Here is a 72,089-nt window from a genome sequence, read left to right on the forward strand (position 1 = left end):
TAAATACAACAAAATTCTATTATTGTCTTTCAAGATCAAAGATAAAATAGTATCTATCAATAGACTATAAGATGGAGATGTAAAGTGTTTTTTTATTTATTATGTTACGTGTCTTCTATTTCAAGACTTATTTTTGAAATTGATATAAAGTTTTATAACTATATAAATGATTGTTTAAACATTAACTTTATATAGTTTTATTGTTTATAATTTTTCTGTTCTCATACTTGGTTCTTTATTTTGATTGAAGTTTAATTTGATTTGACTTTAACTCCTGTTGTACTGGGAATGTATATTTTCTGTAACTTTCTTCTTTCCTCACATGTATTTAGTAATTTGTCTCTTTATGGAATACTTGGGCCAACATCTCTTTTCCCTAAAATTGTTGTATAAATTTCCCTATAGTCTTCCTTAGAGAAAAAAAAAACTATTTAGAACACTGTTGTGGAACTGGGAATACTAAGTCAAATGCAATAAACCCTTATAATACACTTACAACTTCTTGGTAAATTTATTTGTTATACCAATTTACATTCATACCAGTAGCATACAAGAATGTGAGCCTCACCACACAGTTATTAATGTTAGTCCTTTGGGTGAAGTTTTGAAAAGTTTTCAGTTTTTACATGAGTATTATTCACTTTTAAAAGTCTTCCCTTGGTCAATTTTAGTAATTTACACTTTCCCCAAAATTTCCATTCATCAAGATTTTATATTTTATTAGCATAGTGCTATATGCATTATTTCTTAATAATTTTTCTGGTTCCCCCATGTTTGTGATTATATCCCTTTCTCATTATACTGTTTATGAATTAGTTCTTTTTTTCTCTCTCTCTGTCACTGTCTTCCTCTCTTTTGCACTTGTTGTGATTTGATTTAATTTTTCAAATGATTGTCCACTTTAAGGTTTCCAGATAACAACCTCTTGAAATTATTCATCTATTCTACTGTTTGATTTCTTCTTAATCTTTGATTTCTGTTTTTAATTTTTATTATTTTCATCTTCCTACATTTCTTGGCATCTCTTTGTGTTTTCTTTTTGATATTTGAGTTCAATTATTTTGTTTCTTGTAATAATAAAGTGTTATTTAAAGAAAGTATAAAAAGTCTCAAGTTGCTACTTATTATAGCTTTGCCCTAACCCTTCAGTTTTAAACACTCAGTAGTTTTCTTATTACATAAATTATGATTACAGTTTTTACTTTTTCTTCGATCTAAGAATAATGGAATCTTTTAATAAGTTCAGTTTCTGATTGTAATACAGTTTACCAGAGAATATACACTGTAAATGGTTTCATTTTTGGAATGAATTGAGAGTTTCCTTGAGATCTAATACTGATTAGTCCTTGTAAATACTCCATTGATGCTTGAAAAGAACGGTATCTTACTTTCATTTTTAGAAGACATAAGATAGAGTACAAATAAATATGTAGTTTATAATTTATATAAAATATTCATGAAGTATGGAAGTTTATATAATATATAACTTCATCAGCAAGTTTAAATATTTTCTAGCCTAATTCATTTTTTACCTACTTGTCCTACAAAAGAATGGTGTATTTAACACACACACACATACACACACAGACACACACACACACTTATATTTCTTTCTTTACCAATTACAAGAAGGTACAGTTTCTACTGAGTAGTTCCAAGGTTAAATAAAATAATTATATCACTTATATTACTTCTTTGCACGTCTCCCTGCTGATGTCTGGCTTTCTTGGGCTCATACGATAATCTAGGATGTGGGCCAATAATTATTATTTTTCACATTTAATTTCTCTTTTCATATATATTTTATATATATATAATATATATATAATATATATATTATATATATAATATATAATATATATATTATATATATATTAAAGATAAATATAATATATATAATATATGTATTATATGTATCTTATATATATATAATATATATATATATAATTTTTTTTTTGAGAAGGATTCTTGCTCTGTCGCCCAGTGGAGCAATCTCAGCTCACTGCAAGCTCTGCCTCCCGGGTTCACGCCATTCTCCTGCCTCAGCCTCCCAAGTAGCTGGGACTACAGGCCCCTGCCACCACACCCAGCTAATTTTTTGTATTTTTAGTAGAGATGGGGTTTCACCGTGTTAGGCAGGATGGTCTCGATCTCCTGTCTTTGTGATCCGCCTGCCTCGGCCTCCCAAAGTGCTTTCCAAAATATTTTTAACATTTATATAATAGCTCATAACCATTTTTATCCCATTGTATGTTTATTTGATTTCAATGCTCATTGCTAGTTATCATATACTCTTATACCATAGCTCCCAATTCATGAAGGTTTTTCTTCTTACTCCACCAGCTGATATACATCTTTAAGTAATGTTTTCTTGTTTACTTTTCATTGTTGTTCATTTGTTTGAGAAAAACAAAACAAATTTAGCTGAAAGGCTGATACAAATCACTCGTTCATGTGTTGCTTAACTTGGAACTCATATAGAAAAGCTGCATGCACTTCTTGTAAAAACTACAAATTGACTACAGACCTACAGATGCCTATAAGAGATGATGAAGGGAAACATACAATAGACCAACTAAGGCCCAGAGGAAAAGCTGGGCTTGAAACCTCTAGGAAAGTAGGACATTCACAAGTAGCCATGTATACAGAGAGAATTTAGAAAACTACACATATAATCGGGCAAGACATTCTCAGAAAATACCTGAGAAGACCTTAAGATTTCACATTGGGTTGATCAATACACTCAGAGCAAGCTTAGCTAAGTGTTGAAGGAGCACCACAGCACAGAGACAATCTTGAAAGAAAGGGAGAGCTTCTGGCATTCAAATAAAGTTCTGTCAAAACATTAGCTGAACACAAGATACGGGAACAGAGACTTTAGTAATCACACATAACAGAAAACAGCCTTTTCAAATAATATTTTGAAAAGGTCTCAAAGTAAATGGTCCACTATAGCCTTTAACAATAGAAATAAAAAAACATGGGAAGGGAGATAATTGTATTTCAAGAATTGCCAGATTACAGTAGCCAAAATCCAATACTTAACAAAAACATTGCAATGCAAAAAAAGAAACAGGAAAGCATGACATAAGAAAACAGTGTAAACAGGCACCAACACTGAGGAAGTCTACATATCAGACTTTGTAGGAACAGACTTTAAAACAACTGTCTTAAATATGCTTACAGAGCTAAAGAAACAAATGATCAAAAAACTGAAGGAATTGGAAAAATAATGTGTGAACAAAATGACAATATCAGGAAAGAGATAGAATTATTTTATAAAAAACAGAAAAATTTGGAGCTAAGAAACAATAACTGGGGAAAAAATCACTAGATGGGTTTAGAAGAAGATTGAGAAGGCAAAAGAAAGAATCAGGAAACTTTAAGACAGGACAATTAAAATTATCAAGTCTAAGGAGCAGAAGAAAAATGAAAGAAGAAAGGTAAACGGAGCCTAAGAGACTTACAAGGCACCGTCAAGCAAAGTAAAAAAAAAAAAAAAATGCATTATGGGGATTCCAGAAAGAAAGGAGAGAAAAACAGTCAGAAAGATAAAAAAGTAGAAGAATTAGTGGCCAATATATTTCCTAATTTGATAAAAGATATAAATCTAAAAATTTAAGAAGCTACACAAACACCAAGTAAGATAAACACAAAAAGACACATACTGAGACATATTATACTCAAACTATCAAAAGACAAAAAGAAAGTGAGAATCTTGAAAGCAACAAGATAGAAGCAACTCATCACCTACAGTAAGACTATCTCCTGATTTATCACCAGAAAGCTTAGAGGCCACAAGGCAATAGGCTGTTATATTTAAAGTGTTGAAAGAAGGAGATTTGGGCAAGATGGTCAAATAGACACATCCAGGTAGAAAAGCTAACACCAAGGGTCCAGGACAACTGGCACACTCCTAACAGTTCTTCATAGGGATGGCACTGAGAGTAGACAGAGGGAAGACACAGAAGCTGGGCTGAAGGGGGAGGAAGATGGGAACCCTGCAGAGGGCTGTCATGCATGGGAACTCATTCCTGGTCCCCAAAATCTCCAGGTGAATGGGTGAGTGGAATGGGCGAAGAGCAACTTGGCCTAGCCACAGGCCTCTATAATCAATGGGAGGAGGAGAACACTCCTCCCACCAACCAGCACGAACACTTGAGTTGGCAGAGAAAGCCAGAGAAATGGTGAGCCCAGAGAGTTCTGTGTGGTAGCATCTGTAGCAGAGCACAGTCAGGGATGCCCATCCCCCTAGGTTCAATGTGTTCCCCACAGGAGACTTTAGTCCTAAGGGAACAGTAGGACCTGAACTCTGCAGGGTGGTCTTGCCCATCAGATAGGACCTGTTTGACCTGAGCACCCCTTGGTTTGTTGGCCTCCCCCTGGCCCCCAGCCTGTCCATGCCTGCTTGCAGTGTAATCTCAGGTGCCCTGGGGGCATGCATCATAGCTTCTGTACTAGCCAATCGCACCAAATTGGTAAGGAGCTCCAGTGGGGAAGCCCCCATGGTCATGCACCAGCCTGCCCACTTTATCTCATCACTACAGCTTCCCCCATGCCCGTGGTCAACTCTACGTTATTTTACCAGTTCATGTGTGCACAAGTGGATTTTGCCTTCCCTGCCCTGCCAGCACACATGTACACATGCACCCTGTGATGCCACAGCTGCCAATGGGAGTGCATTCCACCCTTCCTCTCCTGCCATATGACATTGCAGGCAGAGCCTTGGAGACACAGAGCACTCCAACCCTACACCTGTGCCAACACTGCTACCAGAGTGAAACTAAGCAAAGAGAACAATGGACCCTCCCCCACCCTGAGCAGCCACTGCTGCCTGCAGGAACATGTGGGTGCACAGAGACCTGCGACCACCAGTAACCCACCGCCATGCTGGCACCACCACCAATGCGACCATGTGCATAGTAGACAGCAGGAGCCTCCTGCTCACTTCCCCACCAATTATGCTGCCTCTGCCACTGCTATGAATGCCCGCACAGAGGCAGGCACCCTGGCACCTGCTAGCACCCTGCTAAGGATGATAAGCATGCACCCTGCTGTGCTGCTGCTGCTGCTGGCATGGGGAACAAGGACTAATTCTGCTGCCATCATCATAAAAAATACTTTGGCTAGCACCACCCATTGGATTGCTGTGTGCAGTGGTCTGGGACCACCTCAGTACCCCACCACCACTGACACACACCCCAGCACAATGGGTTCCTAACCTCAGTGAGCAAGGGAACAAAGTCAGGATCTGACACAAGTCCCCCACAGTTACAGCATGTGGTCCAGAAGTTAGAAGCTGAGCCTTGGCCCCATAAAATCTTCCAGATATAAAGCCAGTCAATTGAACGCACCTTATACCACAATCAACCCTCAAGGTCATCAAATAGGATAAAAGGAAAAAAAATCCAAAGGACAGCAAATTTGAAGATCGAAGGAACAGTAGCCCACAAAGATGAGAAAGAGCAAGTGCAAGAACTCTGACAACTGAAAAAGCCATAGTGCCTTCTTTCTTCCAAACGACTTCACTAGCTCTCCAGCAAGGGTTTCAAATCAGGCTGAGATGGCTGAAATGACAGAAATAGAATTCATAATATGGGTAAGAATGAAGATCATTGAGATGCAGAAGTATATTGAAACCCAATTCAGGAAAGCTAAGAATCACAACAAAATGATACAGGAGCTGACAGATGAAATAGCCAGTATAGAAAATAAACAACTGGCCTGATAGTGCTAAAAAACAAACTGCAAAAATTTCATAATGCAATCAGAAGTATTAATAGCAGAATAGACCAAACTGAGGAAAGAATCTCAGAGCTTGAAGACTAAATATGTGAAATATAGTCAGACAAGAAAAGAGAAAAAAATTGAGAAAAGTATTTCCACAATAGCAGATTGGAGGCAGTGTTAGCATTTCTGTCCCAATTGGAAACACAGAATAATGTGTAGAGATTCACATGGTGAACTTTTTTCCAAGAAACAATGCAGGAACTTAACAGAAAAAACAAAAGAAGCCACTAACCCTTTGAAAGAACTGGCACGCTGCAGCCTACTCTTTTAGACAGGTGAAAAACTGTAAGCCCCCAAAGTGTGAGAGGGGTAGAGACTGCCTCCAGGATGTACATCTCCATTCGGGAATCTGAAAATCCAGGCCACAGGAGAAAGCCATAATTCTGTGCAGAGCTGCAACTGATTTACAGAATGGCAAGAAATATAAAAGTAAAAAGCAGCAGTGGGAAGTACCTGGCAGGCATTCCCAGTCTCCAGTGTGAACCAAGGGAAGCCATTCCTGATTATACCTCACAGATGACCCAGGGGAATTCAGCCAACAAGCTCAGGTAGGGCTCACAGGGTGAAAGAAACTCAAAACTAAATTTCATAAATAATCTCGAGTGGAAATAAATTGTCTTGACCAGAACCCTGGGAGCAAGCAGGAAGTGAGCTACAGATGTAAGTGCAAGAGCTGGGTGCCCAGCCTTTCAGGAAGATGGGGAGAGGCATGGCCTAAAAGCCACGGTTGCTATTTCTGGGGAAAAAGTTTATGGCCTGGGGCAGGTCTCAGTTCTGTCTGTGGGCTGCCTTGATCTTAACCCGGTGCTGTTAGTGGAGCACTGGGGGAGTGAGATCTGCCTTGCCCACTGTGTGGTAACTGAGTTAGGTTTACTGACACCTGCTACTTCCTACTCCTTTTTCAAACTCTTCTGTGCAGCAGAGATAGTTATACTTGTCTCTACAACATTACCATAGCAGCCTGAGGACCAGCTCCCAACTCTCACAGCTTGCCCTCTTTGCGGAGAGTCAGGGCACAAACCCACCTAACCCTCCCCAAACCTGGTTGTGCCCCTTCACCCTCCTTGTTAGCTTAACACAAAGATCATGCATTTTTGTGAGTTTTATAGCCATCTGCATCACCAGAGGATACAGAATACTTTTCCTGGGAAACTTAGGGCAAGCTCCCACTGCTACTACTGCAGCTGGTGCTCTTCTGCAAGCATCACCTTCTAGCTGGAAGCCAACTAATACAGTCCATGACAGCTTCTCTAGATAAAATAACACTACATGCAGAAAGAAGCAAATGACTGCACGAGCTCAGCTATCACTAACCAGCATTTAAGAAATTCAGTACTCTAAGCCTATCTAAAACCAAGGAATCTTACAGAGTCTATGTCACTCCTTTGGCACTCCCATAAGAGCTGGTGCTGGTACCCACTGTTGGGAAAGTTGAGGATAAGTCACATCACCAGATAGATCCCTGGCAGACATTCCTCACCAGCAGCCCAGAGTGTGGCAGCCTCTTGGGTGGCTAGACCCAGAAGAGCAATAGGTAGTCTGGCTCTTAGGAACTCTTATTCCTAGGAAAGAGCAAGTGTACTACATCAAAGAAACACCCCATGGAACAAAAGAATCATGACAACAAGGCTTGAATCCTAGATATTTCTGCTAGAAGAAAGTGTTATTTATTTATTTATTAGCAGAGACACAATTGCAGTGCTGCATGCATCAAGTAAATTGTTCACCTCTACCTAAACAGTCAAGCAGTCTCTGTGATCATGAAGGGTCTTGGAGAAGAGGTCCTTCTTTCCCCTTTATCCACCACTGCACACGCAGCTGCGACTTCTCCCACAGGAAGTCAGCGTGAATGCACCTAAAGATAGTCTTCCTGGAACAATTCAGGGTGATTGCATCCCCACAAGAGGAGCACTCCTCAGGTACACACTTGCATGAGAGGTAGAGTTACAATTTCTCTCTACTTAGAATACCAACAACCCTTCAGAAAAGGAGAGGTGCCTGTCTGATCTGAATAGCCAGAACACTGTCACAAGAGTGAGGCTGGGAGGTGGATAGCTTTTCTACTGGCTTGGCAGAGGAGCTGAAGTAGCTCTCAACCTCCACATTGATAAAACCTCAGTGCATCTAGTTGAGAGCTCTCCCAGGCACCTTCATCCCTGCCTGCTTTAGCTACAACTGGCTCCTATCCAGGGATGCTTCGCCTACTGACCTGAAGCCTGAACCACCAACTCAATCAATAAAATACTGGGGAAAAAGTAAATAAATAAGAGCACACCATAGGGGTATAAAATAAGTTTCAACAGATCCTTATCATTCTGAAACCATGGGAGAAAGTGAACTTTGCCTATACACCAAGTACATAACTATTACAACCAGAATCTGAGAAAGCAGCACAAAATGACTGTCTATAACTAAGTAACTCATACATAATCACCACCCCTAAAAGCACCAAGAACCAAATTAGGCAATAATAAACTATACATATTAAAGTCACAACCTTAAGAGAAAAAAAAGAAATTAAAAAAAAACCACAAATCAAAAATAAATTCAAGGACAATTTGAAGAAATAGTCTACCCAAATGAGAAAAACACAGAAAAGTAATTCTGGTAATATCACAAAACAGGGTTCTATCACACCCCCAAAAGATCATGCTAGCTCCCTAGCAATGGATCCAATTCAAGATGAAATTTTTTTTAAAATACCAGATAAAGAATTGAGAAGGTTGATTACTAAGCTTCTTAAGAAGATACCATAGGAAGGTAAAACCTGACTTAAATAAATTTAAAAAAATAATTATTTGGGACATTAATAAAAATGTTCAGAGGATATATATCATAGAGAAAAACCATCAGAGAGAAGAGGTAATGAATTCTGGGCTTAATACATAGGTGATGTAATGATCTGTGCAGCAAACCACCATGGCACACATTTACCTGTGTAACAAACCTGCGCATCCTGCACATGTACCCCTGAACTTAAAATAACAGTTGAAGGAAAAAAAAAAACACCAGTCAGGACTTCTGAAAATGAAAGGCACACTTAGGGAAATACAAAATGCAGTAGAAAGTTTTAAAAATAGACTAGTACATGTAGAAGAAAGAATTTCAAAGTTCAAAGACAAGGCATTTAAATTAACCCAATCAAGCAAAGATCAAGAAAAAAGAATTTTAAAAATGCACAAAGTGTCCAAGAAATATGGGATTATGTAAAACAGCCAAACCTAGGAATAATTGGTATTCCTGAGGGAGAAGAGAAGGCTAAAATTTGCAAAATCTATCTAAGGGAATAATTGTGGAAAACTTCTCTGGCCTTGCTAGAGATTTAGATAGATATCCAAACACAAGAAACTCAAAGAACTCCTGGGGAATTTGTTGCAAAATTATTACCAAGGCATTTACTCATCACAATATCCAAACTCAACACACACACAAAATAATTCTAAAAACTGTGAGACAAAATCATTAGGTAACGTATAACGAAAAACCTATCAGACTCACAGCAGACTTCTCAGCAGAAACCTTAAAGTCAGAAGGGCTTAGGGTCCTATCCTCAGCTTCCTTAAACAGAATTATTGTCAGCCCCAAATTTTGTATACAGTCAAACTAAGCTTCATAAATGAAGGTGATATAAAGTCTTTTTCAGACAAAAAATGCCTAGGGAATTTGTTACTACCAAACCAGCACTACAAGAAATCCTAAAAAGGAGTTCTAAATCTTGAAACAAATGCTCAATGTGCATCAAAATAGAACCACTTGAAAGCATAAATCTCACAGAGCTTATAAAATAATAGCACAGTTTAAAAAACAAATAATCTAGGTAACAACTGGCATAATGAATACAATAGTACCTCACATCTTAGTATTATTAACTTTGAACATAAATGGCCTAAATCCTCCACTTAAAATATACAGAATGGCAGGATGGATTAAAAAAAAAAGAAGAAGAAGAAACAACCAAGTATCTGTTCTCTTCAAGAGGCTGACCTAACACATAAAAATTCATATAAACTCAGGGTCAAGAGATGGAAGAAGTTATTCCACACAAGTGGAAACCAAAAGTGAGCAGAGTAGCTATTCTTATATCAGACAAAACAGACTTTAAAGCAGAAACAGAAAAAAAAGAAAGGACTAAGAAGAACATTATATAATGATAAAAGGATCACTGCAACAAGAATATATTACACTCCTAAATTTATATGCACCTATCACTGAAGCTTCCGGATTTATAAAACAATTGCTACTGGACCCAAGAAGTGAGATAAATAGCAACACATTAATAGTGGGGAACTTCAATACTCCACTGACAGCACCAGACAGATCATAAAGACAGAAAGTTAACTAAGAAGAAAATGGATTTGAAGTATACCTAGAAAAAAAATGAACTTAACAAATACTTACAGAGCATTATTCCCACAAATTGAACAATACACATTCTTCTCATCAGCTTATGGAGCATCTTCCAAGATAGACCATATGTTCGGTCACAAAAATATCCCAATAAATTTAGAATATTGACCTCATATCAACTATCTTCTCAGAACACAGTGGAATAAAATGAGAAATCAACTCCAAAAGAAACCCTCAAAATTGTACAAATACATGGAAACTAAGTAATCTGCCCTTGAATAATTTTTGGGTTAACAATAAAATTGAGATGGAAATTTAAAAGTTCTTTGAAATGAATGATAATAGTGATGCAAATTTTCTGAATGCCTGGGATACAGTAAAAGCCATGTGAACAGGAAAGTTTATAGCATTAAATGACTACATTAAAAAGTCTGAAAGAGCACCAATTGACCACCTAATGTCACATTTCAAGGAACTAGAGGAACAGAAACAAACTAAATTCAGAGCCAGCAGAAGAAAAGAAATAACAAAGATCAGAGAAAAACTAAATAAAATTGAAACAAAAAAATACAGAAGATAAATGTAGCAAAAGTTGGTTATTGAAAAAATAAATGAAATTGATGGAGCATTAGTGAGATTAACCAATAAATGAAGAGAGAAGATTCAAATAAGCTTGATTAGAAATTAAACAAGAAACATTACAAATGATAATACAAAACAAATTTAAGTCTACTATGAACACTTTTACACACACAAACTGGAAAATCTAGAGAAAACAGATAAAGTTCTAGAAACACAGAACACAACTGGAATAAATCAGGAAGAAAATAGAAACCCTAAACAGACCAATAACAAGCTGTGAGATAGAATCAGTAATAAAAAAAAATTACCTACAACAAAAAGTCCAGGACCAGATGGATTCACAGCTGAATCTACCAGACATTCCAAGAATTAGTAGCAATCTTACTGAAACTATTCCAAAATATAATTAAAGAGGGAATCCTCCCTAAACATTCCACGAAACCAGTATCACCCTAATATCCAAACCAGAAAAGGACAACAACAACAACAAAAACTATAAACCAATATTTCTGATAAACATAGACGCAAAAGTTCTCTGAAAAATATGCTACCTAACAGAATTTGACAGAACATTCAACAGATAATATACCATGATCATGTTGGTTTCATCCCAAGTATGCAAGAATGGTAAAACATATGCAAGTCAATAAATGTGATACCTCACAAAAACAGAATTAAAAACAAAAACCATATGATCACCTCAATAGACAAAGAAAAAAAGGATTTGATCAAATCCAGCATCCCTTTCTAATAAAAATTCTCAAAAACTAGGTATAGAAGGGACTTACCTTAAAGTAATAGAAACTATATATTTCAAACCCACAGTCAACATCATACTGAATGGAAAAATTTGAAAGCATATTCTCCCTGAGAACTGGAACAAGACAAGGATTTCCACTTTCACCAATTCTACTGTTCAGCACTGATGTGATTGTATACCTAGAAAATCCTAAAGACTCACCCATAGAGCTCCTAGATCGATAAAGGAATCCAGTAAAGTCTCAAGGGAACACTTTTATACTGCTGGTGGGAATGTAAATTAATACAAACACTATGGAAAATAGCATGGAGATTCCTTAAAAAGCTAAAAGAAGAACTACCATTTGACCCAGCAATCTCACTCCTGGATAATTACTCAAAGGAAAAGAATTTACTGTGTGAAAAAGAAATATGCACATGCATGTTTATAGCAAAACAATTCACAACTGCAAAGATGTGGAACCAACTTAAGTTCACATCAACCGATGAGTGGATAAAGAAAATATGATTGTATATACACCATAAAATACTACTCAGTTATAAAAATAAACAAAATAATGTCTTTGCAGCTACTTAGATAGAGCTGGAAGTTGTTTTTTTGTTTGTTTGTTTGTTTGTTTTTGTTTGTTTGTTTGAGATGGAATTTTGCTCTTGTTGCCCATGCTGGAATGCAATGGTGTGATCTCGGCTCCCCACAACCTCTGCCTCCCGGTTTCAAGCGATTCTCCCACCTCAGTCTCCCAAGTAGCTGGGATTACAGGCATGGGCCACCACTCCTGGCTAATTTTTTGTATTTTTAGTAGAGATGGGGTTTCTCCATGTTGGTCAGGTTGGTCTCGAACTCCCGACCTCAGGTGATCTGCCCACCTCGGCCTCCCAAAGTGCTGGGATTACAGGCGTGAGCCACTGCGCCCAGCCTGGAACTTGTTATTCTAAGTAAAGTAAGTCAGGAATGAAAAACCAAATGCCGTATGTTGCCACTTATAAGTGGGAGCTAAGCTATGAGGACACAAAGACATACAGAGAGATATAATGGGCTTTGGGAACTCTGGCAGGGATGCTGGAAGGAGGGTGAGGAATAAAAGGCTACATATTGGGTACAGTGTACATTGCTTGCCTGATTGGTGCACTTTAATTTTAGAATTCATCCCTAAAGAACTCATTCATGTAACCAAAAACCACCTGTACCCCCAAAAACTATTGAAATAAAAGAAATAAAAAGAAAACAAGTTTTAAAAAGAGAAAAAAATAAAGAGGAATGAACAAAATGTCGGAGAAATATAAGATTATGTATAGATCAAATCTACCTCTATTTGGTGTCCTGAAAGAGATGAGGAGAATGGGACAAACTTGGAAAGCTTATTTCAAGATAACATTCCTGAGAACTTCCCCAATCTTGCTAGAGAGGCCAACATTACAATTCAGGAAATGCTGAAAACTCCAGTAAGATATTTCTTAAGAAAATTATTCCCAAGATACATACTCATCAAATTATCTAAGGTCAAATGAAGGAAAAAATTTTATAGGCAGCTAGAGAGAAATGTCAGGTCACCTACAAAGAGAATGGCATAAGACAAGAAGTAGAACTCCCAGCAGAAACTCTAAAAGCCAGAAGAGATTAGGGGCCAATATTTAACATTCTGAAAGAAATTCCAACAAGGAATTTCATATCCAGCCAAACTAAGCTTCATAATTGAAGGAGAAATAAGATATTTTCCAGACAAGCAAATGCTGATGAAATCCATCACCACCAGACCTGCCTTATAAGAGCTCCTGAAGGAATTACTAAATGTTGAAAGGGAAGAACTTTATGAACCATTTCAAAAACACATTTAAGTACACAAACCAGTGACACTATAAAGCAACCACAAAAATGTCTGCATAATAACCAGCTAACATCATGATGATAGGATCAAATCTACACATATCATATGAACTTTGAATGTAAATGGACTAAATTCCCCAATTAAAAGGCACAGGATTACAAGCTGGTTAAAGAACCAAGACCTACTGGTATGTTGTATTATTCCGTTTTCACACTGATATAAAGAAATACCCAAGACTGGTTAGTTTGTAAAGAAAAAAGCTTTAACTGACTCACAGTTTCACATAGCTGGGGAGGCCTCAGTAAACCTACAATCATGGCAGAAGGCAAAGCAGGAACCTTCTTCACAAAGTGACAGGAGAGAGAAAAGAGGAGCAAAGAGCGAAGGGGGAAGAGCCCCTCAGGAAACCATCAGATCTCATGAGAATTCACTCCCTATCATGAGAACACCATGAGAGAAACTGCCCCAATGATCCAATCACCTCCAACCAGGTCTCTCCCTTGATGCATGTGGATTATCTCTCCAAGATAGAACATGTCTTAGGCCACAGAACAAGTCTTAATTATTATTTTTTAAATTTTAAGTTATATGTAGTAATATTTTTGCTCACAAGAAAACTAGAAATCTATAACAGAAGGAATACTAGAAAATTCACAAGTATGTGGAAATTAAACAACACACTAAAAGTTTCAATGGATAAAATTAGAAATTACAAAGAAAAATTTAAAATAACTGAGATACATTAAAATGAAAACACAAACACTAAAATTTATGAGATGTAGTGAAAGTAGTGGTAAATGCAAAATTTATTGCAGTAATGACTACATTCTAATGCAAGAAAGATCTCAATTCTTTAACAACTTTACACCTTAAAGAAACTAGGAAAAGAAGAGCAAATAGTTCAAATGTATTAAAAGAGAAAAACAATAACAATAGAGCAGAGATAAATAAACAATAGAGGAACATTGGAGACCTATTGGAAGATGGTCAGCTAGATGCAGCCAGGAAGTGCCATTCCCACAGAGATTGGGATTTCATTTAATGTACATAATTTGAACAGATCTCCAGAAGGAATATGATCAATGTGGATGGATAAAATATGCAGATGCTGAGGCTAAATATGAAGAAAACTGGGAAGCCTGCATGGGGTGCCTGAATGCCAGGGCTCATCCCTGGCCCTGAGTGGCACCTAGGAAAGGGGTAAGTGAAGAGACTGAGGGAATTCCCACTCTTGCTGTGGACCTCTGGGATCCTAGCTTCAGAGGATCCTGCAGCATCCACAGACATTTTAGCTGGCAGGGGGATCTCCTCAGAGATTAGGCAGAGATGAAGCTGCAGCAGGCACAGAGCCAGGGACATTTGGGCATGGGACAGCTCTAGTAGAGCCCAGCAATAAGGGCTGACCCCCCAGGGATGCTCGTCTCCCTCTGAGAGGCTCTGGTCCAAGCTAACTTCCAGGGAGAAATAAGGGACTGCTTCCTCTTGGGACTGAGACATATCTGAGCTGCAGGCCTACCAGAACCTTCCAGAGCTTCTGCCTGGTCACTCCACAAGAATGTGTACACAGTGCAGCCTCTGCTGCCCAGTCTGTGTGCTTTGCTCCACCTGATTTTGTTCCATCAGTCTGGGAGTCCTTCAGATGCCCCAACACACCTAGAACCTATCCCTGAGTGTTGGTAGGAAGGAACCATGCGCAGGTCCTTGTTACCTAGGGCTGTAGCTTGTGGCTCAGGAGTGCCAGGCCAGGAATCTGTGTGCAGCATTTGAGTAGAGTAGGAGCCCACACTCTCAGAAAAATAAGAGTGGTGAGTTTCACAGTTTCAAGTGCTGATCTGGGACTTAGGCATGCCTCCCTCCACAGTGCTGGTCTAGTAGGAGTGTGGGCTATCTCTCTACTGAACCTCTCTACAAGGGAGCCCCATGGCCCTGAAGACCTAACAACAGCAACAACAACAAAATTGTGGGTACAGTGCCAATGATCAGGGGTGGGTTCCCCAAGGCCTAAGAGCAGAACTGGTGAGGAGGTCACTTCTATTCATCTCACACCACAGAAAACAACTGAAAATTCAAGTATACACAAATGAGCCATGTGGCTGAGTAAGAGCCTGTCTACTGCCAACTGTTCACAAGTGCCATTTACTGGATCACTGCCCAAACTACAACACTAAAAATGTTTACTAATTCTCCCCCTCTGTGAAACCAAAAGCAAAAATTTGACTACAAAGACCCTATACAGAACTTTAATGCTCTGAAAACTACAAAAAATGAAGCCAACTGACTATACTCCCATTTACACCAAAATTGAAGGAATGACAACATTCCCAGATGAGAAAAAGTCAGCACAAGACCTTGAGCAATTTAAAAAGCCAGTATGTCCTCTTAAAACGAGCCCACTAATTCTGCAGCAATGCTTCTTAACCCATCTGAAATGTCTGAAATAACTGACATGAAATTAAAAATGTGGATGGCAACGAAGCTCATCAAGATAGAGGAGAAAGTTGAAATTCAATTCAAGGACACCAAGCAATAGAGTAAAATTATTCAAGAGCTGAAAGACAAGATAGCCATTCTAGGAAAGAACAAAACTGAACTTCAGGAGCTGAAAATTTTACAACAAGAATTTCACAGTAAAACTGGATTTATTAACGGCAGAATAAACCAAGTTGAGGAATTAATCTCAGAGCTCAAAGACAAGTTATTTGAATGGACAAAAAATTTTTAAAAATTAAGAAAAATTAGAAAAACTTCCAAAAAATATGGAATTATGTAAAGAATCCAAATCTACAACTTGTCAACATTCCTGAGAGAGGAGGAGAAAGTACAAGGAACTTGGGAAGTATATTTGAGAATAAGGTCCATGAAACTTTATTATCTCATTAGAGAAACTGATAAATCCATGAATTACAAAGAACCCCAGACTGATTTTATACAATATGACCATTCCCAAGGCACATGGTCATTATATTTACTGAAATCAATGCAAAAGAAAAATTTTAAGGAAAGCTAGAGAGCAGGGGCAGGTCACTTACAGAGGGAACCCAACCAGGCTAGCAGTAAACTTCTCGGCAGAAATATTACGCTTGTAGAAAAAAATGGGGCCTATTTTCAGTATCATTAAAAGGAAGAAATTCCAAGAAAGAATTTTATATCTCTCCAAACTAAGCTTCATACGTGAATGAGAAATAAAATCCTCCTTGGACAGAAAATGCTGAGGGAATGTATTTCAACTAGATTATTCTTACAAGAGATCCTTAAGGGAGTGCTAAACGTAGAATAACATGAATGACACCTGCTACCACAAAAGCACACTTACGCATATAGCTCAAAGTACTGTGAAGCAACTCTGCAATCAAATCTACATAACAGACAGCTAACAACAAAATGAAAGGATTAAAATTATGGTTATTAATACTAACCTTTAATGTAAATGTACTAAACAACCCATTCGAAAGAGATAGAGTGGCATGCTGGATAAAAATAGAAGACCCAACCATCTGTTGTATTCAAGACACACATTTTACATATAAAACACCCATGAGCTCAAGGTAAAAGGGTGGAGTAAAATCTACCATGCCAATGGAAAACAGAAAGAGCAGGAGTCACTATTTTTATGTCAGATAAAAACAGATTTTAAACTAATACAAATGAAGAAGGACAATGAGGGCCATTACATAACAAAAAAGGGTACAATCAAACAAGAGGACTTAACTACCCTAAATGTATACATAGCTAACATTGGAGCACCGAGATTCGTAAAACAAGTTCTTCTTGGCCTATAAAATACTTAGACAATCATACAATAGTAATAGTAGACTCCACACCCCACTGACGGCATTAGGCATATTATTATGGCAGAAAATTAACAAAGGAAGTCTGGACTTAAACTTGACACTTACCTAATAAACATGTTACCAGTTGAAGGTATCTGATTTACAGGTAGCAAATTAGTATAGGTCTGCAGCAACCTCAATTCTTGCCTCCTCAGAAGAAATAATTTGCCTGAAGAGCATAAGGCAGAAAAAGAGACCAAGGCAAGTTTCAGAGCAGGAGTAGAAGTTTATTAAAAAGCTTTAGCACAGGAAAGAAAGGAAAGTGCACTTGGAAGAGATCCAAGTGGGCAACTTGAAGAAACAGTGCAGTGTTTAACCTTGATCATAGAACTTTATATGCTGGCCCCTTTCCTACAATTCTTCCCTTAGGGTGGGTTGCCCACATGCACAGTGCCTATCTTACACTTGGGAAGTGAGCATGTGCAGTGTGTTTAGGAAGTTGTACACATGCCCATCTGAGGCTTTTCTTTGCTTTTCTGGTGGAGTGTCCCTGGGAGGTCATAGTCCATCATTTTGCTTCTTAATGCACATGCCCAGGCTCACTCATCCAATACATGAGATTTTATTGGAATCCTCCCTTCGTCCTGGCACCTGCATTCAATTAACACTGTAATGTTAACAGCTGTGGACCATTAGGAGATTGTCTTTCCCTGAGGCCGGCTGTCGATTATCATTTATAGAGGGTCAATGGGATAATTTTCAAAACATCACCTGATCATTTGACATTCCTGGTGGGTGAAGGGTAGGGGGGCCCTTCTCCTGCCACTCTAATGGCTATCTGTAACAAACATATACAGTACACTCCACGAAACAACCTTAGAATATAAATTTTTCTCATATGCTAATGGAACATATTCTAAAATCAACTACATGCTTGTTCATAAAACAAGTCTCAGTGAATTCAAACACAATCTCAAACAACAGTGCGATAAAAATGGAAATCAATATCAAAGAGATCTCTCAAAACTACAAAAATCCATGGAAATGAAACAACTTATTCTTGAATAAAACCTAGGTGAACATTGAAATTAGGGCAGAAATCAAAATATTCTTTAAAATTATTGAAAGTAGAGAAACAGCTAACCAAAACCTATGGGATGCACCGAAAGCAGTGTTAAGAGGAAAGTTTATAGCCCTAAATGCCTTTATCAAGAAGACAAAAAGATCTCAAATTAACTATCTAACTTTGAACCTAATGAAACTAAAAAAATAAATAAACCAACACTTAAGCCAACAGAACAAAATAAAAACTAAGAATAGAGAAGAAATTAATGAAATGAAGATGTAAAAATCCATATAAAAGATCAGTAAAATCAATAGTTGCTTATTTGAAAAAATGAATAAGATTGTCAGACTGATAGCTAAACAAAGAAAGAAAAGATCCAAATAAACACAATCAAAAAAATTGATGAGTTAATGGGTGCAGCACACCAACATGGCACATGTATATATATGTAACAAACCTGCACGTTGTGCACATGTACCCTAGAACTTAAAGTATAATAAATATATATATATATATATAAAGACAAATGTGATATTATAACTGATCTCACAGAAATACAAAAAATCCTCAGGGACTACTATGAACTACTCTATGCACACAAATTAGAACATCTGGAGTAAATAAATAAATTCTTGGAAGCATACAATCTCACCAGGTTGAATCAGGAACACATTTAAACCCTCATTAGATAATTATCAAAATTTGAAATCGAATCAGTAATGAAGAAACTACCAACCAAAAAGTCCTGGACCAGATGGATTCACAGCCAGATTTTACCAGATATGTAAAGAAAAACTAGGCTGGGAGCGGTGGCTCATGCCTGTAATCCCAGCACTTTGGGAGGCCAAGGGGGGTGGATTGCTTGAGGTCAAGAGTTCGAGGCCAGCCTGGCCAACATGGTGAAACCCTGTCTCTACTAAAAATACAAAAAATTAGCCAGGCATGGTGGCACATGCCTGTTGTCCTAACTACTCAGGAGGCTGAGGCAAGAGAATCACTTGAACCAGGGAGACAGAGGTTTCAGTAAGCCAAGATCACGCCATTGCACTCCAGCCTGGGAGACAGAGAGAAACTCTGTCTCAAAAACAAAAACAAAAACAAAAACAAAACTAATGATAATAATCATACTAAAACCATTCCAAAAAAGAGGGGAGGAGGATCACCTTCCTAACTCATTCTAGCAAGCAAGTATAAGGCTAATACCAACATGTGGCAGAGACACAACAACAAAAACTTCAGGTCAATACCACTTATGAACATAAACACAAAAGTCTTCAACAAAATATTAGCAAACCAAATTCAGCTGCACATCAGTGAATATACTATGATCAAGTAGACTTTATTCCTGGGATGCAAGACTGGTTCAACATACACAAATAAAGTGATTTAAGACACAAGCAGAATTAAATAAAAAAAAACAAGTGATCATCTCAATAGATGTAGAAATTTTTTTTTTGATAAAATTTAACATCCCTTCATGATAAAAACCCCCAACAGACTAAGCATTGAAGGAACATACCACGGAATACTAAGAGCCATCAAAGACAAATCCACCGCCAACATCATATTGAATGGGCAAAAGCTCAAGCCATTCCCCTAGAGAAATGGAACGAGACAAGAAGGCCTAATCTCACCACTCATATTTAACCTAGTACTGGATGTCTTACTCAGGAAAATCAGGCAAAATAAATAAGCAAATGCATTCAAATATAAATAGAAGAAGTCAGACTATCTCTACTTATGGATAATATAATTCTATACAAAGAAAATTCTAAAAACTCTACCAAGGGGCCCCTAGAACTGATCAACTACTTTAATGAAGTTTCAGGATACAGAACCAATGTGTAAAAATCAGTAGCATTTCTATATACAAAAAAAAATGTTCAGGCTGAGAGTGAAATCAGGAACCCAATCCCACTTACAATAACCACAAGGAAAATGTAATACGTAGGAATACTGCTAATCAAGGAGGTAAAAGACCTCTACAAGTAGAATGACAAAACATTGCTAAAATAAACCAGATAATGAAAATTAATGAAAAACATTTGTTGCTCATAAATTGGAAATATCAGTATTTTACAAATGGCCATACTGCCCAAAGCAATTTAAAGATTCAATGATATTCCTATTACTATTCCAATGTCATTCTTCACACAATTAGAAAAGGGTATTCTTAAATTTATATGCAATCAAAAAGAGCCTGAATAGACAAAACAATTATAAGCTAAAGTATAAAGCTGGAGGCATTGAACTATCTGATTTCAAATGATACTATAAAGTCACAGTAACCAAAAGAACTTGGTACTAGCAAAAAAAAAAAAAAAAAACAGATGAACAGAAAACTGAGAAATAAACCATAAACCTAACACCATCTGATCTTCAACAAAACCAACCAAAACAAGCAATGGGGAAAAGACTCCCTATTCAATAAATTGTGCTTGGATAAATCCAATAGCATAATATTAAGCCATATGCTTAATATTGAGCCTTAAGCCTTCCTTTTCCCCATATACAAAACTTAACTCGAAATGAATTAAAGACTTAAATGTAACACCTAAAACTGTAGAAACTCAAGAAGAAAAGTTAGGAAATATCATTCTGGACGTGGGACCTGGCAAAGATTTGATGATGAAGATGCCAAAAGTAATTGCAAAAAAAAAAAAGCAAAAATTGACATGTAAGACCTAATTAAACTGGAGAGCATCTGTACAGCAAAAGAAACTATCAACAGAGTAAGCAGACAACCTATAGAATGGGAGAAGATATTCACAAACTATGCATCTGACAAAAGCCTAATATCCAGAACCTATAGAGAACATAAATCAACAAGCTAAAAACAAATAACCCTACTAAAAAATAGGCAAAGTACACAAACAGACACTTCTCAAAAGAAGACATACATGGGGCCAACAAACATATAACCAATGCTCTTTATTTCTAATCATCAGAGAAATGTAAATCAAAACTATAATGAGATGCCATCTTACATCAGTCAGATTGGGTGTTATCACAAAGTCAAAAAATAACAGATACAGGGGAGGTTGTGAAGAAAATGGAACACTTATACACTGTTGGTGGAAAGCAGTTTAGAGATTTTTCAAAGAACTTAGAACTAACATTTGACCTAGTGATATCATTACTGGGTATATACCCAAAGAAATACAAATCATTCTACCATAAGGACACATGCACACAAATGTTCATTACAGTACTATTCACAATAGCAAAGATGTGGAATCAAAGCAGATGTCCAACAGTGGGATGAATAAAGAAAATATGGCATGTAGGAATACTACACTACCATAAAATAGAACAAAATCATGTCTTTTGAAACAACACAGATGCAGCTGTAGATCATTGTCTTAAGCGATTTAACACAGGAGAAGAAAAACAAATATCACACGTTTTCACTTATAAGTGGGAGCTAAATATTGGGTACACATAAGCTCAAGGAAGGAAACAATGTACACCAGGGTCTACTTGAAGGTGAAAGGTGGGAGGAGGGGGAGGATTGTAAAACTACCTATCGGTTACTATGCTCATTACCTTGGTGAAAAAATATTCTGTATGTTAAAGTTCCATGACCTGCAACTTACCCATATAACAAAACTGCGCATGTACCCTGTGAACCTAAAATTAAAGTTGGAGACAAAAAATAAAAGAAATGAAATTGGGAACTGATATGGCTTGGCTCTGTGTCCCAAATAAATCTCACCTTGAATTGTAATAATCCCTACTTGTTATGGAAGGGACTTGGTGGAAAGTAATTGAATCATGGGGGAGCTTTTTCTGATGCTGTTCTCATGATAGTGATTAGAGAAACAGACTACAACAGGGGCATTGCTCCTGATTTTAGAGGAATAAAAAAATGACAAAAGGAGAATACTATGAATAATTGTACTCACAAAAACCAATTTAATGTAAATAAATAAATGCTGGAAAATGCACTCTATTAATACTGACTCATGAAGAAATAAGAAAATATCTGAATTCACCTGAGAAAAGTAAGGCAATTGATAAAAAAGCTCTCAAAAACAACAACATCAGGAACATATGATTTCACTGGAGAATTGAATCAAACACTTAAATAATTAACACTAATATTTCTCAAAAAAATTTAAGTGATCACTAAGAGCCTCATTCCATGAGGCCATTATTACCCTGAAAACAAACCAGACAACATCACAAGGGAAAAATTATTACAGACTAATATCCATTATGAATACTAATACAAACTACTTCAACAAAATATTGGCAAACTGAGGTTCTCTGTTAAAAGAAAACATAGAGAAAATATTTTTGACATTTGTAATCGTGCATTGGATATAACAAAGGTAGCAAGAGAAAGTAGATAAACTGGATTTCATCCAAATCAAAAACTTCTCTCCATCAAAGGGCATTATTATTTAGTTGTGAAAAGGCAACCTATAGAATATGAGAAAATATTTGCAAATGATATATTTTATGAGACATTAATATCCAGAGTATTTAAAGAACTCCTGCAACACAACAAAAAGAAATAAATAAAGCGACTAAACTCAAAAATTGGTAAAATCTTGAGTAGTCATTTTTAAAGAAGGTACACAAATGGCCCATAAGAAAGTTTAAATATTTTTACTATCAGTAGCCACAGCAGGAATCCAAATAAAAACGATAAAATACCACTTCACAACACTTAGGAAGGTGAAAATTAACTACTGTTGTTAATAACTTGGAGAAATTGAAAATCTTAAGATTTCTGGTAGGATGTAAAATATCAGAGAAAATGTGTAAAATTGTTGATTTCTAAAAATGTTAAACACATAATTACTATATAGTGTATAAATTACACACCCAGGTATATAACACTCCAAAGAATTGAAAGCAGGAACTAAAAGAGATATATACAGAGTAGTGTTTGTAGCGGTTTGTTTTACAATAGCCAAAAGGAGGAAACAACCCATATTTCTATCAACAGATGAATAGATAAAACATTCATGATATAAACACACAAAGGGATACACATACAATAAATATACACATACAATGGAATATTATTCAGCCTTGAAAATAATGAAATCCTAAAAGATGCTTCAACATAGATGAACCTTGGAAACATTATGCTGAGTCAAATAAGCCAGAGACAAAATGACAAATATTAAATAATTTCACATATATAATGTACCTATAATAAGCAAATTTATATGGTTAGAAAGTAGATTAGCAGTTAGTATGGGATATGGCAAGGGAGGAACGGAGAGTCATTGTTTAATGGTTACACAGTATTTGATTAGGATGGAGAAAAAGTTCTAAAAATGAGTAGTGGTATGGGTTGTATAATGTTTTGAATGTATTTAATGCTACTGAATTATGCACTTAAGAAAAATGGAAAATGTTATGTTGTGCATATTTTACCAAAATATTTTTTAAATTAAGGCAATCAGGGAATTGTGAACACAATATGTGGTGGTATTAAAAACTTCTAGCGTTAGAGTAGGGGTGAAGCAAGATGGCTGCTATGGTTTGACTGTGTTCCCACCTAAATCTCATCTTGAATTGTGACTCCCATGATTGTCCTGTGTTTTGGAAGGAGCCTTGTGAGAGGTGATTGAATTACGGGGGCAGGACTTTCCCGCACTGTTCTTGTGATAGTGAACGAGTCTGATGAGATCCGATGGTTTTAAAAACGGTAGTTTCCTTGCACAAGTTCTCATTTTGCCTGTTGCCATCCACGTAAGATGTAACTCGCTCCTCCTTGCCTTCTGCCATAATTGTGAGGCCTCCCCAGCCACGTGGAATTGTAAGTCCAATACACCTCTTTTTTTTGGTAAATTACCCAGTCTCAGGTATGTTTTTATCAGCAGTGTGAAAATGGACTAATACAATGGCTAAATAGAAAACTGCACTGATTGTCCCATTTCTCCACAAGGACACCAATTTAACATCTACCTACAAAACAAACAAACAAACAAAAAAAAACACCTTTGTAAAACCAAAAATCAGATGAGCATGCACAGTACCTGGTTTTAAGTTCATATCACTGACTGAAAGAGACAGAGAAGAGGATAGAAAAGACAGTCTTAAGTAACTGATGCCACCACTCCCTCATACCATGAAAGCAACCACATGATGCAGACAGATATTCTGTTCATTTGATTGGGATAGGGAGAGTGCAGTAATTGTAATAAATTGCATTGAACTCAGTGCTGCTGTGTTATAGCAGAAAGCAAAACTTGGTTGAACTTAGCTGACTTGCACCCATGGAGGGAATATTTAAAACAGTCCTAGCCGGACGGGAATCACCAATCCCAGCAGTCAGAACTTGAGTTCCACCAAGTTTGCCACCACAGGCTAAAGTCCTCTGGAGCCACAAATAAACTTCAAAGGCCATCTAGCCCACAAGAACTGCAACTCCTAGGTGAGTCCAAGTACTGAACTGGTCTCAGGGTTAGTGGACTTGTGGGGCATGCGACCTACTGAGTCAAGAGCAGGGAAGCTGAGAAAGTGCTTTTGCCAACCTTCCACCAACTCCAGGCTGCACAGCTCACAGCTTCAAAAAAGACTCCTTAATTCTACTTGAGGAGAGAAAAAGGAAGAGTAAAAATGACTTCGTCTTGCATCTTAGACACCAGCTCAGCCACAGAAGGATAGGGCACCAGTCAGGGTCATGAGGTTCCCTTTCCAGGACCTAGCTCACAGATAACATTTCTAGAAACACTCTGGGCCAGAAGAGAAACCACTGTCTCGAAGGGAAAAAATCCAGTTCTGGCACGAAGCATCACATACTGACTAAAGAGCCCTTGAGCCCTGAAAACCAGTAGTAGTAACCAAGTAATATGCCATGAGCCTTCAGTGAGACTCTGAGACATGATGGCTTCAGATAAGACTCCACATTCCCAGGTGTGGTAGCTATGGGGAGAGACTCCTTCTGTTTCAGAAAAGCGGAAGAAAAAGTAAAGCAGACTTTGTCTTAAAACTTAGGTAGTAGCTTGGACACTGTGTGGTAGAACACCAAAGAGGATCTTAAGCTCTCCAAATATAAGACTTGGCTTTTGGATGGGATTTCTGGACATTTCCTTGTCCAGAGAAGAGTCTAGTGACCTGAAACGTGAGTCCCAAGACAGGTAGCAACCACCACAAGTTGACTGAAGAGCCCCTGTTTCTTAAGAAAACATTGGCGGTAAGCTGGCCATACTTGCCATTGGACTGTGGTGGTGATGGTCATGGGATGAAGCTCCTCCCCCTTTGGAAAGAGGAAGGAACATTGGGAAGGTCTGAATCCTGTGGTTTGATTGCCAGCTAAGCCATAACAAAATAGAACACCAAGTAGACTTTAAGGTCTTTCACTCCACTCTCTGGCTCCCAGACAAACCTCTGTATCCATTCAGGGTGTATGCGAACTTGGTTCCCTGAAGGGAAGAACATAAGCCTTGCTGGCTTCACCACGTGCTGATTGTGGAGCCCCCAAGGCCTTGAGCAAACATAGGCGCCAGTCTAGTTGTAGTTATGGTGGGCCTTGGGTAAAATCTAGTACTCTGCTGGCTTCTGGTATGACTAAGCAAAGTCACAATGGTGGTGGCCACAGGGCTGCTTGTGTCACCCCACCCCAAGCTCCAGGCAGCTCAGAACAGAGAGAGAGACCATTTGTTTGGGATAAAATAAGGGAACAGGACAATAGTTTCAGCCTGGTAATCCCATGAATTCTCCATATTCATTAAGACATTCAAGGTAGTGTCTCCAGGAGTCTGAAATAACCAGAGCGTTATTGGGATTGAGGTGCCCCCTAAGGCAGATGCAGCTTAGGTCACAAGAATCAAGTCATTTTGAATACCTGGAAAGCCTTCCCAAGAAGGACAGGTATAAACAAACCCAGACTGTTAAAAAAAACAAAACAAAACAAAACAAAAAAACCCTAATTATTCAATGCCCAGACACAGACAAACATTCACAAGTATCAAGATAATAATGACCTAAGCAAATGAGTTAAATAAACACCAGGAACCAATCCTGGAGAAACAGAGATACATGAACTTTCACACAGAGAATTCAAAATAGCTGTGTTAAGGAAAGTCAAATAAATTCAAGATAACACATAAAAGAAATTCAGAATTCTATAAGACAAATTTAATAAAAATATGAAAATGATTTAAAAAATCAAACAGAATTTCTGGTGTTGAAAAATAAAATTCATATACTGGAGAATACATCAGAGTCTTTTAATAGCATAATTGATCAAGCAGAAAAAATAATTAGTGAGCTTGAAGACCGGCTACTTGAAAATAAACAGCCAGAAGAGACAAAAGAAAAAAATAAAATAAAACAATGAAGCATGGCTACAGAATTTTAAAAATAACCTCAAAAGAGCAAATCAAAGAGTTATTGGCCTTGAAAAGGAGGTAAAGAAAAAGACAAGGGTACAAAGGTTATTCAAAATTGTAATAGGAAAGAACATCCCAAACCTAGAAAAAGATATCAATATCCCCATACAAGAAGGTTATAGAACACTAAGCCAATTTAACCCAAAGACGACTACCTGAAGGCATCTAACAGTCAAACTCCCCAAGGCCAACAATAAAGAAAGGCTTCTAAAAGCATCAAGAGAAAAAAAAAACAAATAATGGACAATGGAGTATCGATATGACTGGCAGCAGATTTTTCAGGCTGGGGCCTTTTAGGCCGGGAGACAATGGCATGGCATATTAAAAGTACTCTATACTAACTCGTCATCTAGCATTAGGTGTATCTCCCAATGCTATCCCTACCCCCCCACCACCCCACAACAGTCCCCAGAGTGTGATGTTCCCCTTCCTGTGTCCATGTGTTCTCATTGTTCAATTCCCACCTATGAGTGAGAATATGCGGTGTTTGGTTTTTTGTTCTTGCGATAGTTTACTGAGAATGATGATTTCCAATTTCATCCACGTCCCTACAAAGGACATGAACTCATCATTTTTTACCAGTATGGCACATGCATACATATGTAACTAACCTGCACATTGTGCACATGTACCCTAAAACTTAAAGTATAATAATAAATTAAAAAAAGAGAAAAAAAAAGTACTCTACTATAGTAGTATATCTGGTGAAAGTATTTCTCAAACATGAAGGAGAAATAAAGACATTCTCAGACAAACAAAAGCTGAGGGATTTCATCAACGCCAGGACTGTCCTGCAAGAAATGCTAAAAGGAGTACTTCTATCAGAAAGAAAAAGACATTAATGAGCAACATGAAAACATCTGAAGGTAGAAAATTCACTAATAATAGTACACATAAATAAAAAATAATATCGTAGCATTGTAACTGTGTTGTGTAAACTACTTTTATTTTAGGTAGAAAGAATAAGCGATGTGACAATTAAAAATAATTCTTAAAACAACTTTTCAAGACATAGACAATACAGTAAAATATAAATAGAAACAACACATGTTAAAATGTGGGAGGACAAAGTTAAAGTGTAGAGTTTTTATTATTTTTCTTCTACTTTGTATATACAAACAGTGTTAAGTGTCATCAGCTCAATATAATGGGTTATAAAATAGTATTTGCAAGTCTCATGGTAACCAAAAATCAGGTGCATAAAAATTAAAAGAAAAAATTAAATAATAATATCAGAGAAAACCACCTTCAATTAAAAAAAGGCAGAAGAGAAAGAAAGAGAAAGTAAGAAAGAAGGGAAGTCCAGTAATCAACCAGAAATCAAATAACAAAATGGCAGGAGTAAGTCCTTACATATCAATAATAATATTGAATGTAAATGGACTAAGCTATCAAATAAAAAGGCATGGGGATGCTGAGTGAATAAAAACAAGAACCAAGGATGTGTTCCCTACAAGAAACAGACTTCACCTATAAAGACACACAGAGACTGAAAATAAATGGAAGGAAAAGACATATTCCATGTCAGTAGTAACCAGTAAAGAGGAGGAGTAGCTATACATATATCAGACAAAGTAGGTCTCAAGATAAAAACTTTGAGAAACAGAGAAGGTCACTGTATAAAGATAATGGGGATAATTAAGCAAGAAGGTATAACAATTATAAATATATATGCACTCAACATAGGAGCACAAAGATATATAAAGCAAATATTAGAATTGAAGAGAAAAATATAATCTCATACAATAATAGCTGGAGACTTCAACACTTCACTTTTCAGCATTGGACAGATCTTCCAAACAGAAAATAAACGAAGAATTTTATATGCAGTAGAGAACAAATAGACCTAAAAGATATTTACAAATTATTTCATCCAATAGCTACAGAATGCACATTCTTTTCCTCAGTACATGGATCATTCTCAAGGATAGATCATAAGATACGCCACAAAACAAGACTTAAAACATTCAAAAAAAAATCAAGTATCATCTGTAATCACAAAGGAATAAAATTAGAAATCAATAACCAGAGAAATTTTGAAAACTATACATATACATGAAAGTTAAACAACATGCTTGTAAATGACCAGTGGGTCAATGAAGAAATTAAGAAGGAAATTTAAAAATTTATTGAAATGATTGATAAAGGAAACACAACATACCAAAATCTGTGGGATACAGTGAAAGTAGTACTAAGAGGGAAAAATTTAAATGAAGGAAATAACAAAAAGGTCAGTGAAACAAAAAGTTGATTTTTTTAAAAGATAAACAAAAGTGAGGAAAGTTTATCCTGACTAACTACAAAAATAGTAAGAAGACCCAAATAATAAAATCAGAGATGAAAAAAGAGACATTAAAACTGATACTGCAGAAATTCAGAGGATTATTAGTGGCTACTATGAGCAACTATACGCCAATAAACTGGAAAATTTAGAGGAAATGGATAAATTCCTAGACACATACCAACGACAAAGACTGAACCATGAAGAAATTTAAAATGTGAACAGACCAATAACAAGTAATGAGATGGAAGCTGTAATAAAAAGACTCCAAACAAAGAAAAGTCTGGGATCCAATGGCTTCTTTGCTGAATTTTACCAGGCATTTAAAGAATTCAATAACACCAATTCAACCCAAACTGTTTTGAAAAACAAAGGAGGAGGGAACACTTCCAAACTCATTGTATGAGTCCAGCATTGCCCTGATATCAAAACCAGAGGAAAACACAGCGAAAAAAGAAAACTAGAAGCCAATGAATATCCCTGATGAATACTGAAGAAAAAATCCTCCACAAAGTACTAGCAGACTGGATTCAACAATACATTAGAAAAATCATCCATCATGATGAAGTGGGATTTATCCTCAGGATGCAAGTATGGTTCAACATACAGAATCTAATCAATGTGATACATCATATAGTAGAATAAAGGACAGAAACCATATGATTATTTCAATTGATGTATTATAGAAAAAGTATTTGATAATATTCAAAATTCTTTCACAATCCAAACTCTCAAAACACTTATTATAAAAGGAACATACCTAAACATAAATGAAAGCCATATATGACAGACACATAAGTAGTATCACTTGAAATGAGGAAAACCAGAAAACCTTTCCTCTAATATCTGCAACAAGACAAGGATATCCACTGTCACTACTGTTTTTCAACATGGTACTAGAAGACTTATTTAGAGCAATAAGACAAGAGAAAGAAATAAAGAACATCCAAATTGGAGAGAAAGAAGTCAAATTATCCTTGTTTGCAGGTGATATGATCTTATATTTGGAAAAATCCTAAAGAATCCACCACAAAACTATTCCAACTGATAAATTCAGGAAATTCACAGTACACATTACTAATATACAAAATTAGTACCATTTCTACATGACAACAGCAAAAAAAATCTGTGAAAGAAATCCAGAAGGTAATGCCATTTACAACAGCTACACATAAAACAAAATACCTAGGCATTCTTTTGACCAAATAAGTGAAAGATCTCTACAATAAAAATTATAAAATATTGATGCTAGAAAGTGAAGAAGAAACAAAAATGAAAAGATATTTCATCTTCATGGATAGGAGAATTCAATACTTTAAAAATGTCCATAATACCCAAAGCAATCAACAGATACAATTCCTGTAAAAATACCAATGACCTTCCTAACAAAAATAGAATAAATAATGTAAAAATATATATGGAGTAACAATGACACAGAATAGCCAAAGCTATCCTAGGCAAAAAGATCAAAACTGGAGGAATCATGGTAACTGACTCTAAATTATACTACAGAGCTATCTATAGTAACCAAAACAGTATGGTACTGGCATGAGAAACAGACACATATATCAATTGAACAGAGGAAATAATCCAGATATAAGTCCATACATCTACAGTAAACTCATTTTTGACAAAAATGTCAAGAACATACATTGGAAAAGGGGAAGTATCTCCAATAAATGGTGCTGGGGAAACTGGCAGTCCATATGCAGATACTTAAGCTACACGCCTGTCTCTCCCCATATATCACAATAAAATAAAAATGGATTAAATACTTAAATCTAAGACTTCTTCTATGAAATAGATAGAGAAACTCTCCATGACATTGGACTGGGCAAATATTTCTTGAACAATATCTTGTGAGAACTGACAACCAAAACAAAAATGGACAAGTGGAATTACATTAAGTTAAAAGTCCTCTGCACAGTAAAGAAAACAATTAACAAAGTGAAGAGACACCCCACAGGATGGGAGTAAATATTTGCAAAATATTCATCTGACAAAGGATTATATAAGAAGCTCAAACCACTCTACAGAAAAAATATAATCCAATTTTAAAATGAAGAAAAGATCTGAATAGATATTTCTCAAAAAATACATGCAAATATTAAACAGTTACATGCCAAGGTGCTCAATATCATTGATCATCAGAAAAATGAAAAGACTACAGTGAGATATTATCTTACCCCATATAAAATTACTCTTATCCAAAAGTCAGGCAATAACAAATGCAGGTAAGAATATGGAGAAAAGGGATCCCTTGTACATTGTTGGTAAGAATGCGAATTAGTACAACCATTATGGAGAACAATTTGGAAGTTCCTCAAAAGGTAAAGATAGAGGTACTATATGATTCAGCAATCTCACTGCTAGGTATATACTCAAAAGAAAGAAAATCAGTATCAAAGAGATATCTGCAGTCCCGTGTTTATGGGGGCATTATTAATAATAACCAAGATTTGGAAGCCATCTAAATGTCCATCAACAGATGAATCAATAAAAATTATACTATATTTACACAATGGAGTACTATTAAGCCACAAAAATAATTAGAACCTGTCATTTGTAACAACATGAATGGAACACGTGGTTATTATGTTAAGCGAAATAAGCCAGGCATAGAAAGGCAAACTTCATACTTTCTCACTTATTTTTTCATTTATTTATTTTATTTATTTTTCCGTAAGTTATTGGGGTACAGGTGGTATTTGGTTATATGAATAAGTTCTTTAGTGGTGATTTGTGAGATTTTGGTGCACGCATCACCTGAGCAGTATTCCCTGCACCATATTTGTAGTCTTTTATCCCTTGCCCCCCTCCCACTCTACCCCCCAATTCCCCAAAGTCCATTGTATCATTCTTACACCTTTGTATCCTCATAGCTTATCTCCCACATATCAGTGAGAACATACAATGTTTGATCTTCCATTCCTGAGTTACTTCACTTAGAATAATAGTCTCCAGTCTCATCCAGTTACTGCAAATGCTGTTAATTCATACCTTTTTATGGCTGCGTAGTATTCCATTATATATATCACAGTTTCTTTATCCACTCATTGATTGATTGGCATTTGGGTTGGCTCCACAATTTTGCAATTGTAAATTGTGCTCCTATAAACATTCATGTGCAAGTATCTTTTTTGAATAATAACTTCTTTCCCTCTGGGTAGATACCCAGTAGTCGGATTGCTGGATCAAATGGTAGTTGTACTTTTAGTTCTTTAAGGAATCTCCATACTGATTTCTATAGTGGCTGTACTTGTTTACACTCCCACCAGCAGTGTAGAAGTGTTGATCATGATGGATTATATTTTTGATATGTTGATGGAATCAGTTAGCTTGTATTTTGTTAAGGATTTTAGCATCCATGTTCATCAAGGATATCAGTCTGTAGTTTTCTTTTTTGGTTGTGTCCTTTTCTGGTTTTGGTATTAGGGTGATGCTGGCTTTATGGAATTAATTAGGGAGGTTTCCTTCTTTCTCTATCTTGTGGAATAGTGTCAAAATACTTGGTGCCAATTCTTCTTTGACTGTCTGGTAGAATTCTACTGCGAATCTGTCTGCTCCTGGACATTTCTGTTGGTAATTTATTAATTACAATTTCAATCTCACTGCTTGTTATTGGTCTATTCAGGGTATCTAATTCTTCCTGATTTAAGGTAGGAGGGTTGTATTTTTTCCAGGAATTCATCCATCTCTTCTAGGTTTTCCAGTTTATTTGTGTAAAGGTGTTCATACTAGCCTTGAATGATCTTTTGTATTTCAGTGGTGTCAATTGTAATATCTCCTGTTTCACTTCTTAATGAGGTTACTTGGATTTTCTCTCTTCTTGGTTAATCTTGCTAATGGTCTATCAATTTTATTTATCTTTTCAAAGAACCAGCCTTTTGTTTTACTTATCTTTTGTATTTTTTGTTTGTTTGTTTCTATTTCATCTAGTTCTGCTGTGATCTTGGTTATTTCCTTTCTTCTGCTGGGTTTGGGTTTGGTTTGTTGTTCTTGTTTTTCTAGTTCCTTTGGGTGTGATCTTAGATTGTGCTCTTTCAGATTTTTTGATGTAGGCCTTTAGGGCTATGAACTTTACTATTAGCACTGCCTTCGCTGTATCCCAGAGGTTTTTATAGGTTGTGTCACTAGTGTCATTCAGCTTGAAGAATTTTTTAATTTCCATCTTGATTTCATTTTTGAAATTTTCCATCTTGATTTCATTCAGAAGCAGGTTATTTAATTTCCATGTATTTGCATGGTTTTGGAGGTTCCTTTAGGAGTTGATTTCCAGTTTTATTCCACTGTGGTCTGAGAGAGTGCCTGATATAATTTCAATTTTCTTAAATTTATTAAGGCTCATTTTATGGCCCATCACATGGTCTATCTTGGAGAAAGTTCCATGTGCTATTGAATCATGTGTATTCTGCAGTTTTTGGATGAAATGTTATGTATATATATATATCTGTTAAGTCCATTTGTTCCAAGTTATAGTTTAAATCCATTGTTTCTTTGTTGCCTTTCTTTCTTGATGACCTGTCTAATGCTGTCAGTGGAGTACTGAAGTCCCCCACTATTATTGTGTTGCTGTCTATCTCATTTCTTAAGTCTATTAGTAATTGTTTTAAACATTTGAGATCTCCAGTGTTAGATGCATATATGTTTAGGATTCTGATATTTTCCTGTCGGATGGGCATTTTGCCATTATATAATGTCCATCTTTGTCTCTTTTAAATATTGTTGCTTTAAAGTTTGTTTTATCTGATATAAGAATAGCTCCCCCTGCTCACTTTTGGTGTCCATTTGCATGAAATGCCTTTTTCTACCTCTTTAAGTTTATGTGAGTTCTTATGTGTTAGATAAGTCTCCTGAAGGCAGCAGATATTTGGTTCCTGAGTTCTTATCCATTCTGCACTTCTGTGTCTTTTAAGTGGAGCATTTACGCCATTTACATTCAATGTTAGCATTGAAATGTGAGGTACCATTGCGTTAATCATGCTCTTTGTTGCCTGTGTACTTTTATTTGTTTTTTGTTGTTTTTTTTTCTTTTTAACTTGTATTTTTGTTTTATAGGTCTTGTGTGATTTATACTTTAAAGAGGTTCTGGTTTGATGGGTTTCCAGGATTTGTTTCAAGATTTAGAGCTCCTTTTCACAATTCTTGTAGTGGTGGCTTGGTAATGGCAAATTCTCAGATCATTTGTTTGTCTGAAAATGACTGTATCTTTCCTTCATGTATGATACTTAGATTCGCTGGATACAAAATTCTTGGCTGATAATTGTTTTGCTTGAGGAGGTTGAAGATAGGGCCCAATCCCTTCTAGCTTGTAGAGTTTCTGCTGAGATATCTGCTGTTAATCTAATAGGTTACCCTTTATAGGTTACCTGGTGCTTCTGTCTCACAGCTCTTAAGATTCTTTCCTTTGTCTTAACTTTGGATAACCTGATGAAAATGTGTGTAGTTGAAGATCTTTTAGCAATGAATTTCCCAGGTGTTCTTTGTGCTTCTTGTATTTGCATGTCTAGGTCTCTAGCAAGGCCAGGCAAGTTTTCCTTGATTATTCCCCCAAATATGTTTTCCAAGCTTTTAGAATTGTCTCCTTCTTCAGGTACACTGATTATTCTTAGGTTTGGTCATTTAACACAATCCCAGACTTCTTGGAGGCTTAGTTCATATTTTCTTATTCTTTTTTCTTTGTCTTTGTTGGATTGAGTTAATTCAAAGACCTTGTCTTCAAGCTCTGAATTTCTTTCTTCTATTTGTTCAATTCTATTGCTGAGACTTTCCAGAGCATTTTCCATTTCTAAAAGTATGTCTGCAGTTTCCCAAATTTTTTATTGTTTTTTCTTTAAACTACCTATTTCCTTGAATATCTCTCCCTTCATTTCTTGTATCCTTTTTTTGGATTTCTTTGCATTGGGCTTTGCCTTTCTCTTGTCCTTCCCTGATTAGCTTAATAACTAACCTCCTGAATTCTTTTTCAGGTAAATCATGGATTTCTTCTTGGTTTGGATCCATGGCTGGTGAGCTAGTGTGATTTTTGGGGGGTGTTGAAGAGCCTTGTTTTGTCATATTACTAGGGTTGTTTTTCTGTTTTTTTCTCATTTGAGTGGGCTCTGTCAGAGGGAAGGTCTAGGACTGAAGGCTGTTGTTCAGAATTTTTGTCTCACAGAGTGTTCCCTTGATGTAGTACTCTCCCCCTTTTCCAGTGGATGTGGCTTCCTGTGAGCCAAGCTGCAGTGATTGTTGTCTCTCTTCTGGGTCTAGCCACCCAGCAAGTCTACCCAGCTCCGGGCTGGTACTGGGGGTTGTCTGCACAGAGTCCTGTGATGTGAACCATCTATGGGTCTCTCAGCTATGGATACCAGTTCCTGTTCTGGTGGAGGTGGCAGAGGGTGCAATGGACTCCGTGAGGGTGCTTAGCTTTGGTAGTTTAATGCTCTATTTTTGTGCTGGTTGGCCTCCTGTCAGTAGGTGGGGTTTTCCAGAAAGCATCAGTTGTAGTAGTGTGGACAGGGACTGGTGTTGGGCAGGGCCCTAGAACTCCCAAGATTAAATGCCTTTTTTCTTTTGCTACCAGGGTGGATAGGGAAGGACCATCAGGTGGGGGCAGGCTAGGCATGTCTGAGCTCAGACTCTCCTTGGGTGGGTCTTGCTATGGCTGCTGTAGGGGATGGGGATGAGATTCCCAGTTCACTGGAGTTGTGTACCTAGGAGGATTATGACTGCCTCTTCTGAGTCATGCTGGTTGTCAGGGAAGTGGGGGGAATGCTGGCAGTAACAGGCCTCATCCAGCTCCCAGGCAAACCGAAGGGCTGGTCTCACTCTCACTGTGCTTCTCCCAACAGCCCTGAGTCTGTTTCCAGACGGAGGGTGAGATGGGCTTAAAAATTTGCCTGAGGTTTTTCTGCCTCTCAGCTGTGAAGGAAAAGGGCTTTAGCTCTTCCCTGTGTCTGTGAAGTCTGCATGTTGGATTCCCACCCTCCTTCGAGTTCTGGCCAGGAGGCTTCTCGCCCTGTTCAAATTATTACACAGTTCAGCTAGAGAATTTTTTCTCCCTTTGGAGTTTTACCCCTGCTCCTCTGGCCATCCTCCTGATGGATCCCTGTGGTGTCAGGCAGGAATGGACTGCTTGAAGACCCAGCGAGCTCCCAGGGCCTTTCTGCTGCTTCTTCTACCCCTGTATTTCACTCGGCTTGGCTCTGTAACTTGACTTAGCTCCAGATAAAGTCAGAAACCTCTCCTGCAAGTAGACCTTCAGCTTTTCCAGTGCCGGGGTGTGTTTGGGAGAGGAGGGTCTCCCTTTCCCGCTTCCGCAGTTGGGGCACTCGCAGTATTTGGGGTTTCTCCTGGGTCCTGCAGGAGCAGTCTGCTTACTTCAGAGGATCCTCCCAGGATTGCTGGTTTGTTTTTGGAGTTGATCTGGAATTAAACTTCACAATGCAAGCCTCCACATGCTACTCTGTCTAGAGCTGCAATCTAGTCCTGACTCCCATCTGCCAGGATCCCTCAGTAATACCCTCACTTATTTTTGAGAGCTAAAAATCAAAACAATTGAACTCATGCAGATAGAGAGTAGAAGGATGGTTACCAGATGCTGGGAAGTGTAGTGGGAGATGAGGGAGGAAGTGGGGATCGGTATTTGGTATAAAAACATAGAAAGAATAAATAAGACTTAGTATTTGTCAGGACAACAGGGTGACTTAGTAAAAAATAATTTATTTGTACATTTTAAAAATAACTAAAAGAGTAAAATTGGATTGTTTGTAACATAAAGAATAAATGGTTGAGGTGATTAATACCTCATTTATCCTGATTTGATTATTACACATTGTATGCCTGTATCAAAATATATCATGTACCACATGAGTATTCACTTACCTGGTCCCTACAAAAATAAAAGATAAATTAAAAATATAATTTTAGGTGTATAATAATACTATGTTTTCAAAAATAATATATATTATTTCAAGGTATATATTTAAGTATTTGCAGATAGGATAAAAAATGAAGAAGGGCAATTGATGAATCAGCACTGGCCATATATTGATAAAAATTGGGTGGTGGCTATACACAAAAAGGCTAATCATATCTTTCTATCTTTGTATACATTTGAAATTTTCTATACTAATGAATTTAGTAGAAATCCTCTGGGTAGTACAGAATAGATTTTCATTTTCTCCAGTGGGTTGCATCTCTTTAAAGACTATTTTAAAAAGCCTCTAATGGTGACACAGATTCCCACATAGCTCCAATAGTTTAATTTGTCTCTATTTTCCACTCCATTCTTTCCTCCACCGCAGGGTCCTGGCTGTATTTTAACATTCCCCTGCAATGTCAAGGTCTGGAATTCTGTAGGGCAAGAAGGCTCTTCATAGTCCTCTTTTAGATAAGATTTTGTTCTTCTATGTTCTCTGAAGAAAAGCATGTAGAAGACAACCCACCTCTTCTATTGATCTTATTTATTTCCTATCATATTGTTGCTTTTCTGTATTATTTTGTTAGACCACTTCTCATCTATGTGTGCAGACAGGAAGGAAAGATATACATGAATGGAACATGAAACACTCATTTTTAAAGGTAGAAAATTATAGACACCCAGGGGAGTGAGTCAGATTATCTGGACCCAAATCCCAGTACCATGAATTACTATCTTCATGACTTTGGCACATTTTTCTGTACTATAAAATGGAATTAATAAAAGTTCCTGCCTAATATGATAATAGGATACATTATACATAGTATCCCATATTATATAGTATTCCAAGATAATGAAATAATGCATGTAAAGCACATGACCTATATTAAACACTCAAAACATAGTAGCTATTATTACTATATCTTCACTGGCATTGTATCTTGCTATTTATCAATTGACAGGTGAAAAACTTTCTATTGTAATTTGTATCTCGTCAATTATTGGATTATTATTTATTTGTCTGATTTTTCTTCTGTGTATTTTTCATTCCAATCATTTATTCAATTTTGCTGATCAAGTAGTTTTTCTTGTTGAATAAGTAACCACTGAACAAAATAAGAAAGTAGTGAGGCTGTTTTTTATTTTTATTTAGTTTTTTAAATTTAGTTTTTATTTTATTTTTTTTTAGCAGAAAGTGCAAGATTGACCTCAATTTATTCAAATTCAGAATTTGTAAGATGGGTCCAATGCTGAGATGGGGAAAGACCCAGAATCAAGCCTTAAGAAACTTCAACATATTTTTTCAGTCTTGACTATCAGAGTTATGCTAGAGTTGAAAAATGAACTGGAAGGTGCAGCCTTTTCGGAAACAGGCTAGCAGTTCCTGGAAAAGTTAAACATAAAGCTACCATATGACCCAGCAATTCCATTCCTAGTATCTACCTAAGGGAAATAAAAACATATATCCACAACAAAACTTGTATGAAAATTTTCATGGCAGCATTATACATAGTATCCCACAAGTGGAAAGAACACAAATTTCCATCAGTTGATTATTGGAAAAAACAAAATGTGATATATGTATAAAATATATCACCCTGCTTTTATGTTTCTAAATAATCTTTTCATTAAACTTTTCTCAGTTAAACCCTTTGAGTATGCCATTTACTTTTTCTTTGGACACTGACTGTTAGAGTGGGTTAAGAGTTTTGCACAATTGTCTTTATAATTTAAACAATTTTTTTATTTCTAGTTAAATCGTATTTCTTATCCCTAAAACTTATATTGTATCTATTACTGTTAAATATTAATATCATTAATAACTTACTCAATTCCTTTAATATATATAAGCCTATTCAGATTATGTAATTTTTTTGGTGTGAGACATGGCAGATTGTGTCTTTCAAGAACTTTGTCCATTTCATGAAGATTATCAACTTTGTGTGCATAGAGCTGTTTAAGATATTCCTTTCAAAAATAAATTCTTTCTTTCTTTCTTTCTTTCTTTCTTTCTTTCTTTTTTCTTTCTTTTCTTTCTTTCTTTCCTTTTTTCGACAGAGCCTCACTTCATCGCCCTGGCTGGAGTGCAGTGGTGCAATCTCAGCTCACTACAACCCCTCTTCCCAGGTCCAAGGGATTCTTTCGCCTCAGCAACCTGAATAGCTGGGATTATAGGTGTGTGCCACCACTCCTGGCTAATTTTTCTTGTGTTTTTAGTAAAGGCAGGGTTTCACCACATGGGCCAGACTGGTCTTGAACTCCCGAGTTCAAGGGATCCTCCCACCTCAGCCTCCCAATGTACTGGGATTACAGGTGTGAGCTACCGCCCCTGGTCACCTTTATAATATATATTTTTCTACCAAAAAACACATGTACTCATATGTTTATTGCAGCACTATTCACAATAGCAAAGACATGAAATCAACCCAGATCCCCATCAACAGTGGACTGGATAAAGAAACTGTAGTAAGGGGAGACCTGGGGAGAACCAAGAAAACACATTGAGTTTGAGGCGGTGCTGAGATAGGATCATGAAGGAAGAGGTGAAGGGAATTCCTATAAGAGTGGCACTGTGTTGTTGCCCTCTGGTCCCCAAAGAGATTAGCGAGGGCTGCTGCCAGATATGCCTTTCCTTCATGCCCAGGGAGCCTCAGGTAGTGGTTGGTACTGATAAATCCTTGAACTGTGATTTTGTGTTTGACCCCAGTAATGAACAGGAAGAAGTCTTCAATACAGCAGTAGCACCACTCATAAAAGGCATATTTAAATGATATAATGCAACGGTCCTGGCCTATGGGCAGACTTGCACTGGAAAAACATGTATTCAATGGGAGGTGCTTACACTGCAGAGCAAGAGAACGAATCAACAGTTGGGGTTATTCCTAGGGTAATACAACTGCTCTTCAAAGAAATTGATAAAAAGAGTGACTTGGAATTTACTCTGAACATGTCTTGCTTAAAGATTTACAGTGAAGAAATTTTGGATCTTCTATGCCCATCTTGTGAGAAAGCTCAAATAAACATATGGGATGATCCTAAGGTTATTGATTTCTAATTTTATTCCTTTGTGATTACAGATGATACTTGATATTATTTTATTTTTTTTATGTTTTAAGTCTTGTTTTGTGGCATACCTTATGATCTATCCTTGAGAATGATCCATGTACTGAGGAAAAGAATGTGTATTCTATAGCATAAAGATTGTGATACTCACTGAGCAGACAGTTTTAGTTGCCTTGGATACTGTTTCCTATTTCGAGCAGGGCAACAACTTTAGGACTGTGGCCTCCACAGCTATGAACCCCCAGTCGTCCGAATCTCATGCCATCTTTACAATCTCCATAGAGCAGAGAAAGAAAAGTGACAAGAATAGCAGCTTTTGCTCCAAGCTGCATCTTGTAGACCTCGCTGGATCAGAAAGAGAGAAGAAAACCAAAGATGAAGGGGATCATCTAAAAGAGGGTATTAATATTAACCGAGGCCTTCTATGCTTGGGAAATGTAACCAGTGCTCTTGGAGAAGACAAAAAGGGTGACTTTGTGTCCTACGGAGATTCCAAGTTGGCTCGACTGCTTCAAGGTTCTCTAAGTGGTAATAACCATACTCTTATAATAGCCTGTGTGAGTCCTGCTGGCTCCAATCTAGAGGAAACTAAATACCCTTCGCTATGCTGACAGAGCAAGAAAAACCAGGAACAAACCTGTTGTTAATATTGATCCCCAAATAGTTGAACTTAATCATCTAAAGCAACAGGTACAACAGCTACAAGTCTGGTTCCTACAAGCCCATGGAGGTACCCTGCCTGGATCTATAAATGTGTAACCATCAGAGAATCTACAATCCCTGATGGAGAATAAAAAATTAAGTCGTGGTCTGAGTGAGGCAGCTGGTCAGACAGCCCAAATGTTAGAGAGGATCATTTTGACAGAGCAAGTGAATGAAAAAATGAACGCTGCTGGGCGCGGTGGCCCACGCCTGTAATCCCAGCACTTTGGGAGGCCAAGGCGGGCGGATCACGAGGTCAGGAGACTGAGACCATCCTGCCTAACACGGTGAAACCCCTCTCTACTAAAAATACAAAAAATTAGCCGGGCGTGGTGGTGGCAGGCGCCTGTAGTCCCAGCTACTTGGGAGGCTGAAGCAGGAGAATGGCGTGAATCCGGGAGGCGGAGCTTGCAATGAGCCCAGATCGCGCCACTGCACTCCAGCCTGGGCGACAGAGCGAGACAACGTCTCAAAAAAAAAAAAAAAAATTAACGCCAAGCTAGAAGAGCTAAGGCAGCATGCAGCCAGAAAACTGGATCTTCAAAAGCTAGTGGAGGCTTTGGAAGACCAGGAATGGAAAGAAAATGTAGAGATCCACTGCTCTCGTCAGAGCCAGGAGGCAGGAACGTTTAAGTCTGCTGAAGTTGCACCCACAGCCGCCCCTTTCCCCCAGGTGCTCTGTCCCAGGGAAATGGGAGTTTCATCTATAAGCCCCTGACTGGGAATGCTGCCTTTCTTTCAGAGATGCCCTGCTCAGAGAGGAGGAACCTAGAGAGGCAGTTTGGCTACAGTGGCTTTGCTGAGCTGTGTTGGGCTCCACCCTGTTCAAACTTCCCAGCGGCTTTGTTTATACTGTGAAGGGAAAACCACCTACTCAAGCTTCAGTAATGGTGGAGGCTCCTCCCTCCACCAAGCTCGAGCATCCTAGGTTGACTTCAGGCTGCCGTGCTGGCGGTGAGAATTTCAAGCCAGTGGATCTTAGCTTGCTGGGGTCTGTGGGCTGGGATCTACTGAGCTAGACCACTTGGCTGTCTGGCTTCAGCCCGTTTCCAGGGGAGTGAATGGTTCTGCCTTTCTGGTATTCCAAGTGTCACTGGGGTATGAAAAACAAAACAAAACAAAACAAAACAAAAAACCACCTGCAGCTAGCTCGGTGCCTGCCCAAATGACTGCTTAGTTTTGTGCTTGCAACCCAGGGCCCTGGAGGTGTAGGCACCGGAGGGAATCTCCTGGTCTGAGGGTTGTAAAGACTGTGGGAAAAGCATAGTATGTGCGCTGGAATGCACTCTTCCTCATAGCATAGTCCCTCACGGCTTCCTTTGGCTAGGGAAAGGAGTTCCCCAACCCCTTGTGCTTCCCATGTGAGGCAACACTCCACCCTGCTTCTGCTTGCCCTCCATGGGCTGCACCTACTGCCTAACCAGTCCCAATTAGATGAGCCAGGTACCTCAGATGAAAATGCAGAAATCAGCCGCCTTCTGCATTGATCTTGCTGGGAGCTGCAGACTGGAGCTGTTCCTATTTGGCCATCTTGCCAGCCACCCAATGAATTATTTTTAAATGTTATGTAAGTAAATAAACCTTAGCCCACCTACAAAAAAAAAAAAAGAAACTGTAGTATGTATCACCATGGAATATTACACAGCCATAAAACAGAATGAAATCATGTTTTTTTGCAGAAACGCAGATGTAGTTGGAAGTCATTATCCTAAGAAAATTAATGCAGGAGAAGAAAACTGAATTCTACATGTTCTCACATAAAAGTGAGAGCTAAACACTGAGTACACGTAGATAAAAAGTTGGGAACAATAGACACTGGGGACTACTAGATGATAGAGGGATTGGGATGCCTGAGAATTTTTTTAAAAACTACCTACTGGGTACTATGCTCACTATCTGGGTGGTGGGATCATTAATACCCCAAACCTCAGGGTCATGCAATATACTCTTGTAACTAACTTGCACATGTACCCCTTGAACCTAAAATAAAAGTTGAAAAAAAATTGCTTAGTATCATTTTAATCTCCATAGGATTTATAGTGATGTCTGCTTTTCATTTTAGATATTAGTAATTAGTGTTTTCTGTTTTCCTTTTTTTCCCAAATTCTAAAGTCATTTTAATCTTCTGATATTTAAATTTTTTCAAGAGTGCCCATTAGTTTTTCTTTTAGGGTAGTTTTGTTTGATATGACTGGAGGTTGTAATTAATGGTATGCCAAATTTTCCATTCTTTGCAGAGATAGGTAAAGCACCAAAATTGTCTTAGCTATTTCTTGTTCACCAGTTTGAGAGACAAACACTGTTATTTTTAACAGCCCAAACTCCTCTCAGCCCCAATATCCTGACGTCTTTAGTGAGTTAGGATAATCCTAACCTAGAGGTATATATGCCTGTGAGATTCCTGGCCTGAAAGGAATAAATCACTTCACAGCATTCACAGGACAGAAAAATAAAAACTAGGGCTCCTACAGTAAACAAGTATTATTTCTGTTCCAAACCATCCTGCAAGCACAAAAATCAGCTGGCCCTAGAGTTTCATAACAGGTACACAGGTCACAGGCAGACAGGCGGGCAGGAGCAGGAATTTCCCTGGGTGCATGCTACTTTGGTTCTGCCTCAGAGGCACTAGAAGTCTAGGCCCTGCATTAGCGCTCTCTTTTTCTTTCTTAATTAGCCTGGCTAGAGGTTTTTCATTTGTATTAATCTTTTCAAAGAACCACCTTTTGATCTGTTTATTTTCTCTATTGATTTCCTGTTTCCGAATGCATTGATTTTTGCTTTAATTTGTATTATTTCATTTTTTTTGCTCACTGATAATGTCCCTTGCTCTTAAGTCTGCTCTGCCTGAAATTAATAAAGCCATTCCCACTTTCATTTTTTTAAAACCACCTTATTAAGGTATGATTGACATATTAAAAGCTTTACACATTTAATATATACATATTTATAAATTGGGACTAGGTATATACCTGTGTAACGATCACCACCATCAACACTCTAAACATATACATCATCTACCAAAGTTTCCGCCTGTCCCGTTGGTTGTTAAAATCTTTTTTCTTGTTTTTTAATGTTAAGAACATTTAATATAAGATCTATTTCTTTTAGCAATTTTAAGTATACAATAGAGTATTGTTAGATATGGTCCCTATGCTATATAGTAGATCTCCAGGACCAATTTATCATGCATAACTGAAATTTTGACCCTCAAATTATCACCTTTCCATTTCTCCCTTACCTCAGTCTTTAGTAACCACCATTCTATTCTGTTTCTGTGAGTTTGACTAATTTACATACCACAAATAAGTAAAAGAATACAGTTTTTTTTCTGTGTCTAGTTTATTTTACTTAACGTAATGCCTTCTAGGTCCATTCATTTTGCAACAAATGACAGAATTTGCTTCTTTTTTAAGGTCGAATATTATTCATATATATATTATGTCACAATTTCTTATTTATTTGTCCATCGATGGGCATTTACATGTTTCTCATATCTTGGCTATTGTAAATAATGCTGCAGTGAACGTAGGAGTGCACATACTTCTTTGAAATTGTGGTTTAAATTATTTTGGATATGTACACCCAGAAGTGGGATTGCTAGATCATATGGTATTTCTAGTTCTAATTTGTTGAGAAACCTGCATACTGTTTTTGATAATTGATGTATATATTTACATTTTCACCAAGAGTGTACAAGTTTTCTCCTTTCTCCACACCTGCAGAATAATTCATCCTTTGGCATTTTAATAATAACCATTCAAACAGATGTGAGGTAATATCTTATTGTGGTTTTGATTTGTATTTCCTGGGTTATTAGTGATATTGAGCAACTATTCATATACTTGGGCATTTGTATGTTCTCTTCGGAAGAATGTCTACTTAAGTCCTTTGCCCATTATTAAAATTGGGTGTACTTTAGCTGTTCCACGGTATGAGTTTCTTGGATATTTTGGATATTAACCCCTTATCAGATGCATGGTTTGCAAATATTTTCTCCCATTCCATAGGTTGCCTTTTTATTTTGTTGTTTCTTAGCTCTGCAGAAGCTTTTTAGTTTGATGTATTCCCACTTGTTTATTTTTACATCTCTTGCTTTTGCTTTTTATGTCATATACGAAGATTATTATCAAAATCACTTTCCAGGAATTTTTCCACTTTTTTTTTCTAGGACTTTTACAGATTCATGCCTTATTGTTGGGTCATGAATTCATTATGCATTGATTTTGTGTATAGGGAAGATAAGAGTCAAATTTTACCTGTTTTCATGTAGATAACCAGTATTTCCAACACCATTTATTGAAGTGACCATTCTTTGCCCACTTGTATTCTTTGCATCCTTGTCAAAAGTTAGCTGACTTTATATGTGAGGATTTATTTCAGGGTTCTTCATTCTGTTCTATTGGTCTACATGTCTGTTTTATGCCAGTGCCAGTACTGTTTTAATTACTATAAATACGTAATATAATTGAAATCAAGAAGTCTGTTGTCTTTGTTCTACTTACTCAAAATTGCTTTGCTTACAGGGTCTTTTCTGGTTTCATATAAATTTTAGGATAATTTATTCTATTTCTGTGGAAAAGGCCATTGGAATTTTGATAGGGATTGACTTGAATCTGTTGATTGCTTTGTGTAGTATGAACATTTTAGCAATTTTACCTCTTCAATTCCATAACATAAAAATATATTTCAATTTATTTGTGTCTACTTTATTGTCTTTCAATTGTTTTGTAGTTTTCAGTGTACACCTTTTTCATCTTCTTTATTAAATTTATATCTAACTATTTTTATCTTTTTTGATGATATTTTAGATGAGATTTTAGGTAAGATTGTTTCCCTATTTTTTTCTGATAAGCCGTTATTATATAGAAATGTAACAGATATGAGATTTTAGATAAGATTGTTTCCCTATATTTTTTTCTGATAAACTGTTAGTATATAGAAATGTAACAGATAATTGTAACTGATTGTGTGTCCTGAAACATTACTGAGTTGATGTATTAGTTCTGACACTTTTTTGAGAAGTTTTTAGGGTTTTCAAAATGTAATATCTCATTATATGCAAATAAGACAGTTTTACTTTTTTCCATTCCTATATGTAAGACTTTTTTTGTTACCTAATTACACTGGCTAGGACTTCTAGTATTATGTTAATTAGAAGTGGTGAAGTGAGAATCCTTGCGTTGTTCGTGATCTTAGAGGAACAGTCTTCAATTTTTCATATTGGCTGTATTAGCTGCAGGTGGGTAATATATGGCCTTTATTATGTTGAGGTACATTTCTTATATACTTAATTGTTTGAGAGATTTTACCATGAAAGGATGTTGAACTCACAAAATTATTTTCTACATCTATTGAGATGATCATATGATTTTTACTTTTTATTCTGTTTATGTAGTGTATTGTTGTGGGACTTCTCCTTAGTTCAGCTAAAGACAGGGTCCTTGTCACAAGGCCACAAAAGATTAGGCTCATAGGCAATTTGAAGGGTGAATAAGGCAGGGTTTTATTGGGTGAAAAGGGAAGTAAAGGGAAACAGGTACCCTCTGCAAAGGAGAGTCCCTGCTGGTCAGCTTCCTGCCTTGCAGTTTAATCCCAAGTTCCACACAGGAACAGGAGGGGCGAGGCTTCTCCCCGCTTCAAAGAATGAAAACTTCTGTGTCTCCACCCCAGTGTGCCCTCCTCCCAATGCACAGGCCAGCCGGAATTTTGTCAGGGAGCTTCCTGACCTGTCTGTCTCAGTATCATATTTATTATTTGCATGTGTTAAACATTCTTGCCTCCAAGGTGTAAATTCACTTTTTCAAGGTATATAATTCTTATAAAGTCCTGCTGAAGTCAGTTTGTAGTATTTTGTTGAGGAGTTTCTTATCTATGTACATCAGGAATAGTGGATTATAATTTTCTTCTTATAGTGTCTGCTTTTGGTATCAGGGTAAAGTTGGCCTCATAGAATGAATTTGAAAGGGTTACATCCTCTCAAAGTTTTAGAAGAGTTTTAGAATTGCAAAAATTCTTAAAGTTTGGATAGAATTCCCCAGTGAATTCATCTAGCTCTAAACTTTTTTGCCAGGAGATTTTTGATAACTGATTTAATCTCCTTTCATGTTATCAGTCTATTCAGATTTTCTATGTCTTCGTGGTTCAGGCATGCTAGATTTTATGTCTAGGATTCATCCACTTCTAGGTTATCCAATTTGTTGATATGTAATTGTTCATAGTAGTCTCATGATCCTTCATATTTCTCTGGTATCAGTTGTAATGCTTCCTCTTTCATTTATAAATGTATTTGTTTATATCTTTTCTCTCCCTTTTTACTCTAGCTAAAATTCTATTGCTTTATCTTTTTAAAAAACAAGTCTTAATTTTGTGAATATTTTCTATTGTTTTTTCTGGTCTTTATTTAATTTGCTTCTTTTATCTTTATTATTTCCTTATGCTTACTGTGTGTACTAGTTGCTCTTTTTTTTATTTCCTGGCATTGTAAAGTGATTTTTTTTACATTTCAGATTTTGCTATTTTCTTAATGTAGCCATTTATTACTGAAAACTTCCTGCTGATAACTCCTTTTGCTGCATCCCATAAGCTTGGTATGTTGTATTTTCATTTTAACTTGTCCCAATGTTACCAGATAGTGCCTCACAGTTCCAAGCTCTTGGCGTCTCAAACATACAATTGGATAAGATATACACAGATAGCAAAGCAAAGCAACAAAAATTTATTAGGCACAATATTACACTCTCAGAGGGGGAGAACAGACTGACCTCTGTAGATTAGATCAGCCTTAGTTTGGTGTACTTCGGGTCTTTTTATGTGTTTTCTTTTTCCTCTCTCCCCAGGGGCTGACTAGCCAGTGTCTGCCTTTTTGACTGATAGGTGTGTTGCTTAGTTATTTAACCCCTGTGTGCTTGCACATTGCCTCCATCCCATAAGTTTAAGTACACACATGATATGAAGTCCATAGGTGTGAGCTTTAATGAGCTGATTATTACACAGGGTCATGTTAAGGATATTTTTAATGCACATGACTATCCCTGAAGAGTTGCCCCTTACTTGTTTGGTCTGGATACTATTGGCCATGGGATCCTTGCTCGCTGCTTTATTCTACTTTTTGTTTTGGCTGCTTAACTTCTGCCTCTTACCTTGCTTCTTGCTCACCTGCCCCTTCACCTTGCTTCTGCCCTCTGCTTTTGCTTATTCTGCCCTTTATCCAACTTTTAATTCCCTTCACTATTCTCCTGCCTCATTTTCCCTATTCTCCTGCTTCACCAAGATATTATTTTATTACACTTGAAATTTTTATTTAATTCATTGGTTGTTTGTTAGTATGTTGCTTAATTTACACATATTTGCCAGTTTCCCAGTTTTCCTTTTGTTATTGATTTCTAATTTCATATCATTGTGGTTAGAAATGATACTTGATATGATTTTAACATTTTTACATTTGTTAGCACTTGTATTGTGGCCTAACATATGGTCTAATCTGGAAAATGTTCCATATATACTTGGGAAGAATTTGTATTCTGCTACTGTTGGACAGAAGGGTCTGTATATATCTGTTAGATCCATCATTTTATACTGATGTTCAAATTCTGTGTTTCCTTATTGATTTACTTTTGAGTGATCTATCCATTATTGAAAGGGGGTATTAAAGTCCCCTACAGTAATTGTATTGCTATGTATTTCTCCCTTCAGTTCTGTTAATATTTGCTTTATATATTTAGTTGCTCCAATATTGAATGCATTTATAGTCACAATTGTAATATTCTGTTTACGACTTGACCCCTTTATCTTTGTATAATGACATTCTTGTTTTCTTCTGACAGTTTTTGACATAAACCTATTTTGTCTTTTATAAATATAGTCACCCCTGCTCCCTTTTGGTTGCAATTTTCATGGGATATTGTATTTTATCCCATCACTTTTAGCCTATGTGTGTCATTAAAGTTAAAGTGAGTTTCTTGTAGACAACACATGGTTGAATCTTGCCTTTGTTCTTCTTTTATCCACTCAGCCAATGTACATGTATTGATTGGATAATTTAACCAATTTACACTTAAGGTCATTGTTGATACATAGGACTTATTAATGCCATTTTGTTAATTTTTTACTGACTGTTTTGCAGTGCTTTGTTTCCTTCTTCATCTGCTGTTTTAATTTCTGATTTGTAGTGGCATGCTTTGATTCCTTTATCTTTTTTTTTCTTTTTTTTTATTTTTTGAGATGGAGTCTTCCTCTGTCGCCCAGGCTGGAGTGCAGTGGTGCCATCTTGGCTCACTGCAAGCTCCGCCTCCTGGGTTCACGCCATTCTCCTCCCGAGTCTGTCTCAGCCTCCCGAGTAGCTGGGACTACAGGCGCCCGCCACCAAGCCCAACTAATTTTTTTTTATTTTTAGTAGAGAGGGGGTTTCACCATGTATCCAGGATGGTCTCGATCTCTTAACCTCGTGATCCACCTGCCTCAGCCTCCCAAAGTTCTGGGATTACAGGCTTGAGCCACTGCGCCCAACCTATCTTTTTCTTTTGTGAATCAAATATAGGTATTTTGTTTGTGATTAACATGAGACTTGCATAAAGCATCTTATGGTTATGACGTTCTGTTTTAACCTGATGGCATGTTAATTTTGTTTACAAAAATTAATACTTTTGTCACCCTTCCCAATATTTTCTTATTGATGTGGAACTTTCTACCACTTTATTGTTTATACATTAATAACTTATTGTAGCTTTGGCTCTTTTTGATACTTTTGCCTTTTAACTTTTATACTGTTTAAAGTGATTTATATACCACCATCACAGTATTAGAGTAATCTACATTTGACTACATACTTACCTTTACCAGCAAGTTTTATATGTTCCTATGTTTTCTGTCAATTAATATTTTTAATTTTCATTTTTATTATATTTTATATTTTAATTTTCAAATTTTAATTCATATGGGTACATAGTGGGTATATATATATGTATGTATGTATGTATGTATAGAATATATGGGATATTTTGCTACAGGCATACAATGTCTAGCAATCACATCAGGGTAAACAAGGTTTCCATTACCTCAAGCATTTATCCTTTGTGTTACAAACAATTCAATTATACACTTTTAGTTATTTTGAAATGTACAATTGAATTACTGTTGACTCAAATCATCCCATCGTACTATAAAATACTAGATCTTCTTCATTCTTTTCAACTATTTTTGTACCATTTAACCATACCTCCTTCCCCATCTCAGCCGCTCCACTACCTTTCTCAGTCTCTGGTAACCAGGAAGTGGCAAAAATGGAACCCTTATATACACTGCTGATAGGAACATAAATTAGTACAAACACTGTGTAGAACAATTTGGAGATTTCTCAAAAAACTAAAAAGAGAACTACCATATGATTCAGCAGTACCACTGTTGGGTATACACTCAAAAGAAAAATCGGTATATCAAAGAGATATCTGCACTTCCATGTTTGTTGCAGCACTGTTAACAATAGCCAAGATTTGGAAGCAACTTAAATGTCCATCAAAAGATAAATTAGTAAAGAAAATGTGGTGCTTACACAAAATGGAGTGCTTTTCATGCGGGATGGTTAATGAGTATAAAAAAAATTAAAAAGAATAAATAAGACCTGGTGTTTGATACCACAACAGGGTGACTATAGTCAATAATAAATTAAAGGTATATTTTAAAATAACTGAAGGAGTATAATTGGATTGATTGTAACACAAAGAATAAATGCTTGAGGGTATTTATATCCCATTTTCCATGATGTGATTATTAAGCACTGCATGCCTGTACCAAAACCTCTCATGTGCCCACTAAATATATACACCTACCGTGTATCCATAAAAATATAAATATAAATGAACAAATAAATAAAACAATAAAAAATAAAAAAGAGCTACCATATGATCCAGCAATACCATTGTTAGGTATAGACCCAAAAGAAAGGAAATCAGTTTATCAAAGAGATAGCCACACTCCCATGTTTATGGCAGCACTTCTCACAATAGTCATTTGGAAGCAGCCTAAGTCTCCATCAACAGCTGAATGGATAAAGAAATGTGGTATATATACACAACGGAGTACTATTCAACCATAAAAAAGAATGAGATCTTGGAGATGATGTCATTTGCAGCAACTTGGATGAAACTGGAGGTCATTATACTAAGTGAAATAGGCCCAGCACAGAAAGATAACATTCACATGTTCTTATTTATTTGTGGGAGCTAAAAATTAAAGCAATTGAATCCATTTTTATTTTAGTTTCAGGGGTTACATGTGCAGGATTGTTAAAAGCATATACTGTTTGATGCTGAGGTTTAGGCTTCTACTGATCCTGTTACACAGCTAGTAAGCATAAATAGCATATTTTTCAGCCCTTGCTCCCCTCCTTCTCTTCTTCTTTTGGAGTCTGCAGTGTCTATTTTCCCCATGTTTATGCCCATGTGTACCCAAGATTTAGCTCTCACTTATAAATAAGAGCATGTAATATGTGATTTTTTTTGTTTCTGTATTTATTTGCTTAGAGTAATGGACTCCAGCTACACCCACATTACTGCAAAAGACGGGATGTCATCTGGTTTTATGGCTGCATAGTATTTCGTGGTGTAAGCAAACCATATTTTATTTATCCAATTCACTGTTGGTGGGCATCTAGGTTAATCCCATGTCATTGCTATTGTGAATAGTACTGCAATGAACATAGAAGTTAATGTGTCTTTTCGTTAGAATGATTTTTTTTCCTTTGCATATATACACAGTAATGAGATTGGGGCATCAATGGTGATTCTATTTTTAGTTCTTTGAGAAATATCCCAACTGCTCTCCCTAGTGGCTGAACTAATTTACATTCTCACCAACAGTGTGTAAGTTTTCCCTTTTCTTTGCAGCCTCACCAGCATCTGCTATTTTTTGAATTTTTAATAATGGCCATTCTGACTAGTGTGAGATAGTATCTCATTGTGGTTTGGATTTGCGTTTCTCCAATGATTAGTGATGTTGAGCATTTTTATATATGTGTTGGCTGCTTGTATGTCTTCTTTTGAGAAGTGTCTGTCCATGTCTTTGTGAACTTCTTTCTTTTTTTATTAGAGTTTTTTTTCCTGTTGATTTAAGTACCCTACATATTCTGAATATTAGTCCTTTGTTAGATATATAGTTTGCAAATATTTTCTCTCATTCTGTAGGTTGTCTGTTCACTCTGTTCCTTTGCCATACAAAAGCTCTTTAGGTTGATTAGGTCTCACTTGTCAATTTTTGTTTTTGTTGGAATTGCTTTTTAGGACTTGGTCATAAATTATTTCCCAAGGCTGAGGTCCAGAAGAATATTTTCTAGCTCCTCTTCTACGATTTTTATAGCTTGAAGTCTTCTGTTTAAGTCCTTAATTCATCTTGAGTTCATTCTTGTATATGGTGATATGTAGGGGTCCAGTTTCATTCTTCTGCGTATTATATCTTCATATGTTTACATGTTGCTGATTAGCATCACTTTTTTCAACTTGAATATCTCTCTTTAGATTTTTTTTTTGTATTGTAGGTCTAGTGGTCTGAATTCCCTCAGCTTCTGTCTTTATTGTTCTTTTATTTCTGAAGGGTAGATTTGCCAGGCATAATATTGTTATTTGGGAGGTGCTCCTTTCAGCAATTTGAATATATCATTTCACTTTCTCCTTGTCTGCAAGATTTCTAGTGACAAATAAACTGATAGCCTTGTGGAGGTTTTTTTGTATGTGACAAGTTGCTTTTCTCTTGCAGCATTCGAGTTCTGTGTTTTATTTTGATAATTCGATTATACTGTTTCTCAGTGAAGACTATTTCATGCTCAAACTACTTCAAGTTTGTTGATGTTCATAGACTTGGATATTCTTTCTTCCTTCTGGATTTTGGAAGTTTTGTCATTATTAAGATTTCTGTTCCTTTTTTTCTCTGATCATTCTGAGACATGTGTGTGTGTGTGTGTGTGTGTGTGTGTGTGTGTGTGTGTGTGTGTGTTTGATAGTTTCTCTTAAGTTCAGCAGGCTTCATTCACACCTTTTTATTCTTTTTGTTGCTGTTGTTCCAGGGACAGTCTGTATTTTCTGGGTTACTTATATTCCTTGAAGATTTGCATTGCTGTCTTCTATCTGAATAAGTAGTCACATTCTCCAGTCTTTACTGACTGGCTTTGGGACAGAAGATCCTTCACCAGGAAGCCCTTCTAGGAATTTAGGGGGACTTTCAGAAATTTATATACATTTCCTTGCTCCACTTCTCTTGTTCTCTCTTTGGGAAGCAGTCTTGCAATTGTATGCTTTTTCTTGACCCCACAAATCCAGGCCTGGTGCTGAGAACCTCTATTATACGTTTTCCTACAGCAGTGCCCTGAAGTGTTTGAGGCTGTGGAGCCTTCTCTGAAACCAGCAAAGTTGAGCCAGCTGCTAAGATCTGCATCTGTTTTTCAAACTTGTGTGCCTTCTCTGAGAGCTTGTGCATGCTGTTTACAGGGATGTGAAGGGTGCCAACAATGGGTGAAGGGGTGCTGGGGCATGTGTCAGGTAGTTGGAATGTCTTCAAGTGAGTTGTTCTGTAGGCTTCTTGAGCGGGTATCTTGGTAGAGTCTATGAACCATTTAGCAGAATCACTGGCTAGCTGTTGAGAAATATGCACTGGTTACTGTGTGCTCCCTCCCTTTCCCTCTGCTTCAAGCTTCCCCTGATGATTTGGCAGTGTCAGTCCCATAAGTGTTCTGGGCTGCGTGGGGTGAGACAACAGTAGGCCTCCTGGGCTGCCTCCTACAAGACTGTGAAAGCTGGATGCTCACTTTAATTTTCCTTCCTTCTGTGGGAGAAATCGTAGGCGCAGGGGATCTCTCAGCACCAAATTGTGTTGCCTTTGGATAGGGGTGATGCAAGTAAAGTGAAACTTCTCTTTTTACCTTCTTCAATGCATCTACTCTTGGGGATTTTGTCCACTAGAGTGCTGGAACCTCAGCTATACTCCAGGGATTTCACGAAATATTCTTACCTGTGAGTCTTTACCAAAATTGTTGTTTCTATGGAAACTCCTATTCCGCTATATTGCTGATGTCACTCCTTACTTTCACTTTCTTTCAATTAGTGCTACCATTGTTTTCATATTCAAAGCAGTTTTCCTGTAGAGAACATACTTGGGTTTTCTTTTATTACAAACTCTGACAATCTCTGGCTTTTAACTCGTGCATTTAGAACACTGATGTTCCAAATTATAATTGGTATAGGTGTATTAATGTCTATATTATCTGTTACTATTTTCTATTTCTTTACCTTTGATCTTTCTTTTAATTTTTCTATTATACTTTTTATGCCTTCTGTGGTTTTCATTGAGCATTTTATATGATTTCATTTTTTCTCCTTTCTCAGCATATTAGTCATACTTTTTTTACACTTTTTAAAGTGGTTGCCCTAGTATTTGCAAAAATACATTTACAACTACTCTAAGTTCACTTTTAAATAACACTATACTAGTCATGAGTAGTATGGGTTCCTTATAATAACAAAAATAACCTGATTGCTCCATTCCATTTTTTGTGTAATTGTTGTTATTCATTTCACTTATACGTAAGTATACATGCATACGTACATATATATGTAAAAACAAATACATAATGACATATATTGTTCCTATTATTATTTTAAATAAACTATCTGTTAGATCAGTTAAGAATGAGAAATATATTGGACTCAGGCAGACCCCAAAAATAAGAAAAATAAGTTTTTATTTTACCCTCATTTATCCTTTATCTGGTGCGCTTTTATTCTTTTCATTTCTTACATTTATTTTTCTCTATAAAGAATTTTTAACATTTCTTGCAAAACAGGTCTACTGGCAGGAAACCTCCTTAATGCTTGTTCTTTTGGGTTAGTCTTTGTTTCTCCTTCACTTTTGAAAGATGATTTTGCTAGATACAGAATTATAGGTTAGTAGTTCTTTTCTCTCAACACTTTAAATATGTAACTGCATTCTCCTCTTACGTGCATGATTTCTGAGGATAAGTGTGATGTAATTTTTATCTTTAGTGTAAGGAAGGTTTTTTCCCATCTAACCCTTTTCAGGAATTTTTCTTTATCTCTGATTTTTGTGGTTAGAGTATAGCATGCCTAGCTTTGAATTCTTTTTGTTTTCTTTTTCTTTTTTTACTATATCCTACTTGGTATTTTCTCAGCTTCCAGGATCTGTGGTTTAGTGTTTGACATTAATTTGCAGAAAATTCTCAGTCTCCATTGTTTCAAATATTACTTCTGTTTCTTCCTCTACTTCTGATACAGCCATTACACGAACGTTATACCTCTTGTAGTTATCCCACAGTTCTTGAATATTTTGTTCTGTTTTGGTTTTTCTCTTTTTTTCTTTTTTTCTCTTATGTTTTTGACGTTTCTATTGAGATAGGCTCAAATATTCTTGGCTTAGCTGTGTGCAATTCCCTAGTAAGCACATTGAGGCATTCTTCATTTGTTTTAGTTTTTTAAATCTCTAACATTACTTTTTGCTTCTTTCTTATAATTTCATTTCTAATTATAATGTCCTTCTATTCTTGCATGCTGTCTACTTTACCCATTAGAGCCTTTAGCATACTGGTCATAATATATTTAAATTTCTTACCTGACCATTCCAACATCCTTGCCGTAACCAAATCTAATTCTGACACTTGATGTGTCTCTTCAAACTGTATGTTTTTCTTTTAGTATGATTTGTAATTATTTTCTTTTTTTTATTATACTTTAAGTTCTTGGGTACATGTATGTGAAGAACATGCAGGTTTGTTATATAGGTATACACGTGCCATGGTGGTTTGCTGCACCCATCATCCCGTCATCTACATTAGGTATTTCTCCTAATGCTATCCCTCCCCTAGCCCCCCACCCCCTGACAGGCCCCATTGTATGATGTTCCCCTCCCTGTGTCCACATGTTCTAATTGTTGAACTCCCACTTATGAGTGAGAACATACGGTGTTTGGTTTTTCGTTCCTGTGTTAGTTTGCTGAGAATCATGTTTTCCAGCTTCATCCATGTCCCTGCAAAGGACATGAACTCATCCTTTTTTATGGCTGCATAGTACTCCATGGTGTATATGTGCCAGATTTTCTTTATCCAGTCTATCATTGATGGGCTTTTGGGTTGGTTCCAAGTTCTTTTCTTGATATCCAGTCATGATGTCCTGGGTTAAAAGAACTGCTCTAAATAGGTCTTTAGCAATATGGTAATATAGTGTGTATAGGGGTGAGAAATAGTTCTACAGTTTTAGGATTAGGTCTCAGATTTTTAGTGAGCTTGTACCTCTGGATTGTGGACATTGCAAGTGCTTCTCAGTATACTGCTACCACACTTAGGATGACTAGTGTGGTCTACATTAAACATTTTTTCTTTTCCAACATGGAAGAGAGGGCTGGAGTTGCATCTTTTCCTTTCCCCAGGTTTGTTAGACTCTGATAAAACCCCAGCAGGTTAGTTTCTCCTGAGGAAAGAGCTTTTTAATAAAAAGAAAATTCACGTATGTATTTCAAAATGGTTCCTTTCTTCCTGGAAGCATGAGGATAATTTTCTCTGATATTCACTGTGAGGTCTGGTATAATAAATCCAGGAAGTAAAACTCACAAAAGTGTGGGAGCTTCCTGATGACTGGGCTTACCTGGAGTTTTTATCTCAAACACTGTTCCACATTGAGCCCCAAACAATTCATCATTTACAGTTTAGGTTTTCTCACCCTGGCACTTGTTTCCACAGAGGTTCCTGCTTTGATTTCTTTTATGTATTTTTCTGTCTGTCTCCCCAGTTTGGGGAGCAGTGGTTTTCCCTGTGACCTCACTTCTTATGGATCTACAAAGAGTTGTTGAGTTTTCTGATTTTTCAGCTTACTTGTTCTTAGGGCCTAATGATGACCTCCAAGCATCTTAAAACACTGGACTGTAAACCTGTCTTTAACTCTCCTTTAAAATATTAATTTATACAATTAATACTTACAGATAAAGCTGAAATTTTTTGGATAAATGCACCCACTACTAATTTCTGTCCACTGCCTCCTCCCTCATCCTTTTAGATATTTTCCCATGTGCTCTTCACACATTTCTATGTATATGTAGAAAATATAGACTATATACAGGGAATTTAGAAATAAATGTTGTTATACTGGATATTTTTCTGCAATGTCTTCTTCATTCTACAATATATGTTGGAGATATTTATACTAAGATCTATCTCATCAAAAATCTACATATTAGGGATCTATACTTTACTGAACCTTATTTTTAACTGCCATTTATAATTCATAGTTCATATAATAGACTATTTAGCCAATTCACTATATAGTATCACAGTGGTTAAGAACACTAGCTCTGTCATCGGATTATATCAGACTCTAATCTTGGGAACTTGGAACAAATTACTTAATATTCCTGTGACTCATTTTTATAAATAAAATGCAAATAATAATACTTTCTTCATATGATTGATGTGGAGGGTAAATATAGTAGAACATGTAAAGCCTTTAGAATAATACCTGCCACATTTGAATCATGAAGTAAGTGTCAAATATTAGTATTTATAAGCATCTGCTTTGTTCTAGTTTTTCACTCCTACAAACAATGCTCCAATAAGTATTCAGTGTAGTATTCTTTGCCCATGTGTATAAGTGTTTTCCAGAGATAAAACTAAGTAGAAAAATTACTGAGTCACATATAGTGCCTATATTTCACCTTGTTTAATTTGTATTTCCTTGAGTACTAAAGAGACTGAGCATTGTTTCATGGTTTTATTTACCAGATATATTTCCTCTTACATTTTTGTGACTTGTGTTTTCTTATTCTTTATTCATTTTTCTTACATATATGTAGAAAATTTTTTAAAATGTGGATGTCTCATCAGTTATATACATTATAAATGTCTTCCTCAAGTCAACCTGTTGTTGAGAAATATGGTTTTTAAAAAACTTTGATATAGGGAAATATATAATTATTACATTTTTCCTAGTTGATTTTTACTTTTTTTTGCGTAAGGAATTTGTCCTATATTCTAAGGTTATATCATATTTTTCAAAATTTATTTTTCTTGCATTATTTTTACTTTTATGGACACAGGGTCTCACTCTGTCTCCCAGGCTGGAGTTCAGTGGCACAATCACGGCTTACTGCAGCCTTGATCTCCTAGGCTCAAGCTCTCCTCCTGCCTTGGCCTCCAATTAAGCTGGAATTACAGGTGTGAGTCACTGTGCCTGGCTATACTTACTTTTTTTTACATTATGTTACCAACGCCCCTGCAAGAATGCTTTGCTAAGGGTGTAAGCTTAGAATCTTAGAATCAAACTTTACGTTTCAGATAGAGTACTCAGAGTTTGTCTTTATAGTGGCCAAAATCAACCTTAGACTAAATGATGCTCTGTTCCCAAGCCCCCAAAAAAGCTTAAAAATTACAGTAGAGATAGGGAGGAAGATGGCATATAAGAGACAGGGCTAATGTGCAGCTCTTACTTGGATGGACAGAACAACATGTGGAGACTCACACCATGAACTTTTGCTTCAAGAACTACTGCAGGAATGTAACAGGAAAACCAAAAGAATTCACAGATTCTTTGAGAGAAGTGGCATGCCACTGCAAATTTCATGAGACAGGCAAAAAACTAATTTGGGGGGCAAACAAGAACTGCTGTATATACAAACACAGAAGCTGCCACTGACAGTGTGGGCAGAGAGGGAGGGGCAAGGCCTAACAATTGTGCTTGCTTTCCCAGTGGAGAAGTGTACAGCCTGGGGTAACTTCTGAGCAGGGCACTGTGGGAGCAAGACCGGCCTCACCAGCTGTGTGGGAGCTGAGTGAAGCCTCTTGCTACAGGCTATACCCCACTTTTCTGATGAAATATATGGCACAGTAGAGGCAGCCATAATCCCCTCTGAAATATAACCCCATTGGCCCAAGAACCACAACCCATCCCCCACAGTGGCTGCCACTAGTCCTGCACAAGGAGAGTGTGAGCCCAGACCCACCTAAACCTGCCCCCACGTGATGATATTTCTCTACCCACCCTAGTATCCAAACACAAAAGACAGAAACTCTTGGGAGGTTTATGGCCCCGCCCATCACCTAGGAAACTAGATTACTTACCCTGGCCAACTTAGGGCAGGCTTAGAACCCCCTACTACTACTGCAGCTGGTGCTCTCTTGAAAACACCACTTCCTGCCAACCAACTCAGGCCATTACAGCAACTCATGACAAAATGACCCAGCTACAAGGAAGGATAAAACAACTAATTTCACTGCCTGCAACATTTAGGCTAACCAGAGGTCCTGACTCTGTCCAAGTGACAACTTCACTGCTTGCATAATCAGCATTTGAGAAAGCCAGCACACTAAGCATATCTACAACCAAAGACTCTCACAGAGCCTACTTCATCCCACTGCCACCTCCACCAGAATAGATGCTGGTATCCACAGCTGGGAGACTTTAAGTGAATCACATCACAGGACTCTTTGCAGACATTCCCCAGCAGCAGCCCAGAGCCTGGTAGCCTAGCTGGGTGGCTGGAGCCAGAAGAGCAATAACTACCACTGCAGTTCAGCTCTCAGGAAGCCCCATCCCTAGGGGAAAGAGGAGAGCACCACATCAAGGGATCACCCCGTGGGACAAAAGAATCTGAACAGCAGGTCTTGAGTTCCAGATTTTCCACTGAAATAGTCTACTCAAGTAAAAAGGAACCAGAAAAGTAATTCTGGTAATATGACAAAACAGGGTTATACAACAACTACAGAAGATCACATTAGCTCCCCAGCAATGAATCAAAACCAAGAATAAATTTCTGAATTGTCAGATAAAGAATTCAGAAAGTTGATTATTAAGCCACTCCAGGAGATACCAGAGAAAGGTGAAAACCAACTTGAATGAATTTAAAAAACAATACAGGATATGGATGAAAAATTATCCAGAGAAACAGATATCATAATGCAAAAACAATCATAATTTTTGGAAATGAAAAATACGCTTAGAGAAACACAAAATGCACTAGAAAGTTTCAGCAATAGACTAAAACAAGTAGAAGAAAAAACTTCAGGGCTCGAAGACAAGGCTTTTGAATTAACCCAATCAGACAAAGACAAATTTAAAAAATTGAGTAAATGAACAAAAGCCACCAAGAAATTTGAAATTATGTTAAATGGCCAAACCTAAAAATAATTGGTATTCCCAAGAATAAAGAGAAATCTAAAAGTTTGGAAAACTTATTTGAGGAAACAACTGGAAAACTTCCCTGGCCTTGCTAGAGATCTAGACATCCAAATACAAGAAGATTAAGAAAACACCTGGGAAATTCATCAAAAAAAGATTATCATGTAGGCACATAGTAATCAGGTTGTCTAAAGTCAAGACAAAGGAAAAAACCTTAAGAGCTATGGGACAAAAGCATCAGTTAATCTATAAAGAAAAACCTATTTCTAAGCAAAAACCTTACAAGGCAGAATGGATTGCGGTCCCATCTTTAGCCTCCTGAAACAAAATAATTGTCAGCCATAATTTTTTTTTATCCAGCAAAACTAAGCTTCATAAATGAAGGAGAGTTAAAAATTCCTTTTCAGACAAACAAATACTGAGATAATTCACCACTACCAAGCCAACACTACAAGAAGTGGTAAAAGGAGTTCCAAATTTTGGGAGAAAACCTCAAAATACACCAAAATAGAACCTCCTTAAAGCATAAACATCACAAGGCCTATAAAACAATAACACAATGGGGAAAAAGGTTTTAATGAAACAACTAGCATGATTAATTGAACAGTACCTCACATCTCAATACTAACATTAAATGTAAATGATCTAAATGCTCCACTTAGAAGATGCAGAATTGCAGAATGGATAAAAATCCACCAACCAAGTATCTTCTGCTTTCAGGAGACTTACCTGACACATGAGGATTTATATAAACTTAAGGTAAAGGGTGGAAAAAAAAATTCCATGCAAATGGAAACCAAAGCAAGCAAGAGTAGCTAGTCTCATATTAGTCAAAACAGACTTCAAAGCAACAGCAGTTAAAAAAGAAAGAAAGACAAAGAGGGTCATTATATAATTCTAAAAGGATTAGTCCAACAGGAAAATGTCACAATCCTAAATATATATTCACCTAACACTGGAGCTCACAAATTTATAAAACCATCGCTACTACACCTAAGAACTGAGCTAGATGGCAACATAAAAATAGTGTGGAACTTCAATACTCCACTGGCAGCACTAGACAGGTCTTCAAGACAGAAAGTCAACAAAGAAAAAATGGACTTAGACTATACCTTGTAACAAATGTACTTAACAGATATTTACAGACCCCAACAACAATACAATATACATTCTTTTGCTTGACACATGGAACATTCTCCAAGATAGACCACCTGATAGGTCACAAAACAAGTCTCAATAAATTTAATAGGATTGGAAGTATATCAAGTATCCTCTCAGACCACAGTGAAATAAAAGTAGAACATAACCCCAAAAGGAGCCCTCAAAACTATACAAATACAGCAAATTTAAATAATCTACTCTTGAATGATCTTTGCAACAATAATGAAATCAAGATGGAAATTTAAAAAAAGATTTGAACTGAATGATAATAGTGACACAACCTACGAAAATCTCTAGGATATAGCAAAAGATGTGCTAAGAGGAAAATTCATAGCATTAAATGCCTACATTAAAAAGTCTGAAAGAGCGGCTGGGCATGGTGGCTCATGCCTGTAATTCCAGCACTTTGGGAGGCCAAGGCAGGCGGATCACAAGGTCAGGAGATCGAGACCATCCTGGCTAACATGGTGAAACCCCATCTCTACTAAAAATATAAAAAATTAGCCGGGCATGGTGGTGGGCACCTGTAGTCCCAGCTACTCAGGAGGCTGAGGCAGGAGAATAGAGTGAATCTGGGACGCGGAGCTTGCAGTGAGCCAAGATAGCACCATTGCACTCCAGCCTGGGCAACAGAGTGAGAAACAGTTTTAAAAAAAAAAAAGTCTGAAAGAGCACAAATAGACAATCTAAGCTCAGACCTCAAGGAACTAGAGAAATACAAACAAACCATACCCAAACCAAGCAGAAGAAAAAGAATAACATAAATCAGAGCAGAACTAAATGAAATTGAAACAAAAAATAATGCAAAAAAGAAAGGAAAAACTGGTTTTTTGAAAAGATAAACAAAAGTGATTGACCATTAGATTAACCAAGAAAAGAGAGAAGATCCAAATAAGATCAACTAGAAAAAAATGGGAGATATTAAAACTGATATGACAGAAGTACAAAAGATCATTCAAGGTTACTGTGAGCACCTTTATGTGCACAAACTAGAAAATCCAGAGGAGATGGATAAATTCCTGGAAATATACAGTCTTCCTAGATTAAATCAGGAAGAAATAGAAACTCTGAATAGACCAACGACAAGTAGTGAGATTGAAACTGTAATTTTAAAATTGCCAACAACAACAAAAAAAGTCCAGGACCAGATGAATTCACAGCTGAATTCTATCAGATATTCAAAGGAAAATTGATACTAATGTTACTGAAACTATTTCAAAGGTAGAGAAAGAGAAAATCCCCCATAAATCATTGTATTAAGCCAGTATCACTCCAATACCAAAAATCAGGAAAGGACATAAGAGAAAAAGAAAACTACAGAACAATATCCTTGATGAACATAGATGCAAAAATCCTCAACAAAATACTAGCTAACTGAATCCAACAGCATATCAAAAAGATAATCCAGAATGATTAAGTGGGTTTCATACCAGTGATGCAGGGATGCTTTACCACATGCAAGTCAATAAATGTGATACATCACATAAACAGCATTAAAAACAAACATAGTATGATTATATAAATAGTTGCATAAAAAACAGTTGACAAAATACAGCATCCCCTTATGATTAAAACCCTCAGAAATATTGGCATAGAAAAGATATATCTCAAGATAATAAAGCCATCTATGACAAACACACAGGCAGCATTATACTGAACAGGGAAAATTTGAAAGCATTCTTCCCCAGAATGGAACAAGACAAGGATGCCCACTTCCACCACTTTTATTCAATATAGTACTGGGAGTCTTAGTCAGAGCAAGAGAAAGAAATAAAGGGCATTCAAATAGGTAAAGAGGAAGTCAACGTGTCACTGTCCACTAATGATATGACCATATACTTAGAAAACCCTGAAGACTCATCCAAAAAGCTCCTAGATCTGATTAATGAATTCAGTAAAGTTTTCAGATACAAAATCAATGTACACAAATCAGTAGCACTGATATACACCAACAGCGACCAAGCTGAGAATCAAATCAAGAACCCAATCCCTTTTACGACAGCTGCAAAAATATAAAATACTTAGCCAATGAGGTGAAATATCTCTACAAGAAAAACTGCAAAACGCTCCTGCAAGAAATTATCAATGCCATAAACAAACGGAAACACATTCCATGCTCATGGATGGGTAGAATGAATATTGTGGAAATTACCATATGGCCAAAAGCAATCTACAGATTCAATGCAATTCCCCTCTAAGTACCATCATCATTCTTCACAGATCTTGAAATAAACAATTCTAAAATTTATATGGAGCCAAAAGAAGACCCTGCATAGACAAATCCAGGCTACGCAAAAAGAACAAATCTGGGGGCATCAAATTATCCTACTTCAAACCATACCACAAGGCTATAGTCAACAAAACAGCATGGTACTGATATAAAAATAGGAAAGTAGGCCAATAAAACAGCATAGAGAACCCAGAAATAAAGCCAAATATTGTCAACTGATATTTCACAAAGTATACAAAAACATACAGTGGGGAAAGGACCCCTATTCAACAAAAGGTGCTGGGGATAATTGGCAAGCCACATGTAGAAGAATGAAACTGGATTCTCACCTCTCACCTTATAAAAAAAATCAACTCAAGATGGAACAAAGACTTAAATCTAAGACCAGAAACTATAAAAATTCTGGAAGATAACATCAGAAAAACTTTTAGACATTGGCTTAGGCAAAGAGTTTATGACCAACAGCCCTAAAGCAAATGCAACAAAAGCAAAAATAAATAGATGGGACTAAATTAAACTAAAAAACTTCTGCACAGCAAAAGGAATAATCAGCAGAGTTAACAGGTAACCCACAGAATGAGAGAAAATATTTGCAAATTATGCATCCAACAAAGGACTAATATCCAGAATCTAAAAGGAGCTCAAACAAATGTACAGGGAAAAAATAAATAAATAATCCCATCAAAATTGGGTAAAGAACATGAATAGACAATTCTGTAAAGAAGATATACAAATGGCCAACAAACATATGAAAAATGCTCAACATCAATAATTACCAAGGAGATGAAAATTAAAACCACAGTGAGATATCATCTTACTTCTGCAAGAATGGCCATAATTAAAAAATGAAAAAAATAATGGATGTTGTTATGGATGTTGTGAAAAGGGAACACATTTACACTGCTGCTGGGAATATAAAATAGTACAGCCTCTATGGGAAACAGTACGGAGATTCCTTAAAAAACTAAAAGTAGAACTACCCTTGGATTCAGTAATCCTACTAATGGGTATATGCCCAGAGGAAAAGAAGTCATTATATGAAAAAGACACTTGCACTCGCATGTTTATAGCAGCACAATTCACAATTGCAAAAATATGGAACCAGCCTAATGCCCATCAACCAACGAATGGATAAAGATAATTTGGCATATATACGTAATACTACTCAGCCATAAAAAGGAACAAAATAATGGCATTCGCAGCAATCTGGATGGAGTTGGAGACCATTATTCTAAGTGAAATAACTCAGGAATGGAAAACCAAATATCGTATGTTCTCACTTATAAGTGGGAGCTAAGCAATGAGGACACAAAGGCATAAGAATGATATAATGGACTTTGAGGACTCAGGGGAAAGGGTGGGAGTAGGGTGAAGGATAAAAGACTATACATTGGGTGCCGTGTACACTACTTGGGTGAAAGGTGCAATAAAATCTCAGAAATCACCACTAAAGAACTTATCCATGTAACCAAAAACCACGTGCTGCCCGAAAACTATTGAAATTAATACAGTTTTAAAAATAAAAATTAAAGTTGGAAAACAATAATAAAACAACAACAACAAAGGAATCTAACCTTACTTTCCAAATGTACAGAAAATTTTTCCAAAAATATTCATTAATTAGCTCATCATTCCCCGACATCATGTGCTTCTTTTGTTATGCTTATATTAGTTACTAATGCCATATTATAATGTAGACACGCATACACATGCATAAATATATCTATATGTGTATATATATGTGTGTATATATGTATGTGTGTGTGTGTGTATATATATATATAAAATCTGGACTCTATTCCTTTCCAAGTCCCAAACATTTTGTTTTAATTACAAAACTTCAGCAATAAATCTTTATAGAACAAGACAAATATCTTTGTAATCTTATTTCAAAATTATTTTGGCTATTTATAAATACTATTCTATGCAGATTTTAAAATTAACTTGACATGTTTCATAAAACATCCTACTCGGTTATTATATTGGTTTTAACAGTTTGGCAGTCAATTCTTCTGGATTTTCTGCATAGAGAAAGATTTCAATTAGTACTTCATTGAATAGTAGCATTAATCCCCCTCTTGTTCTTGATTTTAATGGCTACGCTCCTAAAATCTCATCAGAGATACTTTCAGACTGTCATTACTCATCTCATAAAAACTCTTCTACTTTGGGTGCTCATAGACTCTGAATTTGCTCTCCAGTCTTTGTTGTCAGAATTTACTTACCTAGTCACTCCTACTCCTCCACCATTTATTGAAAAACTTGACACTTGCTTCATTTAGTTTTCTATCTCAGGTACTTTCGTTATTCCCAGTTACATCAATATTCATGTGAGCAACACATCCAATGCACTGGCCTCTTGGTTCTTGATTTTCTCATCACCATCACCTTTACTTCCTCTCCACTTCAGTCATCTACTCTCATGATCACATTTTCAACCTTACGGTCCTGGACTTTGAGATATCAAATAAATTATCCTGAACTTTCGAATATAAAAGTCAAATTTTGTTAATAATTTCCTATTTTTTCTAGTTCAATGGAATGGAAGAGACTTAACTCCCTCTTTCTATCTAAGGATTTTTTTTTTTTTTTTTTTTTTGAGACGGAGTCTTGCTCTGTCACCTACGCTGGAGTGCAGTGGCGCGATCTCGGCTGTCTGCAAGCTCCACCTCCCGGGTTCACGCCATTCTCCTGCCTCAGCCTCCCGAGTAGCTGGGACTACAGGTGCCCACCACCATGCCCAGCTAATTTCTTGTATTTGTTTTAGTAGAGATGGGGTTTCACCGTGTTAGGCATGATGGTCTTGATCTCCTGACCTCATGATCCCCGTCTCGGCCTTCCAAAGTGCTGGGATTACAGGCGTGAGCCACCGCGCCGGGCCTTTTTTTTTTTTTTTTTTTTTTTTTTTTTAGTTGGAGTCTTGCTCTGCCGCCCAATGCAGTGGTGCGATCTGCAAACTCCGCCTCCCGGGTTCAAGCGATTCTCCTGTCTTAGCCTCCCGAGTAGCTGGGATTACAGGCGCCCACCTCCATGCCCGGCTAATTGTTCTATTTTTAGTAGAGGCAGCATTTCGCCATGTTGCCCAGGCTGGTCTCGAACTCCTGACCTCAGGTGATCTGCTCATCTTGGCCTCCCAAAGTGCGGGGATTACAGGCATGAGCCACCGTGCCTGGCCAGGATTATCGTTTTAGTTGTGCTTTTTTATACTTTTTCCTACCACTTCCTCAAAAACCTAGCTCCACTAATGTCCTCATGTCTCTTGTATCTTAAACCTGTGCCTCTCTAATGGTCCGTTTCTGCCAATATTTAAACATATTCAAGTTTTCTCTTATACTCTTCCAAGTGGGTTGCTATGATATGAATGCTCCCCCAAAATTCATGTGTTGAAATGTAATTAGAAATGCAATACTATTAAGAGGTGGGGCCTTTAGGGGATGATTACATAGTGCTGGCAGAGCCCTGGTGAATGGGATTAGCGAATTTATGAAAGAGCTTGAGTAGTGTCTGTGCTCCTTCCATTCCTTCTGCCATGTAAGAACACAGCATTCTTCCCCTCCAGATGATGCAGCAACAAGACTCCTTCTTGGAAGTGAAAATCTGGCCTTAACCCAACCTGCTGACACCTTGGACTTGGACTTTCCAGCCTCCCAAACTGTAATATAAACATAAATTTCTGTTTTCTTCTGAATTATCCAGGCTGGTATTTTTACAGAAGCACAAATGGACATGGATTAAATAAGATGTAACACTTTTGGTTTATATATTCTATTAGTCCATTTTTGCACTGCTATAAAGAAATACGTGAGACTGAGTAATTTATAAAGGAAAGAGGTTTAATTGACTCACAGTTTTGCATGGGTAGAGAAGCCTCAGGAAACTTACAATCACAGCAGAAGGCAAAGGGAAAGCAGGCAACTTCTTCACAATGCAGCAGGACAGAGAAGTGCGAGCAGGGGAAATGCCAGATGCTTATAATACCATCAGATCTCCTGAGAACTCACTCGCTATCATGGGAACAGCATGGGAGAAACTGCTGCAATAATTAAGTCACTTCCCCACAGTCCCTGGGGATTACAGGTTCTTCCCTTGACACGTGGGGATTACAATTTGAGATGAGATTTGGGTGGGACACAAATCCAAACCATATCATATATAGAGCTTATACTCCCCATGAGGAAAATTGGCATGTTCTTTTGATAAAAGAGTGTTTGGCTTTGACAATATGCACCATCAGAAATATTGGGAACATACATGAGAAGGTATTATAAGGATAGACCATGGAGGAAGGAATATAAAAATTGATTAAGCCAAGTTAAATAATGTGCACGCATTCATTTAGATTTTAAGATGAAATATGTTGGTTTGAGCACCAAAGAATGGTGATAACTATCTGCGAGATTGGTTAAATTGAAACTTGTATATAGCAGTGGTTTATAGTTAGTGAAATGCCAGAACTTCCCTGTCACATTATATGGAAAGGATTCTGAAGACAGTGAGATGCAAATGTTGAAATGGACATATCGTGTTCAACTTTTTATCATATCCCTCTCCACAACATTGAGAACAATGAGTACTAAACTAGTCAAGCCTAGGCACAAGGTGAAAGCAATTGACATATTAAATGAAACAAAGGGTCGAAGCAACGTATTTTGTCTTTCAAGAGTTTATGATAATGGCTAACTAATCAGGACATTGTTAGGCATAAATTAAGCGATCTATTAAGTTGCTGTTTGGCACATTTAGGCAGAAAACTTTGAAGTCTATTGTACAGAAACCTAACTTGAGTGACCACAGTGGGATTTGCAGCCTTGTACTCAGTTTCCATGCCCAAGAATGTCCACAGAATTGGAGACCCTTGCTTGAGGGAGGTTGGATGCCTTTTATGAATAACCCAGAAATGGAGCCACAGTTGCATACTTTTAGTATTCCCCCAATCTTTGTCCAGAGGAATCCAAATCCATTTATCTGGATGACTGGATGAAGAAGAAATGTCTATTTTTGAAGCTATTAGACATTAGCCCTGAGCTGGTACTGAATCTTGGACACCTGGAATTCCACCATAGTTTATAAATCAGAGTGTGGGGCTATCAACATCAGAAGATAAAATAAGTCATAGCCCAAGTCTATCTCCCTGAGGCAGAATTTAGACTGCAGATTAATGTTATATTTTATTCCCAATTTCCAAAATGTGTAGTGGGAAAATACATATTCAGCAACTGGAAGAATCCTCATACTGGTTTCATGGTCCATGAGTTAGGGCTATTGCAAGAGTCACTACAACTCTCCTTACTCCCTGCCAAGACTGTAAACCAAAAGAGAAAGGAATTGCAGAGGTTATTACTATCATCAGATGCCTCCACAATCCAAAAAATGTTATTTTTTCTATATTGCCATTTAATTTCATTTGGCTAGGGGCAAAGGCCAGATGTGTTTTGGAAAATGACTATGGATTATTGCAATCGTAATTAGAGCATAAAGCAAATTCCAGCTTTAGTTCTGAATGTGGTGTCTTTATTAAAGCAAATAAACACTGCTTTTGGCAGTTAATATGTAGCTATTTACATAACACATAACTTCTTCCTCTTCCATTTCTGTCAGCAAAAAATAAAAAAAAAGAAGAAGAAGAAGTAGTCTGCCTTACCTTCCTATATTAGGGAGACATAATTTTGTCTTCTCTCTTACAATTTGGCCAAAAGTAACACGAATTATGTTTGTATCCCCCACAAAACGTCATACTGTTCTATTGTATTTATGACATTATGCTAAGTAGAATTGATGAGCAGAAAGAAACAAGCATTATTAGTGCCTTAGTAAGATACATGCATATTTAGAGGTCCTGTCACAAGTTTGATGTTTTCCAGGAGTCCATTGGTCTGGGCCTGTCAGTATATTCTTTCTAAGGTAAGAAACATTCATTGTCTCTTGTGCTGTCTGTCGTGAAAAAAGAGATAAAATGCTTGGTAGAACTTCTGGGATGTTGGAGACAACACATACCACACTTAGGTTTGCTGCTCCAACTCATTTACCAGGTAACCCATAAGGCTGTAAATCTTGGGTATGGTCTAGAGGAAGAAAACACTTACAGTACATCTAGGCACCAGTGCAAGTTGCTCTGCCATTTGTGCCTTATAACCCATCAGACACAATAGCATTGGAAGTTTCCACAAAAGACAAAAATGCTCTAGGATAATTATAGCACCAACTCTTAAGCTTACGTAGTAAAGTCATGCTCTCTTCTTATGATAACTGTTTCCAAATTGAAATACTATTCCCATCTTTCTAACAGGCCCAGTAGAGACTAAATTCCTTGAGCATGGGACAGAAACTGACATGCAACCTAAACTGCATGTCATAAAATTAGTGATAACATGTATTGGATCCTTAAAACATAACATGAGGAATGATATCCTAAAAAGATTCAAATATTATTTCAGTTGAGAGACAGCAACCTGTAAGATTGAGGTGCTACCCTTCAGGCTAAACTTTAAAGCAGCAGTCAATTTTGTCCTTTCTCCCATAAAGAGAGGTGAGAGAGTCCCCTTTATATTATTATTATTATATAATAATATTATATCTATCTAACAATGCTCTGAAGAAACTTTTGCTTCCTGTTCCCTGAATCTTGATTTTAGTGCCTTATGCGGCTCGGATTTGTGTCCTTGACCAAATCTCACGTCTAATTGGTGGAGGGGCCTGTTGGGAAGTGATTGGATCATGGGAGTGGATTTCCCCCTGCTGTTCTCATGATAGAGAGTGAGTTCTCATGAGATCTGATGGTTTAAAAGTGTGTGGCACTTCCCCCGTCACTCTGACTCTCTCCTGCTCTGCCATAGTAAGATGTATTATCTTCCACTTCACTTTTCACCATGAGGCCTCACAGCCATGCATCCTGTTAAGCCTGTGGAACTGTTAGTCCATTAAAACTCTTTTCTTCATAAATTACCCAGTCTCAGGTACTTCTTTATAGCAGTATGAAAATGAACCAATACAGAAAATTGGTACCAGAAGAGTGGGGGCATTGCTACAAAGATACCTAAATATGTGGAGGCAACTTTGGAACTGGGTAATGGTCAGAAGTTGGAACAGTTTGGTGGGCTCAGAAGAAGATAAGAAGATGTGGGAAAGTTTGGAACTTCCTAGAGACTTCTTGAATGGTTGTTACCAAAATGCTGATAGCGATATGGACAATGAAGTCCAGGCTGAGGCAGTCTCAGAAAGAGATGAGGAACTTATTGGGAACTGGAATAAAGGTCACTCTTGCTATACTTTAGCAAAGAGACTGGCAGCATTTTGCCTCTGCCCTAGAGATCTGTAGAACTTTGAATTTGAGAGAGATGATTTAGGATGTCAGACAGCATAAATTTCTAAGCAGCAAAGCATTCAAAATATGACCTGGCTGTTTCTAAAAGTGTACACTTATATGCTTGAAGAAAGAGATGGTCTGAAATTGGAACTTATGTTTAAAAGGGAAGCAGAGCATAAGAATTTGGAAAATTTGCAGCCTGACCATGCGATAAAAAAGAAAAACCCATTTTCTGGGGAGAAATTCAAGCTGGCTGCAGAAATTTGCGTTAAGTAAAGAGGAGCTGAATGTTAATAGCCAAGACAATGAGGAAAATGTCTCCAGGGCATGTCAGAGACCTTGATGGCAGTCCCTCCCATCACAGTCCCAGAGACCTAGCAGGGAAAATGGCTTCATGGACTGGGCCCAGGGACCCTTGCTCCGTGCAGCCTCAGACATGGTGCTCTGCATTCCAGCTGCTCCAGCTCCAGCTGTGGCTAGAAGTGGCCAAGGTACAGCTCAGGTCTTTACTTCAGAGGGTGCAAGCTACAAGCCTTAGTGGCTTCCATGTAGTGTTGAGCCTGCAGGTGTGCAGAAGACAAGAGTTGTGCATTGGAAATCTTTGCCTAGATTTCAGAGGATGTATGGAAATGCCTGGATGTCCAGGCAGAAGTCTGCTGCAGGGGCGGAGCGCTCATGGAGAACCTCTACTAGGGCATTGCAGAGGAGAAATATGGGGCTGGATGCCCCACACAGAGTACCCCTTGCAGCACTGCCTAGTGGGACTGTGAGAAGAGGGCCACTGTCCTACAGACTCCAGAATGGTAGATTCACCAACAGCTTGCAACGTGAGCCTGGAAAAGTCACAGGCACTCAATGCCAGCCCATGAAAACAGCCATTGGGGCTGCACCCTAAAGAGCCACAGGGGTGGAGATGTTCATGTCATAGGGAGCCTAACCCTTGCTTCAGCATGTCCTATATGTGAGACATGGAGTCAAAGGAGATTATTTTGGAGTTTTAAGACTTAATCACTGCCCTGCTGGGTTTCAGAATTGCATGGGACCTGTAACCCCTTTGTTTTGGCCAATTTCTCCCTTTTAGAATGGGAGCATTTACACAATGAATGTATCCCCATTGTATCTTGGAAGTAACTAACTTGCTTTGAATTTTACAGGATCATAGGTGGAAAGGACTTGCCTTGTCTCAGATAAGACTTTGGACTTAGAATTTTGAGTTGATGCTGGAATTAGTTAAGACTTTGGGGGATTGTTGGGAAAGCATGATTGGTTTTGAAATGTGCGAAGGATATGAGATTTGCGAGGGGCCAGGAGTGGAATGCTATGGTTTGGATTTGTTTCCCTGACCAAATCTCATGTCTAATTGGAGGAGGGGCCTGGTGGGAGGTGATTGGATTATGGGGGCAGATAATCCCCTTGTTGTTTTCATGATGGTGAATGTGTTCTCTTGAGATCTGATGGTTTAAATGTGTGTGGCACTTCCTCTCTCTCTCTCTCTCTCTCTCTCTCTTCCCCACTCTCCTGCTCTGCCATGGTAAGATGTGCTAGCTTCCTCTTTGCCTTCTGCTAAGATTGTAAGCTTCTTGAGGCCTCCAAGCCATGCTTTCTGTTAAGCCTGCAGAACTATGAGCCAATTAAGCCTATTTTCTTTATAAATTACCCAGTATCAGGTATTTCTTTATAGCAGCGCAATAACAGATTAATACAGTGGGTGTGCAAGTCCTACTGCTCAGGGGTGGAGTACTTCCACCAGAAAATGGAGTCATGGTTCCATTAAATTGGATCCTGAGACTGA

The 72,089-nt window shown here is 37.2% G+C and overlaps 1 pseudogene; it reads left to right on the plus strand.

Annotated features, from left to right (window-relative positions):
• The first annotated feature begins 39,212 nt into the window (after positions 1 to 39,212).
• On the plus strand, positions 39,213 to 41,465 carry LOC101154237 (chromosome-associated kinesin KIF4A-like; annotated as a pseudogene).
• The last annotated feature ends 30,624 nt before the right edge of the window (positions 41,466 to 72,089 follow it).

Source organism: Gorilla gorilla, chromosome X (genome assembly GCF_029281585.2).
Source record: "Gorilla gorilla gorilla isolate KB3781 chromosome X, NHGRI_mGorGor1-v2.1_pri, whole genome shotgun sequence".
Lineage (NCBI taxonomy): Eukaryota > Metazoa > Chordata > Mammalia > Primates > Hominidae > Gorilla > Gorilla gorilla.